Raw genomic sequence first — 72,089 nt, 5'->3', positions numbered from 1 at the left:
GATAGAGTGACCCTCATGATTTTACATCAAGTTAAAGATAAACTTTCTTTAAGGACTCTATTTGGGGGAATTTGTTAAGCACGGTAGTTATGACATGGTTGTCAAGTGGCCAAGTGGAAATGCAAAATAATTGTGCATTATATGTAACTTGGCCAAGGTCAGATATGCGGGGCGCATGTATGAGTTGCAGCTAGACAATGGCATGTGCCAAATCGGCTTTGGACATGGCCAAAGATGTGAGATTAGCATCAAGAGAGGCCAAATGAGTTTGGCATATAAACTGTATGCATGAGACGTGCAGGCATGCAAGCAAGAGTTGCATTAGCACACTTGCATCATTGGGAGAATGATGCTAAGCAATGATTGCGGGACTTTGGCTGGCAAACGCAATCATTGTGCAACAAGGCTGGATGACATGTGTCGGGCACATGGCCTTGACGGTTTCAACTTAGTTACACGGAAGTTGTTTTGCTTTATGTTTGGCTTTAGGCGAACAACTAGGCAAGTTGGAACGCTTGGCCAACTCTCTTGTAAGTGCCTGACAGTTACTTGTATATAACTTTTATAAGGCTATAAAAGTCTGATCTTGTGAAGGGATTGGGTATTCTAAAACAAGAAGATTGTTTAACCCTAAGTGTGCAATAAATAAAAGGCTACGACCTAGTTTAAAGCTAAGTTCTGTTGGTGCATTTGTCCGTCTGTTTGGCTTACTGTTTATGCATCAATTGGAGTGTGTGTATTTGGTTGAAAGCTTGAAAGATTTGTGAGAAGAGCCTCTATTTAGTATGGGTTGAATAGAGATTTAGTCAAGAAGTTGAATTATCGTCTAAGTGTGAGTTGGCTGAAATTGTGTTGTGGAGCATAGTTTCCATTGTCAAGGTCGGTACTGCATTTGGGTAGTGCGGCCCTGTGATAATTCGGGTATTAGAGCCCTGGTTAAGGGTCTCTCTGTTCACGTTGGATTATAGAAGGCAGATTGAGTTTGTTGTTGTTCTTTAAGTTGGTAGTGAATTGTGTTTGAAGTGAAGGATCCACGCAGAAAATATATATAAGGCATAGAAAGGATGGGGCGAAGATCAAGCCAAAGGTTAGCATTTGATGTAGACTCGGAATGTTTCGTAGTGATCATTCGATCACTTGAAAATTGCTTTGAAGCTTATAGTTTATGTGAGACAGCTATTGTCGTCTTCCAAGAATGTTTCAATGATTGAAATAAGAGTTTAGAACAATTGGATATAAGCACAGTATGCGTACTTTCATATGTGTAATCCAAGTCCGGGAACCATAGTATGCATACCCGTATGCGTGCTGGTTGGTTAATGAAAGTCCGGGAACTATAGTATGCATACCGGTATGCGTACTGGCACAAGTTCAAGTTCCGGAATTTTCTGCTGAGTTTGGTTTATATTTAGTGGTATGTGTACCCTTTCGCACAGTGGTGAACCCAAACTTAGTCTGGTTACTTAGGAACGCGTACCTGTATGCATACTTGAGTAAGTTAAGTTCTAAAATCGGTTTGTTCATGAACTAATATATTAATACAATAAGGAATGCAATCTTTTGCAAACCATGGCTATAATATTCATGAATTGATTAAAGTGAATCAAAATCGATTTTGCTGCAATTGTGTCTTGTATACTTCTATGAGAATATAAACAATTAAACAACTCTAGAACTAGTTTCATCTGAGTCACTTGAACTAGTTATGGTTAAGATGAATGAGGTTGATATGAAAGTGTTCATATGGCTAACTTCAGTTAACTATTGTTCATCCAACAAAGGTGTACACGTTTAAGTCACTTTTCAATTGTGTGTAACAAGATAAGTTCGATCTAAGGGTTGAAAGATATTAGCTTGAGTCTAATAAGGTTTTCATCCAACGGTGAATATTGAATGCTTTGTTACCAAGGTAACATTGATTGCAAACCCTGATTTGAAGACTATATAAAGGAGAACTCTAGCAACTGGGAAACCTAATCCCCACACCTCTTGTGTGATATTAGTTGTGACTAGAGTCGATTCTCCTTTAACCTTAGGCTTTTCAAAAACCCTGTAAGTTAACGACTTGAAGACTTCATTGATATTGTGAAGCCAGACCCAACTAGTTTCTCTGTAGTTGAGTGTTCTGATCATGTTATTTTCTATCGTGATTGAGTACCATGTTCTCTAAGATTTGCTCGAGATTTAATCTCCGATAGGAAAGATAAAAAGTAGTCACAAACATCTTCGTATCATCGTTTGTGATTCCACAAATTGTTTCGCGACCATACGATTAAGATTACTGTGAGGTGATTGATATTTCTAGGTTGTTCGTCGGGAATATAAGTCTGGTATATCAATTGGTTCCTGTTCACCTTGGTTTATCAAAACACGGAACAAAACTCATAGGTTTATCTGTGGGAGACAGGTTTATCTATTCAATAGACTCTTCTGTGTGAGACAGAATGGTTTATCAAGTCTTTGAATTTGGGTCGTAGAAATCCTTAGTTGTGGGTGACATCAGCTAAGGGAATCAAGTACGTAGAGTCCTGCTGAGATTCAGAGACATAAGGAGCGCAACTGTACCTTGATCAGTGTGAGATTGGTTAGGGCTCAACTACATTCCAGTCTGAAGTTAACTTGGAGTAGGCTAGTGTCTGTAGCGGCTTAATACAGTGTGGTGTTCAAATCTGGACCAGGTCCCAGGGTTTTTCTGCATTTTCGGTTTCCTCGTTAACAAAACTTCTGGTGTCTGTGTTATTTCTTTTCCGCGTTATATTTGTTTATATAATTGAAATATCACAGGTTATGTGTAAATTCAATCAATTGTGAATCCAACCTTTAGTTGTTGATCAAATTGATTGACACTTGGATATTGGTTTTTGATACCATCCAAATTATTTCTTATATTCAATCGGGCTCGTAAATTCCTATTTGTTTGATTGCAGATTGAATTAAGAAATTGAGATATAACTCTTTGATATACTTTTCTTAAGATTGAGTATGACTGTCTAGTTGATTCTCTTGAAAGTATATTGGAGTTAGTCCATATAGATTGCTACGAAAATTATTGGGTGTGGTTGTTATACCCCCGCCTTTTCAATTGGTATCAGAGCAGGAAAACACTATAAACCTAATAAGTTTGTGTTTGACTGATCCCTAAAGTCTGTACCTATGAGAAATTTCTTTGGGAAACTTGCTCTAAGCATCTGTAACGCACGCAAGAATTCCTTAAAGATTGTTCTGAGCTTATTATCCATTCGACCCCTGGTCTCTCATGATAATCTCGCTCCATCTAATTTGTAAGACTTTGGAAAACTTAGATGATGAGAAACAATCTAAAGGAAAAATTAAAAGTTCTTCTAAGAAAAATGGTTCGAGAAAACATGGTCAACGCCCAAAGATATGGAGTCTCACTAGATTAACTCTTAATCTTTTTGAGGAATACTATCGTGATGGATCAATTGACAAATATCTATTTAGAGCTTTTGAAAGCGTTTTTAAATTCTTAGAAAAGCTTATTCGATTGAGGAAAAGAATCGTTCTGATAAAAGTTTTGTACCTGTCAAATCGTGTATTCATGATGTACGAACTATACTTACTACCAACTCATGTGAAATTGATAAAAATATTTCTGGTGAGTTCGGTGTAGGTTCTAATTGTCGGAAAACGTCATTCTTGGTCATATGAAAAAGAATTCAAAAAATTCTATTAACGTCCATGAGTATCATCATTACTATGATTATATCTCTGGTACATTTCACAAATATCAACTGGAAAAGGTGCATGAGGATCTCTATGCACATCTAGCCTCTTGGTAATAATATTGGCTCTACCCTATTTATATATAACTTGAGATGGGGCAAGTAACTGTTTAATTTTTTTTGTTTTTGGGTTAATTTATTTTTAATCTTTTTCTCTGAGAAATATTCCTTGACAAGTTTTTTCTCTCAAGGTTAATTAAAGTGATGTAGTTTGCTCTCTAGTATCCTTTTACTGCACTGTACTGATCCTCTCAGTGTGTGAACCTTGGCTGTTGAACGTTTCAAAAATTCCTGCTTTCCTTTTGCGGGTCGCGGTTCATGAACGGGTCCAAGCCCATTTTATGGTTTATAAGAAGTATGGAAGGCGTACCCTTCTTATTCCTTCTCTAGTCCGCGTACGTGAACTTTTCTAGGGTTCATGTATCATCTCCATTAAAATTCATCTTTGGAGATTCAAAAGTAACTAAGGGTGTTATTCATCATCAAGGAGCAAATCAAGTAAGTTCTTCCTTCTCCTTGTACTCTCAATTTCTAAGTCTCATGGTAAATTTCAAGGTTTCAAAGAAGGTTTCAAAAAACTTGGATTCTTCATCTTCTAGCATGACAATACCTCAAAATCAAGATTCTATTAGAATTAGATTTGTCAATGATTCTAGTAGTAAGATCTTTGAGAGGATTTCTTCTAGTGGTTTTATTCTAGAAAAGAAATTGGATATGGTTAGTGGTCATAAAGAAGACTTGGTTTGCTTTGAAAAATTTAATCTTGAAAACATCTTTAATGGTCTTGGTGAAGGTTTTGACACTCTCACAAGAATCTTTTATGCTAACATCCATGATGTTGATCTTGATGACCTGGAATTCAAGACCATAATAAATAGAGATATGATGCTTGTTAATAGAGAGTTGATTTCAAGGATTACCAAAATTCCTTTGGTAATTTTCGCCTTCCTAGACCAAGGGAAGAAAGACCATCTTATGAAACCATTTCTGATGGTATTTGTGGCAAGAGTGTTGACTGGATTGAAGGGAAATATCCTACTAATTGTCTTAGTCTTGCTTTGATGTCTTTCAGAAAACTTGGTATATCTAACCTTTGTTCCTCCACAATTGAGAATTCTCGGTGGAGTCTTGAGTTTGCGGAGCTAGTCTATTTCCTTGATTTGGGTTCTCGAAGTCTTGATATTTGTGGATTCATCATTCTTCTGCTCTCAATGATGTCATCCAACAAGAAGTTAGGCTTTCCTTGCTTAATTGAGCAAATTTGTCGAGCATATTCTATTGCTCCTATTGACAATTCCATTGGAACTCCCAAATTTGTTCGTCATTGTACCTTCAAGCGTATGAAGGGGAATGCTTGCAAAAGGCAAAGATGTGATTCCCTTGACGGTTCTTGTGATCCTACCACCTTGACTCTTCTTCATCAAATTCACAAGGTGAATGTAAGATCAATTCCAAGGTGAAATGCGTGCAAGAACAATTATGTCTGATTGCCACTAAGTTTCCCGATATCAAGGAAGATATGGATAGGATTCAAGCCTCTTGGATGGTTTCCGATGATGAAGATGATAATTAAACTCATTATTTCTTGCTTAAATTTATTGTGTATAGGAAACTTCTTATGAGAATTTATTCTTGTATTTTAAGAAGGATAACTAAGGTTTGGAATAGCAATTATTGTGAGTACACATAGCTATTGCCAACGATTTTCATCTTGCAATGTTTTTAGATTTATTTATTTAAATTCTAAAGTTTATTTGGAAGATGATTTTGCAGTATTAATCTTTATGGTTTTATATATTGCAACTTGTTACGTGATATGTGTGTTTGTGTCCGTGAACTGTGATTGTCCCATATTTGCTCAAAATTTAAGTCTATCATATGTCTTTATTGATAAAAGATAGAATGAAATTTTGACAACAAAAGTTAAGCATATTATTTCATTACGCAAATATTGATGGAAGATAGGATGAACTTTTGTCTACAAAGATTAAGTCTATCACATGTCTCTATGCAAATATTGATGAAAAATAGAATGAGTCTTTGAATATTCCGCAGTATTGGTGTTTCCCTGATCCACATCTTTGTGTAAATACTGTGCGGCTCCATAAGTTCTCTTATGTTGAGCATTTCCGATTAAATTAATCATGAGTTCTCTTGTGGCTAATTTAATTGAGTATTTGGATACAAATTCATGTTTCATGAGATTTGTTAATGTCCAAAGAAATCCTTCTTTTCTTGTGAAAGTAAGGTCGCTCTTGTTGTTCTTTCGGGAATGACATTTTATGGGGGAGAGTTCTTAATTGAACTTGTGCTTAATTGCCAAATCTTTGTGAGGAGTGTGGCTGTGGAATATTGTAGGAGTTTTCTTGTATCTTTATAAACTCCTTGATGAATATACTAGTTTCGGCTGTGTGAAATCATCGAAACAAAGTTGATATGTTCTCTTTTGGTCATGAAGTATCTCTATGGAAATTTCATTAAGATCCCACTAGTTTTCGTACCTTTGACAATTTATATTGACAAAAAGGAGAAGAATTAATGTGTAGTTCACACTACAAATACACATGGTTTACGGATCATTATGTAAGGGGGGATGGTTTTCATGTGAGATGAAGTGTTGACTAGGGGGGTGATACATATCACCATAGTATTGTTGTCAAAGTTGTGATACAATTGGACTTTGATGTTGTGTAATAATACTATGACACTGTATAACAAATATTGAGAGCTATTGTTTTGTCATTGTTATAGCTACGGATCTTCAACAACTATGATGCTGAGTTGAACACGTTCAGAATCACTGGAGTACTTGGAAGTCTCGAAGATTTCGAGTAATGTTGAAGAACCAAGGAGATCAAGAATTTGTATGAGAAGCTACAAATTTTATGTATTTTGTAATCCATATGTATTGATAGTTTTGTCACTAAACTTGACAAAGGGGGAGATTGTTGGAGCACTGCTCGGTCGAACTCGCAACCGTTGTTATCTCAAGCTTATTTGTCAAGTTTAGTTTCCAAAACTATAAGTCTTGATTTCTAGTCTACTTATAGTTAATTCTCGGATTAGGATAGAAAGTGTAGTTGAGCATTAGAATTCACGGTGTTAATCGATAGAAGAAGAAGAACTACTAAGGTGATCTTGTGGAACTTCATCAACAAAAGGTATGTGGAGACTTGAACTTATCTATCACTCAAAAGTCTATCTAGCTACTCTATCTCCTATTTGAGACAAAAGTCGTATAGCTATATAGACTTCAATTATGCACATTTGATATTTCGAGCTAAGTTTAACTCGCTTACATATTTCTCGAAATATGTGTTGGTAAGATTTCGCTTTAAGAAAGTTCATTTTATATTCTTGACGAAAGTCAAAAGATGATCATGTGAAAATCACCTGGTAACATCTTACATGATTTGTATGAGACATTCATTTGATGTAGACTCGGAATGTTTCGTATTGATCATTCGATCACTTGAAAATTACTTTGAAGCTAATAGTTTGTGTGAGACAGCTATTTTCATCTTCCAAGAACGTTTCAATGATTGAAATAAGAGTTTAGAACAATTGGATATAAGAGCTGTTAGAGCATTGCTCGGTCGAACTCGCATGCGTTGCTATCTCAAGCATGTTTGTCAATGTTAGTGATCAAAACTATAAGTCTTGATTTCTAGTCTACTATAGCTAAGTCTCGGACTAGGATAGAAATTTTAGTTGAGCTCAAGGACTTCATGGCGGTTCATCATACAAGAAGAAGAACTACTCAAGGAACCGGTGGAACTTCTCGACAAAAAGGATGTGAAGACTTGAACTTATCTATCACTCAAAAGTCTACCTATTCTATCTCCTACTTCTTGAGACAAAAATTCGTATGCTATATATATGTATACTTTTGGTAGGCTTCTAAAAGGTCCTAAAAATTATCCCCGGCCAAAAACTTGGTGGGCCCGGAGATATGTATAAAATTAAGCGCAGAAAAACGCGGGCCTACAGTAATACCGCAAGTGCACGGTCGTCGGTTGTAGCTCGTGCAAGTACGGGTCGATCCACAGAGACTGGGTGTGTTTTGTAGTTTCTAGCTATTTTGGGTTCTAAATTTGCTAATGGGCTTTGAAGCCTTTTGGCTTAAATTGGGCTTTGAGTACTAATGGGTTTGATAACAATAAAATGAACTGAGCTTGGGCTCAGTTAGTCTTTGAAGTGTAAATGGGCTTTGGCCTTAAACTTGGGCTTGGACTCAGTGGGATTGAGCTAACAGTGGACTGTGGTCTTTTGATTAGACCTGGGCTTTGGTTTGTAAAGGGCCAATGGTTAAAAACCCAGGCTTTGGACTTATGGGCTTCTGAGGCTTTTGGGCTCAATGCAGCAGCAGCAGCAGTGGAAGGAAAAGGCAACAGGAGAGTTGCAGGGCAGATGGGTTGCAGCAGCAGCTGCACAAGCAGTGCACAGCAGCACAAGGCCAAGAAGACAGCAGCACAAGCAAGGAAGAAAAGCAATGCAGCAGTGCAAGGCAAGTGAGAAAGAAAAGATGGCAGTGAACAAAACAGTGAAGACAATAAAGAAAAAAAGCAGAGAACAATGCAAGAACTAAACAAAGCAAATACTAGACAGCAAAGAAAGATGACAAAACAAACCAAGGCCTAAGGACAAGGGCAGGGATGTGGAGAAGCTAACAGAGCAAAGCTAAGGCATTCTTCTAGAGTGGGAAGAGAACTAGCTTGCTCATTGTCACTAGTGAGCACTAGTTTCTCCCAATGCTCAATCAAATCAGTGCAACCTAAGCATACAAAAATGGAATGGCAAGATAATCAGCTTGCTATGAGCACTGATTTCTTCCATTACTCAATCAACTCAGTGCTTCAAAGGCTTCTAGCCTAGCATTCCATCAAACTAACAGCAGTGAACTAAACATTAACATTACACAAACATCAACAGGAACATTAAGCATTAACAGTGAACAACATTAACCTAACATGATAAACTCACACTAACAGGGACTAAAACAGTGAAAGATTAAATCATTAACAAAACATGAAACAGCACACACATTGAAATTAAACATCAAAACAGGAAATTATCATACAAAAATTAAACATTAGTATCAAAACAGAATTAAAAATAAGAACATTAAATTATGAAAACCCTAAAATTAAACAGTTGAAGTTGAAATTAAAATTAAACCTAAACTAACCCAATTTTGGGGGAATCTCGGCTAGCCCAAGAACACCCTCAAATTGCTCTACACACTCTCTATTTATAGCATACAAATACCCAATTTTTTCAAACCCTAAAATTAGAAATTAGGTATTTTCAATTCCGAAATTGCTCACCAAATCCGCTGAATTGGTGGTGACCCATGCCTCTTTTCTTCTCTCTCGGTCCTTCTCTGCCTCCAATTGCGTCAATTTCTCCCTAATTCGAGGTGTTTTATCAACCCTCACCTAGGTCAGTTGGTGAGAGGAGTTAAAGCAACTCGGCTAGGGGGATGGTGTGGTGTCGGGTGATGATGGTGAAGAAGTGATGGCGCTGCAGAGGTGAGGTGGTAGAGATGGTGGAGCAGGTGGTGGCAGGGATGATGATGGAGTTGCAGACGAGGGTCGGGAGAAAGAAGAAGAAAGAAAGAGGAGAAAACGATTTGGGTTAGGGTAAATAGGTTAGGGTTCTAGAGTGTTGAGCGGATCCATCGAGTCTTGATGTTCTGTGACTCTGAGCTGCGAGATGCAAAGATGGTAGGTAGATCGGACGGTTATGCGGAGGCAAGCGAGGAGCGACCGTCGGATGAAGGGATACAACGAAACTAACGGTGCTAGATGAGGTTAGGTGCTGTAGTGTAAGGCGGATATATCAAACTTTGATGAACAGCAAGGGATCAACCGTTGGATTCAACTACCATCTAATCTGAAGGCTTGGAATTTCAGCGTTGTGGTGCTTGGCAGAGACTTCAGATTTTGATGATCTATGAAGGAGCGACCATCGGATGCTTCTGAGAACTGATCTGATGGCTGAGAACGGAGGCGTTTTTTTGTGTAGAAAATGAGGTTGTGCGCACCATTCTTCGTGGCTTCCTTGCGTGATTTCTCCCGGCTTTTCACTACTTTTCTGCTCTTTTTGCTCCGCGACTCATCCGAACTTTATTTATTACCTAAAAATGCAAAATTAAGTAAGAAAAATATTTATTCTTGAAAACAATGAAAATACAGAATATGGGATAAAATGTAGAATTACTGCACAAAAGATGAGTTAAAAGCCAACAAAAAGGGATAAATATATACAATATTAGGCACTCATCAACTTTGATTATACACAGTTGGTATTTCGAGCCGAGTATACCTCTCCTATCTATATCTCGAAATATGTGTTGGTAAGCTTTTCGCTTCGACCAAGTTTATCTTTACCTAGTAACGAAAGTCATGATATCTTTCAATCACTTTGAAAATTGCTTTGACGAAGAAAATGTTTCAATGATTGGAATGAGAGTTTATATTACATAACAATGGTGGACATAAGCATTGTTGTGAAAACACATTTATGTATAAGTCTTATCCCTTGAACCAAAGTTTGCGAACTTTGTTGATCAAGAGAACCGGAAGAATGGCGTGAGCAAAGTCCGCGAACTTCCGAAGTTCTCAAACCCGAGAATTTCTGCTGGAGTTGACAAAATAGTGCGTGAAGCTAAGTCCGCGAACTCAGTCCGCGAACCGGCGAAGTTCTCATCCCGAGAATTTCTGCTGGAGTTTGTAAACTCTTCCCGGTAACTTAAGTACGCGAACCAAGTATGTGAACTTAAGAAGGTTATATATCTGAAGATGATTTCTGAACTTAAACTTAAAAATACTAAGGAATGCAGTTTGCAAACCTTGGCTATAAAAGTTCATGAACTTATTCGAGTGAATCAAATCATCTTTGCTTCAATTGTGTCTTGTGTAGTTACATAATAATTTCTTGCAATTGCACAACTCTCTAACTAGTTCATTTGAGTCATATGAACTAGTTATGGTGAAGAAGAACATGGTTGATATGAAATTCTCATATGGCTAACCTTTTGGTTAACTACTATTGAACCAACAAGTGCATACGTTTGGGTACGGTTAACAAACCTAGAAGCGTGCATTTCAATTGTGTGTAACAAGCTAAGTTTTCGATCTAACGGTTGAGAAATATTAGATTGAATCTAAATCAGGTTTTCATCTAACGGTGGATATTGATTGCTTTGTTACCAAGGTAACTTAATGGCAAACCCTGATTTGAAAGACTATATAAGGGGACATCTAGCATCAATGCAAAATTAATCCCCACACCTTACGTGTGATACTAGTTTGCGTGCTAGAGTCTGTTCTCCTTTAACCTTTGGTTTTCTTCTTCTAAAACCAGGTTAACGACTTAAAGACTTCATTGGATTGTGAAGCAAGACCGATACTAATTTATCGTAGTTGTGTGATCTGATCTTGCATCTTCTATCGTACGAGTACAGTCATATTGATTGGCTTGAGATTGATATCTCCGATAGGCAAGATATAAAAAGTAATCACAAACATCTTCGTCTCATCGTTTGTGATTCGGCAACATCTTGTTTCGCTACCATACGATTAAGATTGTTGTGAGGTGATTGATAACTCTAGGTTGTTCTTCGGGAATATAAGACCAGATTATCAATTGGTTCCTGTTAATCTTGATTATTATCAAAAGACGGAACAAAACCTTTTAGGGTTTATTTGTGGGAGACAGATTAATCCTTCGATAGACTTGTCTGTGTGAGACAGATTTTTTTGTCATCAAGTCTTCGATTTTGGATCGTAGCAACTCTTAGTTGTGGGTGAGATCAGCTAAGGGAATCAAGTGCGCAGTATCCTGCTGGGATCAGAGGCGTAGGGAGTACAACTGTACCTTGGATCAGTGGGAGACTGATTGGGGTTCAACTACAGTCCAGTCCGAAGTTAGCTTGGAGTAGGCTAGTGTTTGTAGCGGCTTAATACAGTGTGTGTTCAATCTGGACTAGGTCCCGGTGTTTTTCTGCATTTGCGATTTCCTCGTTAACAAAATTTCTGGTGTCTGTGTTATTTCAATTTCCGCATTATATTGTTTTATCTTTATAATTGAAATAATACAGGTTGTGTGTTAGATCATCAATTAGAGTAATCCAACCTTTGGTTTTTGATTGTCATTGATTGATCCTCGGATATTGGTCTTTGGTACTATCCGAGTTATCTCTCTAGTATTTGATAAAGACTCGCAGATTTCTATTTGCTTGAGTATATAGCAAATCAAGAGATTGAGATATAAACTCTTTGATATACTTTTTATCTAGATTGAGTCTGACTGTCTAGTTTATTCTCTAGAAAGTATATTGGAGTTTGTCCGTACAGATTGCTAAGCGAAATATTGAGTGTGGTTGTTATACCCCCACTTTTTCAATTGGTATCAGAGCAGGCAAACACGTTTAAGACCTTACAAGTCTGTGTTTGTAGCGATCTGACTCTATGGACAAAAGTGTTATCTCTATTAACGTACCACCAGTCTTCGATGGCTCTAATTACTTATGGTGGAAAATTGCTATGCGAGCTTTTCTTCAAGCACGTGATTTTCAATCATGGGTATATGTTGTTAATGGATATGATGCTCCCGTTGTGGCAGTTGGAGATGTAAACGTTCCCAAGAATATTGGTGAATACAGTCCTGCCGACATACTTGCTGCAAAGCAAAACTCCGACGGTTTGAATGCCATCACACATGCCATTACCCCAAATCTTCAGCACCATGTGTCTAATTGCACTAGGTCTAAAGATGCTTGGGATATCTTAGAAACCGTATTCGAAGGTAACTCCAGTGAAAAGGAAGCTAGGCTTCAAAACCTTGATTCCGATCGGGTGAACCTTCGTATGGTAGATGAAGATACATTTGATGAGTTTAATCACAAAGTGTCTGAAATTGTTAATGCATCTTTTGCATTGGGTAAGACTATTCCTCAAAAGGACATTGTGATGAAAATTATGAGATCACTGCCATCTAGATACGAGTGTAAGAAGCATGCCATCGTTGAGGGAAATAACCTTGATAATCTTTCCAGAAATACATTGGTTGGAAAGTTAAAGATCTCTGACCATGAGCATACATCCAAAATCGGAAAGGATATTGCCTTTAAAGCACAAAAGAACACTAAATTACTTGATAAGAGTAAAAGTGTTTATGTCTCTGAGGATGATCAGTCTGAGAGTGATTTTTCGGATGAAGATCTTGACAAATCAGTCTCCTTGATCACAAAACAGTTTAGGGATCTTCTATTGAAGAGAAGTAAACGGTTTTCAAGAGACAAACCTAGGTCATCAGATAAACCTCACAATCGTGTTCCTCCTAAAAACAGGGATGCTGACGAGGCTGATGACGAGTATATGCCACAGTGCTTTAAGTGTAAAGGTTTTGGTCATTTTGCAAACGAGTGCCCAAATGGTAGAAAATACACTGGGTACAAAGGTCTTGCTGTAACACTTGATGAGATGTCTAAATTCTATGATTCTGATGAAGATAGGAAATCAAGTGTCGGTCTTCTATGTGAAAACATTGATTTTGATAATTGTAGCAATACAAATATCAACCTTGATGGTTTCGGTGAAGAAGAGAACCCAATCAAGATGGAAGAATCAATTGACCCATCTTTTGGAAACTCTGTTTGTAATGTTTCAGGATCTACCTTGTGTCTAGATGCAGTCACACCACAGATGCCTGAATATTATTCAAGATTGACGTGCTCATTTTGTTCTCAGAAGGGTCATGAACTATCAAGATGTTACAAGTACAAACATCAAGTGAGGCACGCCAACAAACTTCAACTAAAAGAAAATCGATTAGCAAGGAAGCTTAAACTTTCTCAGAAGACCGCTGAGGTATGTAGGATTTTATCTTCGTCTAAGAAGTTAGCTCCCAAAGACAAAACAAGACCATTAGAGAAGAAAGCATGGTCAAATCGTTTTGATAGACAGATGTCAGAGGATTCCTCTCAAGAGGAAAATGGTGGACAAATTGTCGTTCACCACAGCACAAATTAATTGTGTTGTTTGGGAAATCTTGTCTCATGTGCCTGATCAAAAGAGACAAGGTTGTGAATGCACAGGCTTTAGGAAAAGTTTTTTTTGGATTGTTCTTTTCTGTCTATCAAATAAAAGGAAGGGTTATTATCGATAATTCTACTCTTTATAGGGTTTAGAGTTGGACGTCCACGAACCTGTTTAAAGGTTACGAACCCTACATTCCTTTTTCTTCTCTGATATCCTTTATATCTTAAGACTGCTTGTTGAGATTGTGAATTCCACTCACAAAAATCAGTTGTTTATAATTGTTCCCTTAAGCATCATGTCTTTGGATGGAAAGGATGTCAACATGATTGTTAAGCCATCAATCAAGGAAAAAGAGATATCTCCAGTAACTCCGTCTTTGAAAAGAAAAAGGAGGAATACAAGAAAGCCAAGGGCTGTCCCTTCTAACTCTCAGAAGTTTTCCGATGTTCTTGATGAGTTGAAGGAAGTAAGAAAGGATATTCGTGATATTAAGGCTTGCGTTTTAAGATATTTGGAAATTCAGAATGCCCTGGTTCGACATCACCAGCCAAGACGGTTTGTTGATATTAACTCATATCTTCACGAATCTTATGTACCAATGGTTGTTGACGACAAGGAGTTCGGGAATGATAAAGAATTTCTCAAAGACATTATTTCCTAGTATGTCTTCTTTTTGGTTTAATTGGAAGAATAACTAGTGCTTGAATAGCAATGATTGTGACTATACATAGCTATTATTTTTTCATCTTCTTGTTCTTTTTTAGTTTTTTTTTTTGGTTTAAAAAATTCTAAAAATATTTGGAGGATAATGTTTTTGCAGTATTTAATCTGTATGATTTGTTATATTGCAACGTATTATGGGATATTGGTGTTTACGTCCGTGAACTATGTTTGTCCCATACCTTGTCAAAAGTAAAGTCGTTTGTGATCGATATTCATGTATTGGTTAAATAATGAATGGACTTTTGACAATTACAAAAGTTAAGCCTATATTGTCAATCTTTGATGGAAGATAGGTTAAAATCTTTTGTTTGCAAGGATTACGTCTATTGAATGTTGTTATGAGAATAGTGATGGAAGATAGACTGAATCCTTGTATATTCCACAGTATTGATCTTTATTGATCCATATTTTATGTAATACGGCTCCGTAATGTGTCTTATGTTGAGCGCTAAACAACCAAGTTGATTATTTTTGATTGGCTTTGTTGTTGCTCCGTAAGGTACTATATGTCGAGATTTATGAACTAAATTAATCATCTTGTTTGGTTATTTAGTTATTACTCCATAAGTTTTTCTTGTGTTAAGTATATGAACGGTTAAGCTAATCGTTCCTTATGGTTAACCTTAGTCGTAGCTCCGTAAGTTTACTTATGTTGAGCATAATCAATTAAATTGATCACTTTTTGTGTTTAATTTGGTTGTGTATTCCGATTAAATTAATCATCGGTTTACTTGTGATTAATTTGATTGAGTTTTTGGATATCAAAATCATTCTTATGGTTTTAGTGTCCAATAATAATCCTTCTTTTCTTTTGAAATTAAGGCCGTTCGTTGTTGTTCTCTCGGGAATGACATCAAATAGGGGAGAGTTCTTTTGAACTTGTGCTTAATGGTCATATCTTAAGGGGTGTGCGGCTGTGGAATTTTAGAAGGGTTATCTTGTATCTTTAAACTACTTGGTGAATGCATTTAGCTTCGGCTTTATGATTGCATCTAAATTAGTTGGTATGTATTTTTTCTTTTAGTCATGAAATGTCTCTTACGGAAATTTCATTATGATCCCGTTCTTGTAACTTTGCCAATTTTATTGACAAAAATTGGGAGAATTAATATGTAGTTCACACTACAAATACATATGGTTTTCGTATCATTGTGTAAGGGGGAGTGGTTTCCATGTGAGATGGAGTATTGACTAAGGGGGAGTGATACATATCACCATAGTATTATTGTTGAAGTTGTGATACAATTGGACTTTGACACTGTGTAATAATACTATGACAATGTATAACAATGATCGAGAAATATGTTTTCTCATTGTTATAGCTACGGATCTTCAACAACGGTGATGCTAAACTTACAACCTTTGGGATCATTGGAATACTTGGAAATGACGAAGATTTCGAGGAACGTTGAAGATTAGACATGTGGAATAGGAGCTACTAAAGTTTCATTATCTTTTTTTGTATTCCATATGTATTGATAGTTTTGTCACTAAAATTGACAAAGGGGGAGATTGTTAGAGCATTGATCGGTCGAACTCGCATGCATTGCTATCTCAAGCATGTTTGTCAATGTTAGTGATCAAAACTATAAGTCTTGATTTCTAGTCTACTATAGCTAAGTCTCGGACTAGGATAGAAAGTGTTGTTGAGCTCAAGGACTTCATGGCGATTCATCATACAAGAAGAAGAACTACTCAAGGAACCGGTGGAACTTCTCGAAAAAAAGGAATGTGAAGACATGAACTTTTCTATCACTCAAAAGTCTATATATTCTATCTCCTACTTCTTTAGACAAAAAATCGTATGCTATATATATAGACTTTGATTATACACAGTTGGTATTTCGAGTCGAGTATACCTCGCCTATCTATATCTCAAAATATGTGTTGGTAAGATTTTCGCTCCGACCAAGTTTATCTTTACCTAGTGACGAAAGTCATGATATGTTTCAATCACTTTGAAAATTTCTTTGACGAAGAATGTTTCAATGATTGGAATGAGAGTTTAGATTACATAACCAATGATGGACATAAGCATTGTTGTGGAAACACATTTATGTATAAGTCATATTCCTTGAATCAAAGTTTGCGAATTTTGTTGATCAAGAGAACCGGAAGAATGGCGTGAGCCAAGTCCGCGAACTCAGTTCGGAACTGACGAAGTTCTCAAACCCGATAATTTCTGGTGGAGTTGACAAACTAATGCGTGAAGCTAAGCCCGCAAACCAAGTCCGCGAACCGGCGAAGTTCTCATCCCGAGAATTTCTGCTGGAGTTTGTAAACTCTGCCTGGTAACTTAAGTCCGCGAACCAAGTCTGCGAACTTAAGAAGGTTATATATCTGAAGATGATTTCTGAACTTAAACTTAAAAAGACTAAAGAATGCAGTTTGCAAACCGTGACTATAAAAATTCATGAACCGATTCGAGTGAATCAAATCATCTTTGCTTAAATTGTGTCTTGTGTAGTTACATAAGAATTCCTTGCAATTGAAAAACTTTCTAACTAGTTCATTTGAGTCATGTGAACTAGTTATGGTGAAGAATAACATGGTTGATATGAAACGCTCATATGGCTAACCTATTGGTTAACTACTATTGAACCAACAAGTGCCTACGTTTGGGTACGGTTAACAAACCTAGAAGCATGCATTTGAATTTTGTGTAACAAGCTAAGTTTTCGATCTAACAGTTGAGAAATATTAGCTTGAATCTAAATCAGGTTTTCATCTAACGGTGGATATTGATTGCTTTGTTACCAAGGTAACTTAATGGAAAACCCTGATTTGAAAGACTATATAAGGGGACCTCTAACATCAATGCAAAACTAATCCCCACACCTTACATGTGATATTAGTTTGCGTGCTAGAGTCGGTTCTCCTTTAACCTTTGGTTTTCTTCTTCTAAAACCAGGTTAACGACTTAAAGACTTCATTGGGATTGTGAAGCCAGACCGATACTACTTTATCGTAGTTGTGTGATATGATCTTGCATCTTCTATCGTACGAGTACAATCATATTGATTGGCTTGAGATTGATATCTCCGATATGAAAGATATAAAAAGTAATCACAAACATCTTCGTCTCATCGTTTGTGATTCCGCAACATCTTGTTTCACTACCATACCATTAAGATTTTTGTGAGGTGATTGATAATCTAGGATGTTCTTCGGGAATATAAGACCAGATTATCAATTGGTTCCTGTTCACCTTGATTACTATCAAAATACGGAACAAAACCTTTTAGGGTTTATCTGTGGGAGACAGATTAATCCTTCGATAGACTTGTCTGTGTGAGACAGATTTTTTTGTCATCAAGTCTTCGACTTTGGGTCGTAGCAACTCTTAGTTGTGGGTGAGATCAGCTAAGGGAATCAAGTGCGCAGTATCCTGCTGTGATCAGAGGCGTAGGGAGTACAACTGTACCTTGGATCAGTGGGAGAATGATTGGGGTTCAACTACAGTCCAGTCCGACGTTAGCTTGGAGTAGGCTAGTGTTTGTAGCGTCTTAATACAGTGTGTGTTCAATCTGGACTAGGTCCCGGTGTTTTTCTGCATTTGTGATTTCCTCGTTAACAAAATTTCTGGTGTCTGTGTTATTTCAATTTCCGCATTATATTGTTTTATCTTTATAATTGAAATAATACAGGTTGTGTGTTAGATCATCAATTAGAGTAATCCAACCTTTGGTTGTTGATTGTCATTGATTGATCCTCGGATATTGGTCTTTGGTACTATCCGAGTTATCTCTCTAGTATTTGATAAAGACTCGCAGATTTCTATTTGCTTGAGGATATAGAAAATCAAGAGATTGAGATATAAACTCTTTGATATACTTTTTATCTAGATTGAGTCTGACTGTCTAGTTGATTCTCTAGAAAGTATATTGGAGTTTGTCCGTACAGATTGCTAAGCGAAATATTGGGTGTGGTTGTTGTACCCCTACTTTTTTAAGAACAATATGCGTACTTGCATATGTGTAATCCATGTCTGGGAACCATAATATGCATACCGGTATGCGTACTGGTTGGTTAATGAAATTCAGGGAACTATAGTATGCATACCGGTATGCGTACTGGCGTAAGTTTAAGTTCCGGAATTTTCTGCTGAGTTTGGTTTATATTTAGTGGTATGTGTACCCGTTCGCATACTTGCGAACCCAAACTTAGTCCGGCTACTTAGGTATGCGTGCCCGTATGCATACTTGAGTAAGTTAAGTTCTAAAATCGGTTTGTTCATGAACTAATACATTTATATAATAAGGAATGCAATCTTTTGCAAACCGTGGCTATAATGTTCATGAATTGACTCAAGTGAATCAAAATCGATTTTGCTTCAATTATGTCTTGTATACTTCTATGAGAATATAAACAATTGAACAACTCTGGAACTAGTTTCATTTGAGTCATTTTAACTAGTTATGGTTAAGATGGATGAGGTTGATATGAAAGTGTTCATATGGATGACTTCGGTTAACTATTGTTGAGCCAACAAAGGTGTACGCTTTTAAGTACGGTTACTCGTATCTAAATAAAGTCACTATTCAATTGTGTGTAACAAGCTAAGTTCGATCTAACGGTTGAAAGATATTATCTTGAGTCTATTAAGGTTTTCATCTAACGGTGAATATTTAATGCTTTGTTACCAAGGTAACATTGATTGCAAACCCTAATTTGAAGACTATATAAAGGAGAACTCTAGCAACTGGGAAACCTAATCCCCACACCTCATGTGTGATACTAGTTGCGACTAGAGTCGATTCTCTTTTAACCTTAGGTTTTTCCAAAACCTTGTAGGTTAACGATTTGAAGACTTCATTGGTATTGTGAAGCCAGACCCAACTATTTTCTCATTACTTGCATGTTCTAATATTGTTGTTTTCTATCGTGATTGAGTACTATCTTCTCTAAGATTTGCTTGAGATTTAATCTCCGATATGCAAGATAAAAAGTAGTCACAAACATCTTCGTCCCATCGTTTGTGATTCCACAATATCTTGTTTCGCTACCATACGATTAAGATTATTGTGAGGTGATTGATATTTCTAGGCTATTCTTCGGGAATATAAGTCCGGTATATCAATTGGTTCCTGTTCACCTTGATTTATCAAAAAACGGAATAAAACTCATAGGTTTATCTGTGGGAAACAGATTTATCTATTCAATAGACTTTTCTGTGTACAGATTGGTTTATCAAGTATTCGACTTTGGATCGTAGAAACTCTTAGTTGTGGGTGAGATCAGCTAAGGGAATCAAGTGTGTAGAGTCCTGTTGAGATTCAGAGATGTAAGGAGCGCAACTGTACCTTGATCAATATGAGAATGGTTAGGGCTAAACTACATTCCAGTCCGAAGTTAACTTGGAGTAAGCTAGTGTCTGTAGCGGCTTAATACAGTGTGGTGTTCAAATATGGACTAGGCCCCGGGGTTTTTCTGCATTTGCGGTTTCCTCGTTGACAAAACTTCTGGTGTCTGTGTTATTTCTTTTCCGCATTATATTTGTTTATATAATTGAAATATCATAGGTTGTGCGTAAGTTCAATCAACTGTGAATCCAACCTTTGGTTGTTGATTAAATTGATTGACACTTGGATATTGGTTTTTGATTACCGTCCAAGTTATTTCTTATATTCAATCGGGATCGCAAATTCCTATTTGATTGATTGCAGATAGAATTAAGAAATTGAGATATAACTCTTTGGTATACCTTTCTTAAGATTGAGTCTGGCTGTCTAGTTGATTCTCTTGAAAGTATATTGGAGTTAGTCCATACAGATTGCTAAGCGAATTATTGGGTGTGGTTGTTAGACCCCTGCTTTTTCATGAAGATCAATGGAGAGTGAATATTAGCGATGGTTGATACCGGTGCTATAAAGTCCTTTATTCATCCAGACGTTGGCTTGGCATTAAACTTAACAGTTACTAGCGCGGCTAGCACCATCAGAAATGTTAACGCATAACCACAAACCAGTCGAGGGAAAGTTCGCAATGCAGATGTTCAAGTTAGAGAATGGAAAGGAAAACTAGATTTTCTAGTTATGCTCAAGGATGATTATGACCTGATATTGGGCATGAATTTCTTTTGGGAGGGAAAGGAATCGCCATTACCTCATAGAAATGGGATATTGATGCAGCACCCTCAATACCCATGTTTTATCTCTATGGTGAGGCTAAGTGAACCAGACAAGAAACTTAAGCCATATTTGTATGCGATTCAGGTGAAAGAAGGTATGCGCCAAGGCTTGGGTACTTTCCTATGCGTGTTGGTTGAGATCAAACCAGGAAAGGTAGTAGAAGTTGAGGATGCACTACACCATTTTAAGGTATTAGCAACCTACTATAGATGTTGCTAAACGGGATCGCAACAGGCTTTTGCCGTTGCTAAATTCGGTGTCGCAATTTTGAGCAACGGCACAAGCTTTGTTGCTAATCTCGCTCACAACGGAAATTCGCAACAGAAGGCGCCGTTGCAAAAGATTTTATTCATAACCATAGCCTATTGTTGCTAATCTGTTGCTAAATACAGGAATACCCTTACCCGGAACTAGATATGGTTGGTTCTGGTTCCAATTTATTGGTTCTGGTTCTAATTTAGTAACATAGCACCGACGATGCTAATGTTTTGCAACCACAAAAAAAAGAGGTCAAGTTTATGTTTATTGACCTAGTCAAAATTCACTTCCTCCCACATTTTCCCCCTACAATTACCCAGTTCCCCATATTCAACATCCACACTGATATACAAATTACAATTGCCATACAAAACTGTATTGTTGAGAATCACAATAGAAGATACAAATGAAGATACAATACTCTATTATATCATCAAAAAGGATTCTTTAATTGAAGTGTACTTAAAAGTATGAGTAGGAGATACAAATATATACAAGTATCATAAGCTAATAAAGAAACACATTATCTGTTGTCTGAAAAATAAAACCTTTAGCTCCGCAAAGAGTTTCCGATAAGCTCCATGATAAGCAAGAACCAGACGGCTGACCTGCAAGGAGCAACCACCACGAAATGAGAAGTTGCATAACAGAACCAAACCCCTCCAGGGTAGAGAAAATATAACAAAATAAAAACATCCATGTGAAACAGATAAAAAATCAGCCCCCTAGTAGTTTCCTTCGATACTTGTTTCATCAGCAAAGCATGTATCATCTTTCATTAATACCTCTTAGGCCTGGAATGCCGTCTTCAGATGTCCACGGTAACTGTAATAAAGAATCCGATTGAATGAGAAATATGTGAGTGAAATGACAATTTCATCTTCAAACACCTAAACAAAACTACCACTCACTACAGCTCACAAAAGCATAATTTCTATGGCATCCAAAAAATGAGAAACTTATCTGGATTTACACAGGAAGTTAAATAGAAATAACCTGTTGTTGATCATGCAATTTCCAGGAAAGGAACATGTCCGTTGTAAATAGAAGCCAATCAAGTTGAAAATTCCCCAACACAACATGTTCCAAAAATGTTAAGATAGTTAATAGAATTTGACACTCTCTTTTCTGCAACCTTTGATTCTTTTAAGTTCAAGAAGAAGGTAAGTGAGGGATGAAAACCATATATTACATGGGCATATCTTGAAAGTGATATTCTTTCCTCCAACCTTAACCTACATCATCACCACCACCACCCATTCATCACAAAAATCAAACAGATGAGGCACCACCAGCACCAACTATAGACAGCACAGGACATAAGCTTTTGCTGATTCCTGCGAAACTTTAAGGGTGTCAAGTAACTCATATATCACATATAAATATGACAATATATTGATACAAACAATATAAGAGTAAGTAATAAGATTACCTGAATCCATCGTCACCTTTTGTTGTTTAATAGACATGTACTAGAACTGCCAGTTACACAAATATGCAAGAATTAGAAACTGTTGAATTATGAAAACCCACCAGACCCAATGGCTTAATGAATAAAATGCAAATGATGTAATGAAGATCTCAACAAAGACTTACCGGATCGTACTAAAAATGACAGCATTTAGTTAAAAGACTGAATAATAAAATTCCAAGTGTAATACTATCCAAGCTAATACAAAATAAATTTAAACGGACAACCAACATAGATTAGCATAAGACCGGTGCTGCATATATTGAATAACAGCTTCCTCGATACTTGTTCGCAAATTCCCCTTCCGGATACTTGTTCGCAAATTCCTCAATAACAGCTTTGCTATGAGCCGGCATATCTTGAATTTCTTCGAAACTTCACTACCCTCTTTCTCACTCTTCGTTGAAAATTAAAATAAATAACCTAGAATATGAAACCAAGCCCCCTCAGCGAGGGAATAAGGTAAGATTTGTGATTTACTTACACAATGCAAAAATTCAATTTCACATAATGGTTATTGAAGAAGATGGTTTGCACCATCATTGATAAGAAGATAAGAGTTTAGCAGTTTACTAAACATGTGAGCACAGTACAACCACACTCACTTTAATCAGTGAAATGAAATACAATGATCTTCAAATTATACAATAAATATAAAGAATGAGTGAGAAGAAAAGCCAGATCCCCACTCATTCTAATCAAATCCAAGTAAAAGAAAAAATCAACATCAAAATGACATTTTCATTCAATCACTTACAGAGCCCTTTTGCGAGAGCAGATGCAATATCTTTGCACTGCGCTCCCACTAGAATTTACAACTACGGAGAAACAACAAGTGAATATCTAATTTACCATATGCGCAGTTCCACTTTTACAAGCAATAATACAATATAATTCTGGTTGTATAAGTACGTAACTAATTATTTTAATAGCTACCACTCTAGCTACATCCCCATTCATACTAACCAATAATATAGAACTAAATCAAATCTAATTGGAATATTAATAGGGCCACAAATACATCCTAATAAGACAGACTAATTTCCATTCATTACCCAAATCCAGATGCATGACTTAGAACTTCAATATAAGTCTAACCAAAGACGCTATCCATAACAAGATTCATAACAAGCCATCATCTTATTAATACTTTATGAAATATAAACACACTAGAACATAATTGTCATACAACTACAGTTCTAAAACGGTTTAAGTAAAAATATAACAAAGCAGCAATATACGCATCTAGGCAGACCCTTATTTGACACTCATGCCATTTCAGAAAAATATAAGGAGAAGAACAAGAACTTGTACCCCTTTTTCTCTTCTATCAGTCTTTTTATCCAACACTAGATGGACATCTGTTTTAGTGTCAAGAGGTGTGTTTTTCCTGGTTGCATTGAGCTCCTTCTTATAGCTTCTTTGCTTTGCTGAGAATAGAGTCAAAGGGTCTTACAGATGGTTACTAGCAGCTATGAAATGATTAAAATGACCATTAGAGAAAAACCCCTAATAGCGCTTATCATAATGTATTGATAGGAGTGAAAAATGATGCACATTCAAATTACCTTGGTGTTGTTCGATTCATTCATGGTATGCACAGTTACATTCGAAATCCTTGATCAATTACCAGTGGAGAAGGAGAGTAGCATCTCTTGATTAGAGTCTTTCAGATTATCAATTGTGAACAAATGGACAAGAGATGTTACATTGCTAAACTATAAAACGTTAAAAGAAATAAAAAAAAATTAAACAAGTCTCCCATAGAAGAAACAATACCTAGGGCTAACTTCAAATTATAACATCACCATCTAAATTGGCAGTAACACTAACAATTTAAATATACAATATTACAAAACCAACACTAAAATTCATCAATCCTTGTAATAACTTGTACTACCAAATCAAAAAAAAAAAAATCTCAACTGAAGTATCAAAATAAGATTCCCGTCTGTTGTTCTGGATGAATTACTTTCATCACTACCTCATTCTTATGATGATTTCCACAACTAACAGCACCAAAAACACTTCTGTGGCAGTAAGAAGAAAAGATCCACTCAATCTGAATTGGAATTTGATAAAAACAACATCCAACATAGATCTTTCTTCAAAGTACTCAAGTTGTTCAACCTTGAAAAACCCTAAAAAGGAAAAAATTATATTAGATAATAAACTGAGAAAAAAAACCTAATGGCAGAGAGTTTGAAATTGGGTATAACATTTAAACTCAAATCGAAAAAAATAGAAAAAAAACAGAAACCCAAATCTCACAGACAACCAAACCTAAAATGGAACCCAAATCATAAAACTAGTGCAAAAGGAGGACCTTATTATCTGATCGTCAGAACGATGCTTCCAAATCTCACAAATAACCTAAAATCTCAGATCGATGCTTCCAACTGTAATAAAAATTCCAACTGAAATCCATTTGCAAACATAAACCTAAAACCATCATATACACAAAACAAAACGATTATTACCTGCAGATCGAACTAGGGTTGTTGTGGTTCAATCGATTTTGTAAAAGGGGGTCTGAAGCTGATACTGATGACTTTGTGCTCTTGATTAAGAAGAAGTCATTTGAAGAAGAGACTAGGGTTTGCTTTTGAATTCGAGATGGGTCTTAAGAAGTGAAGAGATTAATGGTGGTCCTGTGATCGATCTGGTCATAAGGGTTTGAAGTTGTTGCTGAACAAGGGTTCTTCAGAGCAGCAGCTTGAAGAAAAAAAAGATAATGTTGAGAAAACTCTAAGGAAATATAAGGACGATAAGGCTGAAGGGGTGGAAAAAAGAAGAAGAGTACTTGACCAAACTTTGACTTTGGCGTAAACATAAGTCAAAGTGTTCCCCACCACACACGCGTTTCGCATGCATGAACAACTAGCAGTTGCTAATCGCAACAGAAATTTCGCGGTTGCGAAATTAGCAACAGCAACCCGCAATTGCGAAATATTAGCACCAAAACTTAGCAACGAGTAATTTCGCAACGACACTGGTGCTGTTGCTACTCTGGGTTGCTAAAACCTTAAAATGGTGTAGTGATGGAGCAGCTGAAGTCTTAGAAGAGTTTGCAGACACGATGCCTGCAGAACTGCCTATGACGCAACCACCGCGGCATAGGATCAACCATATGATTGAGTTGGTGCCAGGGGCGAGGCCGCCTGCGCAAGCACCATATAGTATGTCACTGCTAGAACTTGAGGAAATGCGCAAACAGATTTCTGAATTGTTGGAGGAAGGATATCATGTAATGTTATTCGGCTTGACGAATGCTCCTGCAACTTTTTACAACCTGATGAACGATGTGTTTGCTGAGTATATTGACCGCTTTGTAGTAGTATACTTGGACGACATAGTTATTTACAGTGAGACTTTGGAAGAGCATGCGATGCATCTTCGCAAAGCTTAAGGAGGCAAGTTTGTATGTGAAGAGGGAAAAGTGTGAGTTTTCCCAAACCACGATAACTGTCCTTGGCCATGTGATAGCGCAAGGGTGCGCGCATATGAACCAGAGAAAGGTGGAGGCCATTTTTGATTGGCCTGGGCCAAAGAATCTAGGAGGTCTTCGTTCTTTATTGGGTTTAACTTACTATTACAGGCGCGTTATAGTTGGATATTCAAATAAAGTGGCCACATTGACATATTTGTTGAGGAAGGACAAATCATGGGCATGGACTGACGAGTGTCAGCGGTCATTCGATGCATTAAAGGAAACGGTCTCGACAGAACCAGTTCTTCGCTTGCCTAGCTTCGATGTGCCATTTGAAGTGCACATTGATGCTTCATACAGGGCTCTAGGGGGAGTCTTGGTGCAAGATGGCCATCCGGTAGCTTATGAGAGTCGTAATCTTAACGATGTTGAAGGCCGATACACTGTGCATGAGAAAGAGATGTTGACAGTGATACATTGCCTAAGAACATGACGCCATTATCTGTTGGGAACTTATTTCATCATAAGGACGGATAATGTGGCTAGAGCTGGAAAACGGGCGGGCCGGGGCTGGCTTGTTACGGGTTACACGGGTTCGGGTTAACACGGGTCAAAACCCGCGGGTTGATATTCTTCACGGGTGGTCATTTCTTCAACCCGCACCCGTAACGGGTTAACCCGTTTATGGTCTATCTTAAACTGTAAACTGTTATTGACAAATTTATGTGCTGCCTCCCCAAGATGTCGACCAGAACCCCTTCCATTTCCGTGGTGGTTGTTTTTCCTGACATTTTCCCATGGTTTCCTTCCATTATCTTCATGCCATAAAGTAGGTGGTGGCTTCAAATCTTCTACTTCGACCATCCTCTTTGAGAAGATAACACCAGCTGAAGGTCGAGCGACATGAGTATGTGCATCAGGAAGTCTGTAAATAGCACAGATGACTTGATTATTCATAATATCGTCCATTCCGGGAACAGGCGATTGAAAGACCGGTGGGCAACGATCTCCATTACAAAGAGATATATATCCATTCATCCCCCCACTGGCCTTGGGGTCAATTTTTTCTTTCACTTCAGCCCCTTTTTTGTTAGACAACTGATCAGCGAGGCAAAATATGTATGGAGAGAGCGAGTTAGATGTCCAGATGAACAACATATTTTCCATGAAGCTGTTTCTTTTTGCTTCCTCCTCTGTCAAAGTATGTTCCACTTTTTTTATCTCAGCAAGAAGACGACTTTCATCAATGAATGGTAATTTAGCGATACCCTTCCATGCAAACCGCTTGCCATTCATGTCAACTTCAAAATCAGTCGGATAAAAATCAATAATCGGTGAAGTTGGGCCAGCCATCAATTTCCTATAATGCTCAGGTAGCGCATGGGAACTTGCAGCTGGAAAAACACCTTCATAATAATATTCCATCACCCAGCACAAGCCTTGTACGTATTTTAGAACAACATCTTTTCGTACTGCTTCAATCTCATCAAAGGTTTCAACTGAGAACTTTTCCTTGTAGTACCTTTCCTTCCACCCATCCTCACCCAATCTCACCTTGTCTTCTTCTTGGTCATCTCTATTCAAAAGGTCTGACTTCTCACGAATTAAGTCTTTAAGCTTCGCCTTCAGCTCCTCTTTGTTGTCACGTGTCTCCAGCTCTAAGCTATTTTCAGCCTCAACAATGGCTGCACCGACAGATCCCCCTGAATAAGTGTGTCTTGCCACCTTTCCTGTTCGTTCATATGGAGAAGGCAACGGAGCAGAAGCAAGACGAGAGCCCTGAAACCGAGCAACTGGGACAAGGGACTCAGGCTTCACCGTAGGTTCCACATTATCACCCCTTTGTTTCTGGGCTTTGTCACGCTTGATTCTTGCCGCCTGCCGCTGACGAAGTCTAGCTCTTTTGGTGAAAATTACATCCTCATACGACCCCACTGCGGGTATATATCCTTTTATACCTTTAACGTACGGATAAGATTAACCCTAGAATAATATGACGGTAGGGATTAAATATAACTTATTAATAAGGTGTTGTAGACGGGTTGACGGGTTTAACCCGCGGGTTTACGGGCCGGGACGGATAAACCCGTTTTCTCACAAGCCGCTATTTCTCCAACCCGCGCCCGGCTTGTTTAGGACCAAGCCAAGCCGGGCTCGGGTTTTCACGGGCCGGGTACGGGTTAATCCGCGGGTTTCAGCTTGTTTTCCAGCTCTAAATGTGGCCATTACGTTATTTTCCATCCAGAAGAAAGTTTTGCCAAAACAAGCAAGGTGGCTTGACTTTTTGAGCGAGTTCGACTACAAGTTCGAGCATAACCCAGGAAGGCTTAATTTTGTGCCAGATGCATTGAGCAGAAAGTTGGTGGAAGAATATGTGACAACACTGACCACGATGGAGATAGAATTGCTGCGTCGAATCAAAGAAGAGACGAAGACTGAGCAGGCATGTGTGCACCTCACTAAGTAGATCTGTGATGGGACCGTTCGTCGATATTGGGTAGATGATAGAGTCATCTATGGCGAAGGAGGAAGAATTTATGAACCTAATTCGGGTGGACTGAGAAAGGAACTCTTGCGAGAGACGCATGATTCCATTTGGGCTGGTTATCCAGGCATGAAACGGATGCATGCTTTGATAGCGCGTTCCTATTACTGGCCTAAGATGGAAGAAGATGTTGAATTGTATGTGAAGACATGCTTAGTGTGTCAACTGCATAAGACGGAAAGGAGAAGTGTAGCAGGATTGCTACAGCCTTTTCCCATTCCAGACAAGCCATGCAGTGCTTGTCGATGGACTTTATCAATGGGCTGCCAAAGGTGCAAGGCTTTAGCTCGATAATGGTCGTCGTTGATCGCTTTTCGAAGTATGCTACATTCATTCTCTGTCCTCATTCTTATAATGCAGACGTTGCAGCGGATCTGTTCTTCAAGAATGTAGTGAAGTATTGGGGATTCCTCAAGATATTGTGAGTGATAGAGACTCACAGTTTAAAGGCATATTTTGGACTGCCTTGTTCGGATTGCTTTGATCTGAACTGAAGTTTTCTACTAGCAATCATCTCCAAACCTATGGTCATACGGAGAGGATAAATGCATTGCTAGAAGAGTATTTTCGTCATTATGTGACTGCAAGCCAGGGAAATCGGGTGACGTTGATGGATATGACCCAATTTTGTTACAATTTGCAGAAGAGTTCATCAATGGAGTTGAGTCCTTTTGAGTTGGAAACAGGACAACAACCATTAACCCCTCATGAGGTGCCAAAGGCTAAGAAGCAAGGCTCCTGTCCAGCAGCGTATCGCTATGCAAGGTCTAAAACGGAGATGACTGAGCAAGCGCATGACAGTTTGTCCAAGGCGAAAAGAAGGATGAACAAATATGCTGATTTACATCGCAGAGATGTGGAATTTGAGGTGGGAGATATGGTGTTGTCAAAAATAACGCCCCAAATTTGGAAGAAGATTTCTAGCAAGATCGTGCATAGAGGCCTAATTCCAAGGTACGATGGTCTTTTTGAAGCGATGAAAAAAGTTGGTAAGGTGGCTTACAGACTCGTTTTGCCGGAACGATTGAAAGTGCATCCCACTTTTCATGTCATCTTCTTTAAAAAGTATCATCCTGATTTGCTGGATACTTCGAGACTACAAGCGAAGCGTGTACCACCAGTAATTCATCAGATCACAATTCGACAAGCAAGTTGAGGCTATACTTGATGATCGAGTTGAGGGGAAAAGTAAGAAGAAATAGGAGAACTTATTTTTTGATAAAGTGGCAAGGTTTTCCAGACTCTGAAGCTTCTTGGGAGAAGGATTCTACATTGTGTCAATTTGAAGAACAAACCCAGGCTTACCTACAATAAAAAGAATCGACGAGGTCGTCGAGTTCAGAGCTGGTGGGGAGGTCTATGACATGGCTGTCAAGTGGCCAAGTGGAAATGCACAACAGTTGCGCATTATCATTAACTTGGCCAAGGTCAGATATGTAGGGAGCATGTCTGAGTTGCAGCTAGACAATGACATATGCCAAACAGGGTTTGGACATGGCCAAAGATGCGAGTTTAGCATCAAGAGATACCAAATGAGTTTGGCATATAAACTGTATGCATGAGGCGTGCAGGCATGAAAACAAGACTTGCGTTAGCTAGCTCACTTGCATAATTAATTGGCAGAATGATGCTCAACAATGATTGCGGGACTTTGACTGGCAAACACAATCGTTGTGCAACAAGGCTGGATGATATGTCGGGCACATGGCCTTGACGGTTTCAAGTTAGTTACACGGAAGTTGTTTTGCTTTATGCTTTCTTAAAGGATATGAAGGGCTTGTTTGGCTTTAGGCGAACAGTCAGGTAAGTTGGCACAGTTGGCCAACTGCCTTGTAAAGTAAATCTGTAACTTCCTGACGTTTACTTGTATATAGCCTAAGACATGAATGAAAAACACAGCTACATATTTTATTTTTTTTTATTTTGTTTTGCCATTCTCCAACAGAACTCCATCTAGCCTAAGACATGAAACCGCAGGGAAAGATGTATATGTTTGAGCCTCAATGCGTTAATTCGCTAGTTAAAACAAGGATCAGTGCGACAATTTCAGCTCAAGGTAACATTATCGACATACAGCACTGATATCTGCTATACGGAAGAATCTAGATGAGTTGCAAAGACTCAAGTTATTAACCAATCATAAAATACTTGGCAATACAATTACTCAGTAAGGGCAGTTATAATTAGGTTCGACTCAGCCAGCAAGTGTCCCCATATTATCAGAGTATACAAAATCTGAACATTCTAATTCATAACGGCAAAATCCTGAAAATGGATTGAGAAAAGGATGACGTGATAAATTGATAAATTAAAGGAGATTGCTCAGCTCAGCAGGTGTACTATGGAGTCCTCAGACACTCATCACAGAAATCCACTTTTGTTTCATTATTTCTCAAATCTAACACATTATTATCAGGCCTAAGAATACAAGTAATCCCTTATACCATGATGAGAAACATGTAGAATGCAATAGATAGTATATACAATTGTTATCACAAGGACTTGTATGTTTGAGCCTCAATGCGTTAAATCCCTAGTTGAACAGCAATTAGTGCAAAAATCTCAGCTCAAAGTTCATTATCGGCAACATACGTCACTGGTCTTCATTCCTTAGATATGACTGGAAACCAGTGAACGCTGGTCTTCTTTCCCTTCTTTCCTCAGATGAAAGTGGTTTTCTCCTTCCAGCTCAACCTTGTGTAGGCCTACATCCTCAGCCCAAATCAGAGCTTCTTCCAGTGCAAGCCTACATGTTTAGCTTGCTTCCCTTGATATCCTTGCGATGAACTTGGACTCCCTGTAGTTTCCAGACCAATCACAGATTATAAGTCTCATACTAGTCATATTTCTAACTCTATCAGATGTTTCGAATCAGTGGTGGTCATCACTGTTACTATCAATGATATAAGCTTCAAATATGGTAGCTGCATCTTGCAAGTAACCAACAAGCTACAACTACATAGAATAAGTAACTAACCAGCAACAAAATTTATAAGCCTCAGAATTGCAGAATTTGTCACCAAGGCGTTAAGCCATTCAGTCCCGAAAGATGGTGTTCTTTAAATCAGATATCCTCATAGGCTCAGTAGCAAAACATAAATCAAGATCACTATTTGTTACGAAGATCAACACGAAAAGAAATATATGTCTCATGGCCAGTCCCAAGAGGTAATGGCCACAACGCAGCTCCCCAAGGCAATGGAATATGAGACCGCCCGAAATGGAGATTTTTCAACCGTCAACATATCAGGCTTTGTGTGTGACGTTTACGGAGGATTTTACAAACATAACTGGTTTGCTCCAATCAGTGAAAGAGAGATTTTTGCCAAAACCTCCCCCGTCAAAAGACAAATTAATATTGAATAATCATAAGATTTACCACATATATTATTATTATTACAAAAGAACAAGCATACGAACACATGTGACTAAGAAACCATTTGTCCCATGAAAACCTCCACAATCAATAAAAGCAAAAACTCGGTCAAACACACCCAAAAGAGATGAGAAGAAAATTGAAATGGCCGGTGAATACAAAACATAGAATCACAGAACTAATATGAGACTGTACAAACAACGATGGAACTCCGACGAGAACTTAATTTCCTACGTTTACCATCCCCATCAAAAATAAAATGTACAGAACAAACAGACCTAGTACAAAAAAGACTTTTAACTTTGATTTAGAATGCCTCAGAAAAACAGCCAAAGGTTAACATCAAAGAAATCAGACGGTAATTCCAAATAAGTTTTGATCCTCACAGGCAGTCAATAAATCTTCAAAACTATGAACTTCAAAAGAAAATGTAATCACACAAAACGGCTCTGTAAATGAAGGACAAATCAGTGTACAGATTCCTATCAAGATGCGAAACATGAAATTTGTGTAGGTCCAATCATAGCATTGACGGTCATTGTCTTTTTGACTATAGTCAACGTGGCTCGGACCAAAAAAGGAAAAAGAAAAAAGAAACTTGCAATATTTGATTATAAACATATATCCTCAGGTACCCTTCTCAAATCACACACACAGCAGAAACACGAAAACAACCACCACCGCGGGTGCTAATCTCAAGAGACCTTTAACCTTATAGTGAGTGAGATCATAAGAACATTATAATGAAATTAAATTATACTAAGAGCAACACATGAAGATTCATATCTGGTATCATATATACGGCCTAAGAATAAAAGTAACCCCTTAAACAATTAACAGAGACCTGAAGAATCGGTTAAGTATATGTGCTAAATTGCTAATCATGTAAAATATTAAAAACAGAATATACAATTGTAATTATCATGAATAAAGACTTGTATGTTTGAGCTTCAATGCGTTAAATCGCTAGTTAAACAGCAATTAGTGCAAAAATCTCAGCACAAAGGTTCACTATCGGCAACATACAGCACTGATGTCGCTATTGCAGTGTAAACGCATCAGCGACTCTAAAAATGTTGCCTTATGGCTAGCAGACTAGCAGTTTATACTCCAGACAGTACAATCAGGATGAGTTTCAAAGATTCAGAGATTCAAATCATTAATCATAAATAATTATTAGCTATTATGGCTAAAACAAGGGGAAAATTGATTACAGAGAGATTACTCAGTAGTGGCGATTATAATTAGGTTCGATTCAGCCAGCAAGTGTCCTCAGCTTAATTCAGAAGAGGGAGCTTGTATCCTAATTGCAATCCTTCACTTACAAAATTTTCCCAAAATATCGGTATAAATCAGTATAAATTAAAAACATTCAAATTCGAAATCTTTAAAACCCAAAATCGAGAATTGATAAAATTAAAAGAGATTGCTCAGCTCAGCGGGTGTATCGACACGCAAATAATTTTCTCGAATCGGAAAAACCTGCAATCAGGTCTGTTGAGCTTGAATTTTATGGAGTCATCACTGCAATCCCCCCATTTATTTCATTACTTTAAAACAATGCGACTCAAAAATGTTAAGATTACTCCTTCCTGTCTAGGAATGGCATTGGGATACAAGTAATCCCTTAACTATTACAAGAATATCTATGCTAATGGATAGTATATACAGCAACAATTATAATGAATAATAATGAATAAGATTGTATATATGTTTGAACTTCAATGCGTCAAATCGCTAGTTAAACAGCAATTAGTGCAAAAATCTCAGCTCAAGGTTCATTATCGGCAACATACAGCACTGATGTCGCTATGGAAATGTAAACGCATCAGCGACTCTAAAAATGTTGCCTAATGGCTAACAGTTTATACTTACAGTAGAATCTGAATTGAGAATCACCAATCCACAAATTTAAAACATTCATCAATCATAAACAAAACAAGGGGAAAATCGATTACTCAGTAGTGGCGATTATAATTAGGTTCGATTCAGCCAGCAATTGTCCTCAGCTTTAATTCAGAAGAGGGAGCTTGTTATCCTCATCGCAATCTTATTTTAATTTCCCCCAAATTATCAATATATATAAACATTCAGATTCAAAATCTTAAAACCCTAAAAATGGACTGAGAATTTGATAAATTAAAAGAGATTGCTCAGCTCAGCGGGTGTATCGACACGCAAATAATTTTCTCGACCGAGAAAAACCTGCAATCCGGTCTGTTGAGCTTGAATTTTATGGAGTCATCACTGCAATCCCCTTTTATTTCATTATTACCAGTTCTCATATCTAAACCCTAAAGACAACATAAAATGGTTTTTCAGGTCTATAAACCCTAAATAAGTTTCAAAATATACCAGGAAGAGACAAATCCAAAGAAGAAAAATCAAACTCAAGATTATATAAGAGTCTCCCAACATTGAACTTTAATCTGTGCCTCTAGAACAAAGCATCCAAGAAATCGATCAACAGATCTCAAACTCTTGAAGCCGAAAGAGGAGGCAAAACTGTAATCAATCAGAAAAATGAAAAACAATCAATTTAAAGAACGAACTTTACTAAGAAATAATTCACATTACAGGGATGAAGAAAGGAAAAAGCGGCACCAGAGTTGATAAGATAACAAGTGACTAGAAGTTTATTTATATAGGAGAGAAGAAAGCCATAAAACCAAACCCTAAACCTGTGCAAATACTTGAGCACTCAGATTTTGGAGGAAGGCAGTCTTCAAGGCACTACATGGCCTAGTTAGCAATTCGGAGAACGCCAAACGTACGGGTATTATTCGGATCGGTAAAAATCAAATTCCGTCAAAAATCCGGTCAACAGTTCGTGAATCGACAGTAAGTCGGAACGGTATACGTACGTGTATAATTCGATTTAGAAAAACGAGTTCGGCATACAAAATTCGGCTATTAAAAAGGATATTTTTAGCGTAATATAGAAAGGGTATATATATAATTTATGAATATATGAGTAATATAAGAATTATAATCAACAAACACGAAGTGGCTCAATGGTTAGCAAATGCTTCATTGAGCTTGAGGTTAAGGGATCAAACCTCTCTGGCCATAAACATTTTAAGACACCTTTTATCAAGGGGAAATTGGCCATGGACTTTCGTAGTGGCATAAGTATATATATAATTTATGAATATATGAGTAATATAAAATCACATCTAGAGCCTTTTAGATGAACCAACAGGTAGTTGCATAAGTATTATAGTTATCATCAGTGTTGCCGGAGTTGAACCAAGAGTTTAACCAATCCATGAAGTTTGTGTTGCAGTCAAACTTCCCACGGAGAGGTCCAAGTAAAAGATTCCAGATTGAATTGGCAGCATGACAATTTAGGAACAAATGTATCATAGTTTCCTCCCCACTATTGCATTACTGACATATTGGATCATATGTAGTGGAGAATGCTAGTATATTTAGCGTTGGTAGGGAGGATTCCATGAGCACATTTCCATAAGAAAATCTGGATCACTGGAGCAATGTTCATCTTTCATAAAGCATTCCAGTTGCTGGTTTGGTAATCATTTCTATAAATATTATCCATCTTGGCCTCGTAGAGATAATTGACAAAGAAATTTCCAGAGTTAGTTAGATTCCACACTATTCTATCTTCCTCTCCTATATGATGCTCAGTTTGAAGAACGAGAGCATTCCAATCACCAGTAGAGAGCATAAGGTGCTCCACGCTTATTAACTCAAGAAGGAAATTAGAATGTTTAGTGAGAGTAGTTGCAATGTTTGCCACCCAGATATCCTCCAAAATGTTGATTTTCTTCCATTTCCAACCTTCCAGGAGTTGTGCTGTTGTATATTATTGACGCCTTCCAATATGCCTTTCCATATCCAAGAGTCCTCATCCTTAGGTTTGGTGTCCATTTTAAGAACATTTCTTCCAGTGAGATATTTAGTATCCATCAGCTGGTACCATAAAGAGTCTTTCTCAGTCTCCAATCTCCAACCAATTTTAGTTATCATGAAGCTATTAAAGTGCTCAATATTCATGAACCCCAATCGTCCCATGTGTTTGAGTTTGCAAACAACAGTCCAGGCTTTAGGGTAGTAACCTTTAGGATTATTTAAAGATTTACCCCAGAAGAAGTCTCTTTGCAACTTGTTTAAATCTTGACAGGTTTTTTTTAGGGTGTTTGAAGCACTTCACCTGGTATATGTTGGTTGTAGAGGTGAGAGGGTGATGAGGACATACCTACCAGCTGGGTTGAGAGAGGTATTTTTCCAACTAGATAGTATGAGCTTTAGTTTATCAACTCCTGGCTTGAAAGAAATAATTTTGCTTTTATGAGTAAGGAGAGGAGAGCCAAGATATTTATCATTCAATTGAAGGACTTGGACACCCATATTATTGCTAAATATGGGGATAAGGTTTGGGTCAGTGTTTTTGATGAAAAAAATACCAGATTTGTTGAAGTTGATTAGCTGACCAGAAGATTTGTTGAAGTTGTTTTTTCTGGATCCTTTTAACAATAATCTTGAATTCACTAAAGGTTTCATTCTTATGGGATAGGAATGCAACCCAAGTAAATCTGGTGTAATCATCTACCATAACTAAAGCATACTTCTTACCGACAACAGTGGGTTGTTTAGTTGCCAAAACTATAAGTTTTGATTTCTAGTCTACTTATAGCTAAGTCTCGGATTAGGATAAAAAGTGTAGTTGAGCATTAGACTTCACGGCGTCCATTGATTGAAGACGAAGAACTACTACGGGGAGCTTGTGGAACTTCATCAACAAAAGGTATGTGGAGACTTGAACTCATCTATCACTCAAAAGTTTATCTACTCTGAGACGCCCCAAGTACTAAACCTGCTTAGGTAATAAGATTACAACCTAATTGAAGCATAAAATCTAGATTAACAATCTTAAGAGTCTCTACTGTTGGAATATCAGCCTATAATCATGCTTTCAAAACTTTATTAGCTATAAATCATGATATTCTTCATATAAGGTTAATATTATAAGCTGTTATGAGAATTCATGCATCTGGATCATATATTCTGCATTTGTGTAACATTAAGAGTAGATAGGAAGTATAAGTACATACCTTAGATTAGCTCACAACAATTTAAGGAAAACTTAGAAATTTCAGTTGTTTTCTATCTAGGTAGACACTTCCATTACTATCCTCTCTTGTCCTTTGATGATGGAAAAATTTCTTTTAAACAAGAGCTTGAATGGAGTCCACCTCATGCTAGAAAATACATGTGTTATTCAACCTTCCATCAAGAGTTGAAAAACAACCTCACATAGCATTATTATAACTAGTATGCCATTCTAAATAGTCTAAGAGATACTTATCCTTATGTACCCTTGAACTTATAGTATTTTTCAAGAGGTAAGTAAAAGTTCGTTGCTCGGACTTGAATATATTTTAAAACGAAAATATATGTACAAATTTGTCACAAGATGTTCGAGAGGTATTGGGACTAAGGACTTGGCCAATTCTTCATGCATGTGGTATATTTTATTTATTCTTAACAATTACTGCTCAAAACATAAATATATGGACTCTTATTTTGCCAAAATAGATTCTCAGAATATTAGTTATAAATCGTAAGCATGGGACATCAAACATTTAAGCAAGCATGCCGCATCAAATAAAATGATAACTAATTAATTAAAATCATTTTTCAATTTTTAATCAGTGCAAAAGTCATAAAAAGAATAAATTAAATTTACCACAATGACGAAAATAGACTCCCTCCGTCGTCCCAATGTTGGGTTTAGCTCCTCATATTAATCATAATCTCAAAATGTTTTATTATTGCTCCAAAGTTGATTACAATTGAGTAAACAATGCAACAGAGAAATCGCAACAGCAGTTCCTGTTGCGAAGACGATGTTGGACTGTTACAGAGAAACAAATGGTGACGGAAAATTAAACGCTGTGGTTTACTTCTCTGTTGCAAAATATGATGAAGAAACTGTTGCGATGAAGATAAACGTTGCAGAGCAGTTGAAGAAACAGTTGCAAATGGATGAAGGAACCGTGGCCGATTCCTTGTTCTTCACGGGCAGCAGCAGCAGCAGCAACAGAGTTCTGAAAACTCTGATTTCTGCTCCTCTGGCCCTCCTTTCGACTCCCAACTCTCGACCACCATTTTAGTAGACCCAAAGATCATATTTATACTCAAAGACACGCTGAAATCCCTCGCCATAACTCCAAATAATTCGTCTTTACTCGGCAGTGAACATTATTTTTTGAATATTTTCTTACCAGATTTAGAATTTCACACGTAAACTTCGATCCTGCACGCTCTAGTAAGCCTTATACATGCCTCATAAGTCATCCAACTCCTCTAAAACACTTCCATGCACAACCAAAACACACAAAACACCGTGTACAGGTCGTGTTCACTCCGTGTAGCTCTGTTTTGAGCTCGAGAATCAAATCGATATTTCCAGCCAATTCCGATCAAATTAGACACCCAAACTATCTTCCATAGGCTAAATCACATCTTTCTGCCAAAATTCAGCCATTGAATTGACCTACAACTACTTCATTTCTTCGATCGAAAATTCTCCTGAACTGTGAACATTTTCCCGTCAATTTTCAGTTTTCAAATTGTTGAAGAAGGTGCCCCTTATCCTGGACTGGGGTTCGAATATCAGATGCCTTGGGGGTGACCTGGGGGTGCCCCTTAGTAATTAGGTTACCCCTTATCCAAACTTGGGAGTCCGAATAACACGTGTCCTCCGGGTGCCAAAATCAACTTTTCGAGCCGAATTTTCTTAAAATATTTATTTCCAAAAAAATACCTACAAATACATAAAATAACAAAATTAGTACAAAATCGAGTGCCAACAATATATAGTATTGAGAACAAATTGGACACAAAAATGTGTCTATCAAATACCCCCAAACTTATTATTTGCTAGTCCTCGAGCAAAATTTATTCTTGAAAAGTGACCGAGTTAATCTCGGGTGGGTTTCTCAGAGGTGTACCCACAAAAACCAATACTACATACCCTAGCTATCTACGCAGAACCTTGGAAAGCACTAAAGAACCTCCTTGGTTGGCATACAATTATTGACTCTAAGAGGAAGAACCCTGATGCGAAATTCCAATTGCTGTACACGAGTTTGCACTCAAGCATACTAAAATTCATATAAGTGACAGAGCTCTACTAAGATAGTTTCACGATGGACATCATACTCGGAGTCAGACTAATCACATGAAAAGATTAAGAAGATGGAAAGAAAAATGTAGATGGTTGAAAAGCGAACGGTGTTTCCCATATCTGTCTGAAGGCCTCTGCCAAGATGAACCTAACCTAAATGACTGAGATACCGGTCTGACTAATATTAACACACTGGCATATACAAGGGAACCAGTGGTCAATAACTTAAATCTAGATCAACAAACTGGCAAATACAAGGGAACCAGCAGTTGACTACACATAACAATAATCATTTTTTTTTTAACTTAACGGCATGAATAGATCTTTTGGATCCAAGCGCATGCTTCTTGTCAGCAGATTACACGATAGTTCCCACGGGTCATGCATTCCACGCTTGCTTAGGCGACGGAAACAGGGAGAACACACGCATATTGCTATCCAAGTGTTAATACTTATTCCGATTGGTCTAACTGGTCCGGTCTTTTTTTTTTTTTTTTTTTTTTTTTTTTTTTTTTTTTTTTTTTTTTTTTTTTTTTTTTTTTTTTTTTTTTTTTTTTTTTTGGAAAAGGTAACTCAGTCACTCTATTTCACCCTAGCAAAGGTAACAACTTGAATCGTGTGCCCCACCAAATCACTTGAAACAAAAGAAAACTAAAAATAGAAAGTGAAAAGGATTAAATATTTTCGAGCCAATAGAGTGACTGAGTTACCTTTTCCAAAAAAATATTCAACTTTTCGTGCCAAAAGATCCCCGGCAGCGGCGCCAAAATGATTAAATATTTTTCGTGGTTGCAGTAATGAAGGTTCGAACTCTAAGACTTGTGAAGGTGAAGGATTTTTAGATTTATAAAAATTATATACACAAAAATATTAACAATGGTGCAAGAGGTACTGGGGTTCAGGATTCCACCGAATTCATTTCTTAAGGTTCAAATAATGATTCTTTTAACAATTATAGCTCAGTAAATATATAAAATATATTGACTCTTATTTTTGACAAGATAAATTCTCCAAATATTAGATGTAAATGTTAAGCATGAGGCATCAAATCATTTAAGCTAAGCATGCCGCATCAAATCAAATGACAACTAATTTTTTCAAATCATAATTTCAATTAAAACTAGTGCAAAACTCATGAGAAGAATTAAATATAATGACCCAAGTGTAAAATAAGGCTTCCTCCATCACCCCAGTATTGGGGTTTAGCTACTCATTTTAATCATGTTCTCAAAATACATTTTTATAGCTCAAAAAGTTGATTAAAAGATAAGGAAGAACTAAAACAGTGAATCTGCGACCCACAGAAGGCGGCCAGAAAACAACGATACTTTACCACTGTTGTAACATAAACAACGATACTTAGCTTCCACTGTCGCTGTAGCTGTTGTTTTAAGACTGCTGGAAAACGACGGTTCTGGTAAGTGTGTTCTTCGTGTTCTTCAGGCGTGTTAATGGCAGCAGCAGCAGCAGCAGGTAACTTCTCTGCAACTCCTCCTGCGCCTCTCTGCTCGCCTCCAAACCTCCCCAAACTCTCGACAACCATTCTAGTAGGCCCAAAGATCATATTTATACTCAAAGACACGCTGAAATCCCTCGCCATAACTCCAAATAATTCGTCTTTACTCGGCAGTGAATAACATTATTTTTGAATATTTTCTTACCAGATTTAGAATTTCACACGTAAACTTTGATCCTGCACGCTCTAGTAAGCCTTATACATGCCTCATAAGTCATCCAACTCCTCCAAAACACTTCCATGCACAACCAAAACTCACACAACACCGTGTACAGGTCGTGTTCACTCCGTGTAGCTCTGTTTTGAGCTCGAGAATTAAATCGATATTTCCAGCCAATTCCGATCAAATTCGACACCCAAACTATCTTCCTTAGGCTAAATCACATATTTCTGCCAAAATTCAGCCATTGAATCGACCTACCACTACTTCATTTCTTCGATCGAAAATTCTCCTGAACTGTGAACATTTTCCCGCCAATTTTCAGTTTTCAAATTGTTGAAGAAGGTGCCCCTTATCCTGGACTGGGGTGCGAATAGCAGATGCTTTGGGGTGACCTGGGGGTGCCCCTTAGTAATTAGGTTACCCCTTATCCAAACTTGGGAGTCCGAATAACACGTGTCCTCCGGGTGCCAAAATCAACTTTTCGAGCCGAATTTTCTTAAAATATTTATTTCCAAAAAAATACCTACAAATACATAAAATAACAAAATTAGTACAAAATCGAGTGCCAACAATATATAGTATTGAGAACAAATTGGACACAAAAATGTGTCTATCAAATACCCCCAAACTTATTATTTGCTAGTCCTCGAGCAAAATTTATTCTTGAAAAGTGACCGAGTTAATCTCGGGTGGGTTTATCAGAGGTGTACCCACAAAAAACCAATACTCCAGACCCCAGCTATCTACGCAGAACCTTGGAAAGCACTAAAGAACCTCCTTGGTTGGCATACAATTATTGACTTTAAGAGGAAGAACCCTGATGCGAAATTCCAATTGTTGTACACGAGTTTGCACTCAAGCATACTAAAATTCATATAAGTGACAGAGCTCTACTAAGATAGTTTCACGATGGACATCATACTCGGAGTCAGACTAATCACATGAAAAGATTAAGAAGATGGAAAAAGAAAAATGTAGATGGTTGAAAAGTGAACGGTGTTTCCCATATCTGTCTGAAGGCCTCTGCCAAGATGAACCTAACCTAAATGACTGAGATACCGGTCTGACTAATATTAACACACTGGCATATACAAGGGAACCAGTGGCCAATAACTTAAATCTAGATCAACAAACTGGCAAATACAAGGGAACCAGCAGTTGACTACACATAACAATAACCATTTTTTTTTTTTTTTAACTTAACGGCATGAATAGATCTTTTTGATCCAAGCGCATGCTTCTTGTCAGCAGATTACACGATAGTTCCCACGGGTCCTGCATTCCACGCTTGCTTAGGCGACGGAAACAGGGAGAACACACGCATATTGCTATCCAAGTGTTAATACTTATTCCGATTGGTCTAACTGGTCCGGTCTAATAATAATTTTTTTTTTTTTTTTGAAAAGGTAACTCAGTCACTCTATTTCACCCTAGCAAAGGTAACAACTTGAATCGTGTGCCCCACCAAATCACTTGAAATAAAAGAAAACTAAAAATAGAAAGTGAAAAGGACTCGACAAGATATGGCGAAACTATCATGTTATTTCTAACACCTGAGCTCTGTGCTTTTATGAATAGACTCTATAGATGTTTCCATCTAGTCAGATTGGTTCCTCAACTCCTAAAACAAAAATGTTTCCATCCACTTAGATTGGTTAGTGCTATCTTAAATACGCATAAATTTCTAGGCTCTGGAGTTTATTTATTGCGCAACTAAAAAGTTTCTCCCAATACCCCCAAACTTAAATCTAACATTGTCCTCAATGTTCTAAAGATAAAATTAAAAACATGAACAAGGAGAAACGGTTACTATTTGAAGTAAAAGAGTTAAGGAAGGATATTACCGTGTTGCGTGAGATTGGGTTACCTCCCAAGAAGTGCTAAGTTTAAAGTCTTCAGCCAGACTTAGGAAAGGATTAGTCAACTCGAACCATAAAGTAACAGTCGAAATAACTGTGGGTCTTCAAAACTAAATAGAGCTGACCAAAGGAAACTACAATAACCCAAGAAAGTGAACATGTACTGCATACCCTTATCTAGTTTCCTGATGAAGATACCTATGTCCCATTGTGGTTCAGGTTCAGGTTCTATGAAAGGATCTTGATAGAATATTTTCATTGGCTGCGTTTCTTCATAGATGGGATCCGAATCACTAGGTCTTAGAGTCTGTAAAAACTCAAATACGAACTTAGAATCACGAAGTAATAACCTAAATAATTGCGGATCCTCTAAGTCAATCAGTATCCCCGGCAGCGGCGCCATTTTGTTATAGTATTTTTCAAGAGGTAAGTAAAAGTTCGTTGCTCGGACTTGAATAGATTTTAAAATGAAAATATATGTACAAATTTGTCACAAGATGTTCGAGAGGTATTGGGACTAAGGACTTGGCCAATTCTTCATGCATGTGGTATATTTTATTTATTCTTAACAATTACTGCTCAAAACATAAATATATGGACTCTTATTTTGCCAAAATAGATTCTCAGAATATTAGTTATAAATCGTAAGCATGGGACATCAAACATTTAAGCAAGCATGCCGCATCAAATAAAATGATAACTAATTAATTAAAATCATTTTTCAATTTTTAATCAGTGCAAAAGTCATAAAAAGAATAAATTAAATTTACCACAATGACGAAAATAGACTCCCTCCGTCGTCCCAATGTTGGGTTTAGCTCCTCATATTAATCATAATCTCAAAATGTTTTATTATTGCTCCAAAGTTGATTACAATTGAGTAAACAATGCAACAGAGAAATCGCAACAGCAGTTCCTGTTGCGAAGACGATGTTGGACTGTTACAGAGAAACAAATGGTGACGGAAAATTAAACGTTGTGGTTTACTTCTCTGTTGCAAAATATGATGAAGAAACTGTTGCGATGAAGATAAACGTTGCAGAGCAGTTGAAGAAACAGTTGCAAATGGATGAAGGAACCGTGGTCGATTCCTTGTTCTTCACGGGCAGCAGCAGCAGCAGCAACAGAGTTCTGAAAACTCTGATTTCTGCTCCTCTGGCCCTCCTTTCGACTCCCAACTCTCGACCACCATTTTAGTAGACCCAAAGATCATATTTATACTCAAAGACACGCTGAAATCCCTCGCCATAACTCCAAATAATTCGTCTTTACTCGGCAGTGAATAACATTATTTTTTGAATATTTTCTTACCAGATTTAGAATTTCACACGTAAACTTCGATCCTGCACGCTCTAGTAAGCCTTATACATGCCTCATAAGTCATCCAACTCCTCTAAAACACTTCCATGCACAACCAAAACACACAAAACACCGTGTACAGGTCGTGTTCACTCCGTGTAGCTCTGTTTTGAGCTCGAGAATCAAATCGATATTTCCAGCCAATTCCGATCAAATTAGACACCCAAACTATCTTCCATAGGCTAAATCACATCTTTCTGCCAAAATTCAGCCATTGAATCGACCTACAACTACTTCATTTCTTCGATCGAAAATTCTCCTGAACTGTGAACATTTTCCCGTCAATTTTCAGTTTTCAAATTGTTGGAGAAGGTGCCCCTTATCCTGGACTGGGGTGCGAATATCAGATGCCTTGGGGGTGACCTGAGGGTGCCCCTTAGTAATTATGTTACCCCTTATCCAAACTTGGGAGTCCGAATAACACGTGTCCTCCGGGTGCCAAAATCAACTTTTCGAGCCGAATTTTCTTAAAATATTTATTTCCAAAAAAATACCTACAAATACATAAAATAACAAAATTAGTACAAAATCGAGTGCCAACAATATATAGTATTGAGAACAAATTGGACACAAAAATGTGTTTATCAACTGTGCGGCTTCATAAGTTCTCTTATGTTTGATCATTTCCGATTAAATTAATCATGGGTTCTCTTGTGGTTAATTTAATTGAGTATTTTGGATACAAATTCATGTTTCATGAGATTTGTTAATGTCCAAAGAAGTCCTTCTTTTCTTGTGAAAGTAAGGTCGCTCTTGTTGTTCTTTAGGGAATGACATTTTATGGGGGAGAGTTCTTAATTGAACTTGTGCTTAATTGCCAAATCTTTGTGGGGAGTGCGACTGTGGAATATTGTAGGAGTTTTCTTGTATCTTTATAAACTCCTTGATGAATACACTAGTTTCGGCTATGTGAAATCATCGAAACAAAGTTGATATGTTCTCTTTTGGTCATGAAGTATCTCTATGGAAATTTCATTAGGATCCCACTAGTTTTCGTACCTTTGCCAATTTATATTAACAAAAAGGGGAAGAATTAATGTGTAGTTCACACTACAAATACATATGGTTTACGGATCATTATGTAAGGGGTGGTGGTTTTCATGTGAGATGAAGTGTTGACTAGGGGGGAGGGGTGATACATATCACCATAGTATTGTTTTCAAAGTTATGATACAATTGGACTTTGATGTTGTGTAATAATACTATGGCACTGTATAACAATGATTGAGAGCTACTGTTTTCTCATTGTTGTAGCTTCGGATCTTCAACAACTATGATGCTGAGTTGAACACGTTCAGAATCACTGGAGTACTTGAATGTGACGAAGATTTCAAGTAATGTTGAAGAACCAAGGAGATCAAGCATTTGCATGAGAAGCTACAAAGTTTATTTATTTTGTAATCCATATGTATTGATAGTTTTGTCACTAAACTTGACAAAGGGGGAGATTGTTGGAGCACTGCTCGGTCGAACTTGCAAGAGTTTCTATCTCAAGCTTATTTGTCAAATTTAGTTGCCAAAACTATAAGTCTTGATTTCTAGTCTACTTATAGTTAATTCTCAGATTAGGATAAAAAGTGTAGTTGAGCATTAGAATTCACGGCGTTCATCGATAGAAGACGAAGAACTACTAAGGGGAGCTTGTGGAACTTCATCAACAAAAGGTATGGGAGACTTGAACTTATATATCACTCAAAAGTCTATCTAGCTACTCTATCTCCTATTTGAGACAAAAGTCGTATAGCTATATAGACTTCAATTATGCACATTTGATATTTCGAGCTGAGTTTAACTCGCTTACATATTTCTCGAAATATGCGTTGGTAAGCTTTCGCTTTAAGCAAGTTCATCTTATATTATTGACGAAATTCAAAAGATGATCATCTGAAAATCACCTGGTAACATCTTACATGATTTGTGTGAGACAGTCATTTGATGTAGACTCAGAATGTTTCGTATTGATCATCCGATCATTTGAAAATTGCTTTGAAGCTAATAGTTTGTGCGAGATAGCTATTGTCATCTTCCAAGAACGTTTCAATGATTGAAATAAGAGTTTATAAAAATTGGATATAAGCACAATATGCGTACTTGCATATGTGTAATCCAAGTCCGGGAACCATAATATGCATACCGGTATGCGTACTGGTTGGTTAATGAAATTCCGGGAATTATAGTATGCATGCCGGTATGCGTACTGGCGTAAGTTTAAGTTCCGGAATTTTCTGCTGAGTTTGGTTTATATTTAGTGGTATGCGTACCCGTTCGCATACTGGCGAACCCAAACTTAGTCCGGCTACTTAGGTATGCGAATCCGTATGCATACTTGAGTAAGTTAAGTTCTAAAATCGGTTTGTTCATGAACTAATACATTTATATAATAAGGAATGTAATCTTTTGCAAACCGTGGCTATAATGTTCATGAATTGACTCAGGTGAATCAAAATCGATTTTGCTTCAGTTATGTCTTGTATACTTCTATGAGAATATAAACAATTGAACAACTCTAGAACTAGTTTCATTTGAGTCGAACTAGTTATGGTTAAGATGAATGAGGTTGATATGAAAGTGTTCTTATGGCTAACTTCGGTTAACTATTGTTGATCCAACAAAGGTGTACGCATTTAGGTATGGTTACTCATATCTAAATGAAGTCACTATTCAATTGTGTGTAACAATCTAAGTTCGATCTAACGGTTGAAAGATATTAGATTGAATCTAATAAGGTTTTCATCTAACGGTGAATATTTAATGCTTTGTTACCAAGGTAACATTGATTGCAAACCCTAATTTGAAGACTATATAGAGGAGAACTCTAGCAACTGGGAAACCTAATCCCCACACCTCATGTGTGATACTAGTTGCGGCTAGAGTCGATTATCTTAAAACCTTAGTTTTTTTCCAAAACCTTGTAGGTTAACGACTTGAAGACTTCATTGGTATTGTGAAGCCAGACCCAACTATTTTCTCATTAGTTGCATGTTCTATTTTTGTTGTTTTCTATCGTGATTGAGTATTATCTTCTCTAAGATTTGCTCGAGATTTAATATCTGGTAGGCTTTTAAGTGTGTAAAATAAGAGCAGGAAAGAAGCCTACTTGTTATACCTGCAAGTGCACAGGGTTTGTTGTAGTAGATGTGTGCAAGTCAGGGTCTAACCACAGAGACTAGGTGTGTGTGATTGAAGGTTTCCTAGCTAAGCTAGATCTCTAAGTGTAGCAGTGGCAGTGAGCTAATGAAACAAAGGCAATGAGCCTAAGGAAGTGAAGTGACAGCAAAGAAGTAAAGGGAATCAAATAAAAACAAGAAACAGTAAAGGAAAGAGGGATTTTGGGTGAAGACTAGGGATTAGATTCCACCATTTCACCTAGACTAAGTTAATCTCAGTTCAATACTGCTTTTGTCCCTTTTATAGTTATCAATGAGCTTCTTGGCTCAACTGACTAACTAGATGGCAGTGGAGGTTCTATGCCTGCTGCTCATCAAAGGGTTGGGTTAGAAAGGAGGCTAAAGGCACTAAGATAATTCTAAACCTTGTAGTAGTTGGGGCTCTCACACTGCAACTACCCGCAGACAAGCCACTTAGGTGTTTTAACAACCTAAAGGATGTTCTAATCACAACTAAAGTGCTTTGATTAAGACTATCCTAAACATTTTAGCACAACAAGCACAATATCTAGCTTGGATTAAATTAGCAGAAGCATCATGATTTCATCTCCCCCTTAGCAAATAAACTAGAACATGATGAATTTGATGAAACAACTGAAGATTAAAATGAACTGATATTGAAAACAAAATTAACAGTTGAGGACCTGGCTATTCCAGGACTCTTGGTGGTGCTCTGTCTAATCCAGGCATAAGTTTTACATACACCCAATGTTCTCAATTTATAGTACAATGTTTTCCCCCAAAATTTTGAAACCCAAAATTTTGAAACCCTAATTTTGATTTTGGGAATTTTCAATTCAACTCACCCACTGTGATTTCTGCTTCGACCCATGCTCGTACTTCTCCTCCTCTGCTAATGTTGCTGCTCTTGTCGTCTCTGAAATACTAGCTCGAGATGTTTTACAAATCCCACACCCTAGGGTTCAGAGAAAGAGGTGCGAGTTTTTTAAAATGTCTAGTCTAGTAGAGGGATGGGATTTGGGGGAAGGACTGAGCTGATAGAGGTGGTGGCAGTGATAGAAATGGTTGCGGCAGAGGAGACAGTGGAGGTGGTGGTGTTGCAGACGAGAATTTGGGAAGAAGAGAGGGGAAGAGATCGATGGAAATGGGATTAGGTTTCGTTTGGTTGAGGGTATAGGTTTCTGATGCTAGGGTGTGAGGCGGGTGTATCAAAGGTTGATGCTCAGCGAAGCGAAAGCATAGGATGAAAAGGTGATGGAATGATCCAACGGCGCGATGGAGATGGGGGGGAGCGATCGTTGGATCTGAGATACATCAAAACTGACGGTCCAAGATGGAGTTAGGTTCTATAGTGTTAGACAGGGATATCAAAGCTCGATGCGCGATGATGAAGCGACCGTTGGATGATGCAATGGATCCGTTCTGACGGTTAAGAAGGAAAACGGGTTTGGGTATTGAATTTTTGGTTTAGGATATGGGTTTGGGTTTAGGAAATGGAATTGGGCTTGGGTAATCTTGAGCCCACTTCTTCTTTAAGAATAATTTCTTCCTTTTTCAGCCCATTTTCATCCTTGGGTCTTCCATACCGCGTTCTTCACTTCTTTTCCGCTAGAGATTCCTCCGGCTTTTTCCCGTGTCTTTGCTCTTTTTGCTCCGTGAGTTAACCAAGCTTTATTTAGTACCTAAAAATGAAAAATTAATTAATAAAAATACTTATTCTTGAATACAACGAAAACACAGAATATGAGATAAAATGGAGCGTTAGTGCAAAAATGATGAGTTAAATGCCAATAAAAAGGTGCAAATATATACAATATTTGGCACTCATCAAATACCCCCAAACCTGAATTTTACTTTTCCTCAAGTAAAACAAAACTAAGGAAATCCTACCTATACCACTATCGCTGGTCTCTCGAATGCATTTAGCGTATGCACTAAGCCTTTTAAACCACTAAGTGTCCCTGGTGGACGAGTGAAGTCTCGTGAAGGTTTGCTTAGAACGTACCTACAAAGTTCTAGGACAAAATATAAGCTCATATTCCATCAAATGTGACATGTGCAAGACAGTTTAAGCTCACAGCAAAATGGAGATGTCAATCTAGCTATCTAAGGCACAATCCTAGCACTGATAACAAATAAAGACATGTGATAAGAGTGTAAAGTGTATCTACACATGTGTAAAGAAAGATCAGATGTTATGACTACTAATCACCAAGAGATAGTTTCTCAGGCTAAGAACCAAGGTCGAAATCTAGCTAGCTGTCCGGACTTTACGAGAATTGTGAATGAGTTGGAGGTATTTCACAATTACTCGCGTTGTACATTAATGGCATACACCCTTCCTTGCTTATAACACAAAAACACAAAAGATGACTCTTTACATGACTCTTATTTACATTGACTACTCTCTTTTATTTTTGGAACAAGAGAGGATGGAATTGATAAATACTTGATTTTTGATTTTTTTTTTCTTTTTTTTCTGAATATATACATCGTTTTTTTTTTTTTTTGAATAAGGAATTGATTTTTACATATGGTAGCTCTTTTGATACATAACAAAAAGAAACAAAAAAAATACATGACACTTTGCAAGAGATAGCCCTTTTTGATGCACCCAGTTAAATTCGATGGTTGTCTTTCTTAATGTAACCTCCACCTTCTATCCCAACCAACCAAAGAACAAGCTAGTCAAGTTTCGTTCAGTATTCTAAAGTGATTGGAAACTAAAACTTCCGATAGAACACCTCAAGGATGAGGCTATACATGTATTGGTAGATCGTGTGCGTGCAAGTTTCTTATCACTATGTGAATTGTGCTAGAATCAGGGTGCCTAAATATCTAGACTAAGAATCCTAATAATTACATATTTGCACAAGAGTCAACATTTCAAGGTAAATGAGCTCCATTTTTATGATTTTTTATTTTTTTCAATTTTTTAATTTTTTTCAAAAAGAAGGAGTTCTTGTTTTCAATTATAACATGTGATCGTGGTATCTACTCTATACCCCCAAACCTAAACTAAACATTGTCCTCAATGTTTCAAAAGATGTAAAGAATTATAATACAACATACGAAGAGGATCATGCTGAGTAGAGAAAAAGGAAAGAGAATACCCGGATGTCGGCGAAAGCAAGATTAGAACACCGTTATTCAAGGCAAAAATCCAACATATTTCATCCGAGATCATATTGGATTAGCAAAATATATACAAGAGGAACAAAAGGATTTTTTAAAATTTTTATCTACTGGATTATATACAAAAAATTCACCATACACTAACAATCTAAAGAGTTGAGGATCAACCCAAAAGACGAAGTGTAGACATTTCAACAGCTTCACACAAACATAACAGGAAAGAAACGCAAGTGAAACTGTGAAACAAAATGAGCTACCCCCAAACCTGGATTTTTCAACAGATAAAATTTTGGATACAAAATCTCGCAGTTTTGGGGGTTCATCATGCACAAGGTCTAACTCGAAATGAACTTTGCTAGGGACGGGCAAACATGCTAATTCCAACTGTGGTTCCTCAAAAGTATTATACTTAGATGCAAAATATTCCAAGAGGACTTGGGAAGCACACAGTTCCAAACCTAGGTTGGGCATTTTCAGAAAAGTTGGTTTGACAATATCGGTACAAACCAAATCTAGGTTGGGTGGAAGGCCATTAGATTGTGACTCAGGCAGGACGATAGGCACATCATTATTAATCAAATCAATATCTCCTAAGTCTTCTACAAGTGTCACAACATGCTCACATTCATCAAATAAATTAGCAAGTCCACAATCAGAATCAACATCATCAACATATTTATTCTCATGCATCGGAAAATCATGAGAAATATCACAATGTGACCTAGGTAGAGAATCAGACACATCAAATATATTTTCATGCATATTAACATTAGTGTCTACAGAAGATTCAACTATTCCTATGTCATGCTCATCTTCACAGAATAATTGTACGAATCCCATGTCATTATCAAAATCATATGAATTACAATGAGTATTAGAAGAAACAACATTCATGAAGGTCGAGGGCGAGAAGCCATATGTTATTGAACCAACAGGTTCCACAATTTTTTCATGTTCTTCTAACATATCATCATAATCATCATCATGGTAGCATGCATATTGGTCCTCATTAACAGTGATGGTGTCATTAGTCGATTCATGCTCCTCTAAATTAGGTTCATATTCAACATCATTTACATGAATGGGACTAGACACTTCATTAGGGACAACATACATTTCCTAATGAATTTCCTCCTTTTGTAGGTGAAGCAAAATCTGATCTAAACATGCCTGAATTCGTGATGTAGATCTATCGAAGTTTTGCTCACTGAGTGCTTCTATGGTGGAGTCTAAATTCATGGGAGTACAAAATTCTTCATGTTCAAATTGTGGTGATTGGTACATGTGTGCATGGTCATTAGGGTTTATAAAAGATTGATCGCAACCCTCAAAGGTTTGATTATGGTCCCAATGACTACCAGCCTCACAATTTATGGGCATTTCATACCTTGGATTTTCTCTAGATTGCCTAAAATTATGCAAAATATGACAATTCTCAACAGGGTGGTCTAGACTACCACATGCAGGACATGCATAGATTTCAGGTTGCCTAAGAAAATTAGATGTGACAGATTCCTCATGTGATTGCATTTCTAAAGCTGCGATTCGAGCTTCTAATTGATCCACAAGAGATGATTGTGTGAGTGAGGCATTAGCAAAATGTTCATTTCACGTTGTGATGAATGATGCATGTGTGAATAGTCATTAGGGTTCATGTATTGAGGCTCGGGACTTTGAAAATGTCCATAATAATTCCTATAACTATTGACATCGTGGTCTATGGGAGGCTCATGACGTGAAGTATGTCCATACGCAAGTCCTCTAAGGGATTTGTTGTATTCCCCAACTGTAGACCAAGATCTAGACATGATTGGGCTCAAAAGCTAAGTAACTATGTTACAAAGCCCAAAATTTGGTTTTTAATGGGTTTGGATTTTTGGGAAAAATTTGGTTTTTATGGGTAACATTTGGTTTTGTCGGGTTTGAAAAAGATATTTGGTTTTTAATGGGTTTTAGAAAATTTGGACTTAATGGGAAAAGAAAACACTTTGGTTTATTGGGTTTTGAAAACTTTGGTTTTATGGGATAAAACGCCAAGCCCACTGTTGGGTTTTGGAAAAATTGTTGTGAAACAGAGCCCAACTCTCGGCCTAGAGTTTGGGTACACGTCCCACTAACGACTTCAGCAAGCCCAGAAACTAACGAAGCCCAGCTGAGTTCAGCTGGGTTCTGGGTTTTCAGTGACTGAAGTGTGACGCCCAACTGGGTTTTTGGCTGTTGGGCTCTCAGTTTGTTGAAGGACAAGGCCCACTTGGGATTTTGAAAACGTTTTACAAATGTTGTTGGGTCAAGCCCACAGGTAATTAATTACAAACCCAACAGAAAATATAAGCCCAAACATTGGGTTTAATATTACAGGCCCACAAGAAAAATGGAAGCCCACAGTTTGGGTTCTCTTAATGGGTTTAGACTTACCTTTGAAGCACAGCCCAGCTGTTCAGTTTGGTTGCAAAAGCCCAGTTGGGCTTTGGATCATAGCAACAACAGCTCCAGCAGGAGGTAGCAGCAGCTTGCCTTTGCACAGCAGCAACAGCTGAGGCACAGCAGCAGGACCAGGAGCAGCAGCAGGAGAAGCAGCAACAGCAGCACCACAAGTTCAGCAGCACCACAAGCAGTAGCTGAACAGGGGCAATGTTGCAGGCTTGGCAGTAGCAGCTCTATTTGGGCTTCACAGCAACACAACAACACCAGAGGTTTGTTCTCAGCCTCACATCAAGGTCACAGTACCTGGTCACTCAACAAAAATGTCAAGGACAGCAAAGAAAGGCAGTGAACAAGAACTGTAACGCAAGATTGACTGCAAGAATGTAAAGATGACTAATATGCAAATATGATATGCAATCAGGACAGCAAGATGCAATGAGTATGCAATGCAAAGATGAATATGCAGTAATGAATGCAAGTCATGATGAGATAAATGCTTACACTAAATGATTATACTAAATGCAAGATATGCAAGTGAATAGCAGCAAAAGAAAGCAAGGAAAAACAGCAACCACACAATGCCAAGTCCCCGGCAGCGGCGCCAAAAACTTGGTAGGCTTTTAAGAGTGTAAAATAAGAGCAAGAAAGAAGCCTACTTGTTATACTTGCAAGTGCACAGGGTCTGTTGTAGTAGATGTGTGCAAGTCAGGGTCGAACCACAGAGACTAGGTGTGTGTGATTGAAGGTTTCCTAGCTAAGCTAGATCTCTAAGTGTAGCAGTGGCAGTGAGCTAATGAAATAAAGGCAATGAGCCTAAGGCAGTGAAGTGACAACAAAGAAGTAAAGGGAATCAAATAAAAACAAGAAACAGTAAAGGAAAGAGGGATTTTGGGTGAAGACTAGGGATTAGATTCCACCATTTCACCTAGACTAAGTTAATCCCAGTTCAATAATGCTCTTGTCCCTTTTATAGTTATCAGTGAGATTCTTGGCTCAACTGACTAACTAGATGGCAGTGGAGGTTCTATGCCTGCTGCTCATCAAAGGGTTGGGTTAGAAAGGAGGCTAAAGGCACTAAGATAATTCTAAACCTTGTAGTAGTTGGGGCTCTCACACTGCAACTACCCGCAGAGAAGCCACTTAGGTGTTTTAACAACCTAAAGGATGTTCTAATCACAACTAAAGTGCTTTGATTAAGACTATCCTAAACATTTCAGCACAACAAGCACAATATCTAACTTGGATTAAATTAGCAGAAGCATCATGATTTCATCTCCCCCTTAGCAAATAAACTAGAACATGATGAATTTGATGAAACAACTGAAGATTAAAATGAACTGATATTGAAAACAAAATTAACAGTTGAGGACCTGGCTATTCCAAGCCTCTTGGTGATGCTCTGGCTAATCCAGGCATAAGTTTTACATACACCCAATGTTCTCAATTTATAGTACAATGTTTTCCCCCAAAATTTAGAAACCCTAAATTTTGAAACCCTAATTTTGATTTTGGGAATTTTCAATTCAACTCACCCACTGTGATTTCTGCTTCGACCCATGATCGTACTTCTCCTCCTCTGCTAATGCTGCTTCTCTTGTCGTCTCTGAAATACTAGCTCGAGATGTTTTACAAATCCCACACCCTAGGGTTCAGAGAAAGAGGTGCGAGTTTTGTAAAATGTCTAGGCTAGTAGAGGGATGGGATTTGGGGGAAGGACTGAGCTGATAGAGGTGGTGGCAGTGATAGAAATGGTTGCGGCAGAGGAGACAGTGGAGGTGGTGGTGTTGCAGACGAGAATTTGGGAAGAAGATAGGGGAAGAGATCGATGGAAATGGGATTAGGGTTCGTTTGGTTGAGGGTATAGGTTTCTGATGCTAGGGTGTGAGGCGGGTGTATCAAAGGTTGATGATCAGCAAAGCGAAAGCATAGGATGAAAAGGTGATGGAATGATCCAACGGCGCGATGGAGATGGGGGAGCGACCGTTGGATCTGAGATACATCAAAACTGACGGTCCAAGATGGAGTTAGGTGCTATAGTGTTAGACAGGGATATCAAAGCTCGATGCGCTATGATGAAGCGACCGTTGGATGATGGAATGGATCTGATCTGACGGTTAAGAAGGAAAACGGGTTTGGGTATTGAATTTTTGGTTTAGGATATGGGTTTGGGTTTAGGAAATGGATTTGGGCTTAGGTAATCTTGAGCCCACTTCTTCTTTAAGAATAATTTCTTCCTTTTTTAGCCCATTTTCATCCTTGGGTCTTCCATACCGCGTTCTTCACTTCTTTTCCGCTAGAGATTCCTCCGGCTTTTTCCCGTGTCTTTGCTCTTTTCGCTCCGTGAGTTAACCAAGCTTCATTTAGTACCTAAAAATGCAAAATTAATTAATAAAAATATTTATTCTTGAAAACAACGAAAACACAGAATATTAGATAAAATGGAGCGTTAGTGCAAAAATGATGAGTTAAATGCCAATAAAAAGGTGCAAATATATACAATATTTGGCACTCATCAATCTCCGATAGGCAAGATGAAAAGTAGTCACAAACATCTTCGTCCCATCGTTTGTGATTCCACAATATCTTGTTTCGCTACCATACGATTAGGATTATTGTGAGGTGATTGATACTTTTATGCTTTTCTTTGGGAATATAAGTCTGGTATATCAATTAGTTACTGTTCACCTTGATTTATCAAAAAACGGAATAAAACTCATAGGTTTGTCTGTGGGAGACAGATTTATCTATTCAACAGACTTTTCTGTGTGAGACAGATTGGTTTATCAAGTATTCGACTTTGGATCGTATCAACTCTTAGTTGTGGGTGAGATCAGCTAAGGGAATCAACTGCGTAGAGTCCTGCTGGGATTCAGAGACGTAAGGAGCGCAACTGTACCTTGATCAATATGAGATTGGTTAGGGCTAAACTACATTCCAGTCTGAAGTTAACTTGGAGTAGGCTAGTGTCTGTAGCGGCTTAATACAATGTGGTGTTCAAATCTAGACTAGGCCCCGGGTTTTTCTGCATTGGCGTTTCCTCGTTGACAAAACTTCTGGTGTCTGTGTTATTTCTTTCCGCATTATATTTGTTTATATAATTGAAATATCATAGGTTGTGCCTAAGTTCAATCAATTGTGAATCCAACCTTTGGTTGTTGATTAAATTGATTGACACTTGGATATTGGTTTTTTATTACCGTCCAAGTTATTTCTTATATTCAATCGGGCTCGCAAATTCCTATTTGTTTGATTGCAGATAGAATTAAGAAATTGAGATATATCTCTTTGATATACCTTTCTTAAGATTGAGTTTGGCTGTCTAGTAGATTCTCTTGAAAGTATATTGGAGTTAGTCCATACAGATTGCTAAGCAAATTATTGTGTGTGGTTGTTAGTCCCCTTCTTTTTCATGAAGATCAATGGAGAGTGGGTATTAGCGATAGCTGATACCGGTGCTACAAAGTCCTTTATTCATCCAGACGTTGGCTTGGAATTGAACTTAACAGTTACTAGCGCGTGTTAACGCATAACCACAAACCAGTCGAGGGAAAGTTCGCAATGTAGATGTTCAAGTTGGAGAATGGAAAGGAAAACTAGATTTTCTAGTGATGGTCATGGATGATTATGACCTGATATTGGGCATGAATTTCTTTTGGGCGGCAAAGGCGTCGCCATTACCTCATAGAAATGGGATATTGATGCAGCACCCTCAATACCCATGTTTTGTCTCTATGGTGAGGCAAAGTGAACCAGACAAGAAACTTAAGCCATATTTTTCTGCGATTCAGGTGAAAGAAGGTATGCGACAAGGCTTGGGTACTTTCCTAAGCGTGTTGGTTGAGATCAAACCAGGAAAGGTAGTAGAAGTTGAGGATGAAGTACTTGAGGTCTTAGAAGAGTTTGCAGACACGATGCCTACAGAACTGCCTATGACGCTACCACCGCGGCATATGATCAACCATATGATTGAGTTGGTGCCAGGGGAGAGGTCGCATGCGCAAGCATCATATCGTATGTCACTTCTAGAACTTGAGGAAATGTGCAAACAGATTTCTGAATTGCTGGAGGCAGGATATCGTGTAATGCTATTCGGCTTGACGAATGCTCCTGCAACTTTTTGCAACCTGATGAATAATGTGTTTGCTGAGTATATTGACCGCTTTGTAGTAGTATACTTGGACAACATAGTTATTTACAGTGAGACTTTGGAAGAGCATGTGATGCATCTTCGCAAAGCTTAAGGAGGCAAGTTTGTATGTGAAGAGGGAAAAGTGTGAGTTTTCCCAAACCACAATAACTGTCCTTGGCCATATGATATCATAAGGGTGCGCGCATATGGACCAGAAAAAGGTGGAGGCCATTTTTGATTGGCCTGGGCCAAAGAAGCTAGGAGAGCTCCGTTCTTTATTGGGTTTAGCTTACTATTACAGGTGCGTTATAGTTGGCTATTCAAAGAAAGTGGCCCCATTGACAGATTTGTTGAGGAAGGACAAATCATGGGCATGGACGACGAGTGTCAGCGGTCATTCGATGCATTAAAGGAAGCGGTCTCGACAGAACCAGTTCTTCACTTGCCTAGCTTCGATGTACCATTTGAAGTGCACACTGATGCTTCATACATGGATCTAGGGGGAGTCTAGTTGCAAGATGACCATCCGGTAGCTTATGAGAGTCGTAATCTTAACACTGTTGAAGTCCGATACACTGTGCATGAGAAAGAGATGTTGGTAGTGATACATTGCCTAAGAACATGACGCCATTATCTGTTGGGAACTTATTTCATCATAAGGACGGATAATGTGGCCATTACGTTCTTTTCCATCCAGAAGAAATTTGCCAAAACAAGCAAGGTGGCTTGACTTTTTGAGCGAGTTCGACTAAAAGTTTGAGCATAACCCATGAAGGCTTAATTTTGTGCCAGATGCGTTGAGAAGAAATTTGGTGGCAGAATGTGTGACAACACTGACCACGATAGAGACAGAATTGTTGCCTCGAATCAAAGAAGAGATGAAGACTGATCAGGCATGTGTGCACCTCACTAAGCAGATCTGTGATGGGATCGTTCGTCGATATTGGGTAGATGATAGAGTCATCTATGGCGAAGGAGGAAGAATTTATGAACCTAATTCGGGTGGACTGAGAAGGGAACTCTTGCGAGAGACGCATGATTCCATTTGCTAGAAGAGTATTTTCGTCATTATGTAACTGCAAGTCAGGGAAATCGGGTGACATTGATGGATATGACCCAATTTTGTTACAATTTGCACAAGCGTTCATCAACGGAGTTGAGTCCTTTTGAGTTGGCAACTGGACAACAACCATTAACCCCTCATGAGGTGCCAAAGGCAAAGAAGCAAGGCTCCTGTCCAGTAGTGTATCGCTATGCAAGGTCTAAAACGGAGATGACTGAGCAAGCGCATGACAGTTTGTCCACGACATAAAGAAGGATGAACAAATATGCTGATTTACATTGCAGAGATGTGGAATTTGAGGTGGGAGATATGGTGTTGTCAAAGCTAACGCCCCAAATTTGGAAGAAGATTTCTAGCAAGATCGTGCATAGATGCCTAATTCCAAAGTGCGATGGTCCTTTTGAAGCGATGAAAAAAGTTGGTAAGGTGGCTTACATACACGTTTTGCCGGAACGATCGAAAGTGAATCCCACTTTTCATGTCATCTTCTTTAAAAAGTACCATCCTGATTTGCTGGATACTTCGAGACTACAAGTGAAGCGTGCACCACCAGTAATTAATCAGATCACAATTCGACAAGCAAGTTGAGGCTATACTTGATGATCGAGTTGAGGGGAAAAGTAAGAAGAAATAGGAGAACTTATTTTTTGATAAAGTGGCAAGGTTTTCCAGACTCTGAAGCTTCTTGGGAGAAGGATACTACATTGTGTCAATTTGAAGAACAAACCCAGGCTTACCTACAATAAAAAGAATCGACGAGGTCGTCGAGTTCAGAGCTGGTGGGGAGGTCTATGACATGGCTGTCAAGTGGCCAAGTGGAAATGCACAACAGTTGCGCATTATCATTAACTTGGCCAAGGTCAGATATGTAGGGAGCATGTCTGAGTTGCAGCTAGACAATGACATATGCCAAACAGGGTTTGGACATGGCCAAAGATGCGAGTTTAGCATCAAGAGATACCAAATGATTTTGACATATAAACTGTATGCATGAGGCGTGCAGGCATGAAAACAAGACTTGCGTTAGCTTACTTGCATAATTAATTGGCAGAATGATGCTCAACAATGATTGCGGGACTTTGACTGGCAAACACAATCGTTGTGCAACAAGGCTGGATGATATGTGTCGGGCACATGGCCTTGACGGTTTCAAGTTAGTTACACGGAAGTTGTTTTGCTTTATGCTTTCTTAAAGGATATGAAGGGCTTGTTTGGCTTTAGGCGAACAGTCAGGTAAATTGGCACAGTTGGCCAACTGCCTTGTAAAGTAAATATGTAACTTCCTGACGTTTACTTGTATATAGCCTAAGACATGAATGAAAAACACAGCTACATATTTTATTTTTTTTTATTTTGTTTTGCCATTCTCCAACAGAACTCCATCTAGCCTAAGACATGAAACCGCAGGGAAAGATGTATATGTTTGAGCTTCAATGCGTTAATTCGCTAGTTAAAACAAGGATCAGTGCGACAATTTCAGCTCAAGGTAACATTATCGACATACAGCACTGATATCTGCTATACGGAAGAATCTAGATGAGTTGCAAAGACTCAAGTTATTAACCAATCATAAAATACTTGGCAATACAATTACTCAGTAAGGGCAGTTATAATTAGGTTCGACTCAGCCAGCAAGTGTCCCCATATTATCAGAGTATACAAAATCTGAACATTCTAATTCATAACGGCAAAATCCTGAAAATGGATTGAGAAAAGGATGACGTGATAAATTGATAAATTAAAGGAGATTGCTCAGCTCAGCAGGTGTACTATGGAGTCCTCAGACACTCATCACAGAAATCCACTTTTGTTTCATTATTTCTCAAATCTAACACATTATTATCAGGCCTAAGAATACAAGTAATCCCTTATACCATGATGAGAAACATGTAGAATGCAATAGATAGTATATACAATTGTTATCACAAGGACTTGTATGTTTGAGCCTCAATGCGTTAAATCCCTAGTTGAACAGCAATTAGTGCAAAAATCTCAGCTCAAAGTTCATTATCGGCAACATACGTCACTGGTCTTCATTCCTTAGATATGACTGGAAAACGAGTGCCAGTGAACGCTGGTCTTCTTTCCCTTCTTTCCTCAGATGAAAGTGGTTTTCTCCTTCCAGCTCAACCTTGTGTAGGCCTACATCCTCAGCCCAAATCAGAGCTTCTTCCAGTGCAAGCCTACATGTTTAGCTTGCTTCCCTTGATATCCTTGCGATGAACTTGGACTCCCTGTAGTTTCCAGACCAATCACAGATTATAAGTCTCATACTAGTCATATTTCTAACTCTATCAGATGTTTCGAATCAGTGGTGGTCATCACTGTTACTATCAATGATATAAGCTTCAAATATGGTAGCTGCATCTTGCAAGTAACCAACAAGCTACAACTACATAGAATAAGTAACTAACCAGCAACAAAATTTATAAGCCTCAGAATTGCAGAATTTGTCACCAAGGCGTTAAGCCATTCAGTCCCGAAAGATGGTGTTCTTTAAATCAGATATCCTCATAGGCTCAGTAGCAAAACATAAATCAAGATCACTATTTGTTACGAAGATCAACACGAAAAGAAATATATGTCTCATGGCCAGTCCCAAGAGGTAATGGCCACAACGCAGCTCCCCAAGGCAATGGAATATGAGACCGCCCGAAATGGAGATTTTTCAACCGTCAACATATCAGGCTTTGTGTGTGACGTTTACGGAGGATTTTACAAACATAACTGGTTTGCTCCAATCAGTGAAAGAGAGATTTTTGCCAAAACCTCCCCCGTCAAAAGACAAATTAATATTGAATAATCATAAGATTTGCCACATATATTATTATTATTATTACAAAAGAACAAGCATACGAACACATGTGACTAAGAAACCATTTGTCCCATGAAAACCTCCACAATCAATAAAAGCAAAAACTCGGTCAAACACACCCAAAAGAGATGAAAAGAAAATTGAAATGGCCGGTGAATACAAAACATAGAATCACAGAACTAATATGAGACTGTACAAACAACGATGGAACTCCGACGAGAACTTAATTTCCTACGTTTACCATCCCCATCAAAAATAAAATGTACAGAACAAACAGACCTAGTACAAAAAAGACTTTTAACTTTGATTTAGAATGCCTCAGAAAAACAGCCAAAGGTTAACATCAAAGAAATCAGACCGTAATTCCAAATAAGTTTTGATCCTCACAGGCAGTCAATAAATCTTCAAAACTATGAACTTCAAAAGAAAATGTAATCACACAAAACGGCTCTGTAAATGAAGGACAAATCAGTGTACAGATTCCTATCAAGATGCGAAACATGAAATTTGTGTAGGTCCAATCATAGCATTGACGGTCATTGTCTTTTTGACTATAGTCAACGTGGCTCGGACCAAAAAAGGAAAAAGAAAAAAGAAACTTGCAATATTTGATTATAAACATATATCCTCAGGTACCCTTCTCAAATCACAAACACAGCAGAAACACGATAACAACCACCACCGCGGGTGCTAATCTCAAGAGACCTTTAACCTTATAGTGAGTGAGATCATAAGAACATTATAATGAAATTAAATTATACTAAGAGCAACACATGAAGATTCATATCTGGTATCATATATACGGCCTAAGAATAAAAGTAACCCCTTAAACAATTAACAGAGACCTGAAGAATCGGTTAAGTATATGTGCTAAATTGCTAATCATGTAAAATATTAAAAACAGAATATACAATTGTAATTATCATGAATAAAGACTTGTATGTTTGAGCTTCAATGCGTTAAATCGCTAGTTAAACAGCAATTAGTGCAAAAATCTCAGCACAAAGGTTCACTATCGGCAACATACAGCACTGATGTCGCTATTGCAGTGTAAACGCATCAGCGACTCTAAAAATGTTGCCTTATGGCTAGCAGACTAGCAGTTTATACTCCAGACAGTACAATCAGGATGAGTTTCAAAGATTCAGAGATTCAAATCATTAATCATAAATAATTATTAGCTATTATGGCTAAAACAAGGGGACAATTGATTACAGAGAGATTACTCAGTAGTGGCGATTATAATTAGGTTCGATTCAGCCAGCAAGTGTCCTCAGCTTAATTCAGAAGAGGGAGCTTGTATCCTAATTGCAATCCTTCACTTACAAAATTTTCCCAAAATATCGGTATAAATCGGTATAAATTAAAAACATTCAAATTCGAAATCTTTAAAACCCAAAATCGAGAATTGATAAAATTAAAAGAGATTGCTCAGCTCAGCGGGTGTATCGACACGCAAATAATTTTCTCGAATGGGAAAAACCTGCAATCCGGTCTGTTGAGCTTGAATTTTATGGAGTCATCACTGCAATCCCCCCATTTATTTCACTACTTTAAAACAATGCGACTCAAAAATGTTAAGATTACTCCTTCCTGTCTAGGAATGGCATTGGGATACAAGTAATCCCTTAACTATTACAAGAATATCTATGCTAATGGATAGTATATACAGCAACAATTATAATGAATAATAATGAATAAGATTGTATATATGTTTGAACTTCAATGCGTCAAATCGCTAGTTAAACAGCAATTAGTGCAAAAATCTCAGCTCAAGGTTCATTATCGGCAACATACAGCACTGATGTCGCTATGGAAATGTAAACGCATCAGCGACTCTAAAAATGTTGCCTAATGGCTAACAGTTTATACTTACAGTAGAATCTGAATTGAGAATCACCAATCCACAAATTTAAAACATTCATCAATCATAAACAAAACAAGGGGAAAATCGATTACTCAGTAGTGGCGATTATAATTAGGTTCGATTCAGCCAGCAATTGTCCTCAGCTTTAATTCAGAAGAGGGAGCTTGTTATCCTCATCGCAATCTTATTTTAATTTCCCCCAAATTATCAATATATATAAACATTCAGATTCAAAATCTTAAAACCCTAAAAATGGACTGAGAATTTGATAAATTAAAAGAGATTGCTCAGCTCAGCGGGTGTATCGACACGCAAATAATTTTCTCGACCGAGAAAAACCTGCAATCCGGTCTGTTGAGCTTGAATTTTATGGAGTCATCACTGCAATCCCCTTTTATTTCATTATTACCAGTTCTCATATCTAAACCCTAAAGACAACATAAAATGGTTTTTCAGGTCTATAAACCCTAAATAAGTTTCAAAATATACCAGGAAGAGACAAATCCAAAGAAGAAAAATCAAACTCAAGATTATATAAGAGTCTCCCAACATTGAACTTTAATCTGTGCCTCTAGAACAAAGCATCCAAGAAATCGATCAACAGATCTCAAACTCTTGAAGCCGAAAGAGGAGGCAAAACTGTAATCAATCAGAAAAATGAAAAACAATCAATTTAAAGAACGAACTTTACTAAGAAATAATTCACATTACAGGGATGAAGAAAGGAAAAAGCGGCACCAGAGTTGATAAGATAACAAGTGACTAGAAGTTTATTTATATAGGAGAGAAGAAAGCCATAAAACCAAACCCTAAACCTGTGCAAATACTTGAGCACTCAGATTTTGGAGGAAGGCAGTCTTCAAGGCACTACATGGCCTAGTTAGCAATTCGGAGAACGCCAAACATACGGGTATTATTCGGATCGGTAAAAATCAAATTCCGTCAAAAATCCGGTCAACGGTTCGTGAATCGACAGTAAGTCGGAACGGTATACGTACGTGTATAATTCGATTTAGAAAAACGAGTTCGGCATACAAAATTCGGCTATTAAAAAGGATATTTTTAGCGTAATATAGAAAGGGTATATATATAATTTATGAATATATGATTAATATAAGAATTATAATCAACAAACACGAAGTGGCTCAATGGTTTGCAAATGCTTCAGTGAGCTTGAGGTTAAGGGATCAAACCTCTCTGGCCATAAACATTTTAAGACACCTTTTATCAAGGGGAAATTGGCCATGGACTTTCGTAGTGGGTTTAAAAAATGTTGGATTGGCCATATAGTTAGCGTACTGTGTTCATAGTTTCAAACAGACGGCTATAATACGCGCATTGGGTCGTTCCCAAACTATTCGCGAATAGTTCGGCGAATTGCTAACTAGGCTACATACATGGACACAATGGTAGCATTTTTTTTTAAATAAAAAAGCTTAGATTGAAGGCCTAAAAGTGATACACGGTAGAGATAGTGGCCAAATCTAAGATACCTTTTATCAAGGGGAAATTGGCCATGGACTTTCGTAGTGGGTTTAAAAAACGCAGGGCTCGGTAGTTAATGAACCTAATAAGCGTCAAACAAAAGACAACTGGACGAATCGTTTGGACGACTTATTCGCGAATTCGTATAATTCGTGCATAATTCAGATTGGCCATATAGTTAGCATACTGTGTTCGGAGTTTCAAACGGACGGGCCATAATACGCGCATTGGGTCTTTCCCGAACAATTCGCGTATAATTCGCGAATAGTTCGGCAAATTGCTAACTAGGCTACATGGACACAATGGTAGCATTTTTTTTTAAAATAGAAAAGCTTTAGGTTGAAGGCCTAAAAGTGATACACGGTAGAGATAATGGCCAAATCAGTGCCCCTGTTCCCATGGTTAAGATTCTTACAGTACATAACAAGGTTTAGCGAATTTAAATTTTGAAGTCTATGAATTATTTTAAGACCCAAACAAAAAAAAAATAACATGTTTTGATCATTCTCTTTTCTTCTAAGAGTTTCATGATAGCTGAGATGAAAACTTCCTTGGACAACATTGTGATACAACATAGAGAAACGAATAAGAATTTCCGTGGATTCAGCTTGTATTTTGACATTGTTGTGTTGCAAATCCTTGACCCAGTCGAAACCTAAGTCTGCTCTTCCTATTTCTCCTCCTTCTCCAAAGTATCATGAATATCCTCTAGTCTCAATTGTGTTTCCTGCAAAATACAAAGTTGTTAGAGCAGTGTAATAAGCAAGACTTTCTGGATCCTGTAAGGTACAGAATTTTTATAAGTATGCCAAAGTTACCCCTTTGGTCTGGTTCAAGAGTGTAGTTTGTTATATCCTTATGACTATGAGCACCACTCTCCTCGGAATGGTATACAAAGTTGAGGATGTGGTTCTGAATGTGATGGACTCTGTAATGGTTTCATAGATGCTGTTAAATGCTGGTAATGGTTTGTCTGGCATTTGGATGAATGTGATTGAAAATAAAATAACATCTAGAGCCTTCTAGATGAACCAGCAGGTAGTTGCATAAGTGTTATAGTTATCATCAGTGTTGCCAGAGTTTAACCAAGAGTTTAACCAATCCATGAAGTTTGTGTTGCAGTCAAACTTCCCATGGAGAGGTCCAAGTAAAAGATTCCAGACTGAATTGGCAGCATGACAATTTAGGAACAAATATATCATAGTTTCCTCCCCACTATTGCATAACTGACATATTGGATCAATGTAGTGGAGAATGCTAGTATATTTAGCGTTGGTAGGGAGGATTCCATGAGCACATTTCCATAAGAAAATCTGGATCACTGGAGCAATGTTCATCTTTCATAAAACATTCCAGTTGCTGGTTTGGTAATCATTTCTATAAAGATTATCCATCTTGGACTTGTAGAGATAATTGACAAAGAAATTTCTAGAGTTAGTGAGATTCCACACTATGTTATCTTCCTCTCCTATATGATGCTCAGTTTGAAGAACGGTATTAGCATTGGATGAGTTGAACCAAGAATGTATCAGGGGAGCATTTCAATCACCAGTAGAGAGCATAAGGTGCTTCACCCTTATTAACTCAAGAAGGAAATTAGAAGGTTTAGTGAGAGTAGTTGCAATGTTTGGCACCCAGATATCCTCCAAAATGTTGATTTTCTTCCATTTCCAACCTTCCGGGAGTTGTGATGTTGTATATTGTTGATGCCTTCCAATATGCCTTTCCATATCCAAGAGTCCCCATCCTTAGGTTTGGTGTCCATTTTAAGAACATTTCTTCCAGTGAGATATTTAGTATCCATCAGCTGGTACCATAAAGCGTCTTTCTCAGTCTCCAATCTCCAACCAATTTTAGTTGTCATGAAGCTATTAAAGTGCTCAATATTCATGAACCCAAATCGTCCCATGTCTTTGAGTTTGCAAACAACAGTCCAGGATTTAGGGTAGTAACCTTTAGGATTATTTAAAGATTTACTCCAGAAGAAGTCTCTTTGCAACTTGTTTAAATATTGACGGTTTTTTTAGGGTGTTTGAAGCAGTTCACCCGGTATATGCTGGCTGTAGAGGTGAGAGAGTGATGACTACATACCTACCAGCTGGGTTGAGAGGGGTATTTTTCCAACTAGATAGTATGAGCTTTAGTTTATCAACTCCTGGATTGAAAGAAATAATTTTTCTTCTATGAGTAAGGAGAGGAGAGCCAAGATATTTATCATTCAACTGAAGGACTTGGACCCCCATATTATTGCTAAAAATGGGGATAAGACTTGGGTCAGTGTTTTTGCTGAAAAAACACCAGATTTTTTGAAGTTGATTAGCTGACCAGAAGATTCATTAAACAATTTGAGGATATCCATAAGGTTACGGCTTTCTATCTTTTTGGCTTTGTAGAAAATCGTACAGTCTTCAACAAACATGAGATGGTTGATGGAGGGCGCATTTTTGCAGATATTGATGCCATCTATAAGGCCCATTTCCACAACTTGGATTAGAGTTCTGGATAGAGCTTCCATGCAGAAAAGAAAAAAGGTAAGGGGAAAGAGGGTCACCTTGTCTTAGCCCTCTAGAGGGTTTAAAGAATTTGTCTGGAGAGCCATTGATGAGGACAACAGAGGTGGTGGTAGAGATGAACTGATAAATTTTTCCACGCCAGTGATCATTGAAACCTATTCTCTTCATAATAGACAGTAGGAAGTCCCAAACTGTCAAAAGCCCCGTCCATGTCAATTTTAATACCCATACTACCATTAATTTTCACCTTTTGACCTCTTTTTGATCTCATGGTATGGATAATTTCATGAGCTATGGCTATGTTATCAGAGATTTGTCTTCAAGTTATGAAAGAATATTGGTAGGGGGATATGATTCTGTTGAGGTAAGGTTTTATTCTTTGAGCTAATAGTTTGGAAATGATTTTGTAGGTGGCGTTGCAAAGACTGATAGGTCTGAAGTGGCTAGGGGAAGAAGGGTTTCCAATCTTAGGGATAAGAGATATATATGAAAGTGAAGTTAATTTCTTTGAGCATGTGACCAGAGGTGAAATTTTTTTAACCATTTTTGTAATGTCTTCACCTAATATGTCCCAATGGGCTTGAAAGAAATTTGGAGGAAAACCATCAGGGTCAGGAGCCTTGTGATCACCAACCATGCTGAAGAGGATGACTTTTATTTCATTACTATTCGGGGGTCTGTTTAGGATGAAATTGTCATGAGGGGTTAGGGTATTAGGGATAAGGTTAAGAATGTCTGGGTTGATATTTATAACTTAAGCAGTGGCCATGTTGGAAAAATGGTTAGTGAAGCAAGCTGTTAGGTTTTGAAAATCAGTTATCTAAAATCCAAGCGAGTCTTTAATCAAACAGAAGGAATAACTTGGACGGTACCAAGGACCAATATCCAAGGATCAATCAATATCAATCAACAACTAAAGGTTGGATTTCCAATTGATGATCTTAACGCACAATCTGTATTATTTCAATTATATAAAATATAATGCGGAAAAGAAATAACACATATACCAGAAGTTTTGTTAACGAGGAAACCGCAAATGCAGAAAAACCCCGGGACCTAGTCCAGATTGAATACACATTGTATTAAGCCGCTACAGACACTAGCCTACTACAAGCTAACTTCGGACTGGACTATAGTTGAACCCAATCAGTTTCCCAATAATTCAAGGTACAATTGTACTCCTACGCCTCTGATCCCAGCAAGAAACTGTGCACTTAATTCCCTTAGCTTATCTCACACACAACTAAGAGTTGCTGCAACCCAAAATCATAGACTTGATAATAAACAAATCTGTCTCGCACAGAAAAGTCTATCAAAGGATAAATCTGTCTCCCACAGAAAACCCTAGGCTTTGTTCTGTTTTAACATATAAAATCAAGGTGAACATGAACCAATTGATAATCCGGTCTTATATTCCCGAAGAACAACCTAGATTAATCAATCACCTCTCAACAATCCTTCTTGACTACACAAGGGGTTTATCGAGGAATCACAAACAATGAGACGAAGATGTTTGTGACTTCTTTATCTTGCCTATCGGAGAACTCTCACGATCTCAAGCCAATCAATAGATTGTACTCGTACGATAGAAGATGCAAGATCAGATCACACAACTATGATAAAAGTAGTATCGGTCTGGCTTCACAATCCCAATGAAGTCTTTAAGTCGTTAACCTGATTTTAGAGAAGAAAACCAAATGTTAAAGGAGAATCGACTCTAGTGAGCGCACTAGTATCACACAGACATGTGGGGATTAGTTTTGCCCAATGCTAGATGTCTCCTTTATATAGACTTCAAATCAGGGTTTTGCCATAGTTACAAAGCAATCCATATTTTCGCCGTTAGATGAAAACCTGATTTAAATTCAAGCTAATATTTCTCAACCGTTAGATAGAAAACTTAGCTTGTCACACACACTTGGGTAGACGTTTACTGGGTTTGTGAAAACCATGTCCAAACGTATACGTGTATGTTGGTTCAATATAGTAACCCAAAAGGTTAACCATATGAGAAATTCATATTAACCTAGTTCTTTTTCACTATAACTAGTTCAATTGACTCAAATGAACTAGTTAGAGATTTGTTCAATTTCTATGAGTTTTCTGTAACTATATAAGACACAATTGACACAAAGATGATTCGATTCGATTGAATCGGCTCATGAACTTTATAGCCACGGTTTGCATAAAGCATTCCTTAATAATTTAAGTTTCATTTTCAGAGCACATCTTTAGATCATAACCAATTAAGCTCACAAACAAGTTCTCGGACTTAAGGCAACCGGCAGAGTTTTCCAAACTCAGCAGAAAATCTCAGCTAAGAGACTTCCGCCAGTTCGCGGACTAGGTACGCGGACTGAGTTCGCGGACTGAGTTCGCGGACTAAACACTCAAACTAGTTTTTGGAAAATCCCAACATAAATTCTCGGCAAGAGAACTTCCGTCAGTTCGCGGACTGGGTTCGCGGACTTGGCAAAGCCAATTCCTCCGGTTTCTCTCAATCAACAAAGTTCGAAAACTTCGGATTAAGGAATACATGGTTATGTATCGAAACTCTCATTCCAATCATTGAGACATTCTCAGAGGAAGTTATGTAGCCATTATTCACAGACCGTTTCACGTCAGAGCAATTCTCAAAGTAATTGGAACTTTTCATGACTTTCGTCACTAGGTGAAGATAAACTTGATCAAAGCGAAACGCTTTACCAACACACGATTTCGAGAAAAAGATAAGTAGTGAATACTCAGCTCGAAATGCCAAATGTGTATGACCCAGTCTATATAGCATACGACTTTTTGTCTCATAAGAAGTAGGGTATAGAATAGATAGACTTTTGAGTGATAGATAAGTTCAAGTCTCCACATACCTCTTTGTTGATGAAGTTCCACGGTTCCTTGGGTAGATCTTCGTCGTTGTATGATGAATCGCCATGAGTCCTTGAGCTCAACTACAATTTTCTATCCTAGTCCGAGACTTAGCTATAATAGACTAGAAATCAAGACTCATAGTTTTTATCACTAACATTAACAAACATGCTTGATATAGCAACGCATGCGAGGTCGACCGAGCTATGCTCTAACAATCTCCCCCTTTGTCAATTTTAGTGACAAAACTATTAGTACATATGGAATACAAAAAAGATAAACTTTAGTGGCTCCTATTCCATAGTCTAATCTTCAACGTTCCTTGAAATCTTCGTCCTTCCAAGTACTCCAATGATCCCAAAGGTTGTAAGTTTAGCACCACCGTTGTTGAAGATCCGTAGCTATAACAATGAGAAAAATCGAGATTCTCGATCATTATTATACAGTGTCATAATATCATTATGTAACATCAAAGTCCAATTGCATCAGGACTTTAACAACAATATTATGGTGATATGTATCACTCCCCCTTAATCAATACTCCACCTCGATCATGGAAACCGCTCCCCCTTACACAATGATCCGAAAACCATATGTATTTGTAGTGTGAGCTACATTATTTCTCCCCCTTTTTGTCAATAAAATTGGCAAAGGTAAAAGAACAGGATCATAATGAAATTTCCACAAGAGACATTTTATAGACTAAAAGAAAAAATACATACCAACTTAATTTAGATGCAATCATAAAGCCGAAGCTAAATGCATTCATCAAGGAGTTTTAAGATACAAGATAACCCCTATAAAATTCCACAGCCGCACACCCCACAAGATATTACCATTAAGCACAAGTTCAAAAGAACTCTCCCCCATTTGATGTCATTCCCGAAAGAACAACAAGAGTGACCTTAATTTCGAAAGAAGAAAAGGATTTTGAAGCACTAAAGAGATACTAAAAAGACAATAACGACAATACTACAAAAACTGAACTGGAAAGTACGTACTAGAGTGCCCAAAAGATAAGGATAAGCATAGGGGCAAGTGTCAATGAAACATTTTAATGAACCAAAACAACACCAATAGACTTCCGCAAGTGTTGAAACGTTGCAGTGTCTAAGGGTTTGGTGAGAATATCAGCCAATTGTTGTTCGGAAGGCACAAACTCCATACTAATGATACCATTTTCATAAAGATCACGAATAAAATGGTACCTTATGCCAATGTGCTTTGTTCTTGAGTGCTCAACAGGATTCTCAGTAATTCGAATCGCACTGGAGTTGCCACAATAGATCTTCATTATTCCAGTATCAATTCCATAATTAGCAAGCATCTGTTTCATCCATAGGAGTTGAGTACAACATGATCCGGCAGCAATATATTCTGCTTCACATGTGGACAGGGATTGAGAGTTTTGCTTCTTGCTATGCCACGCTACAAAATTGAGACCTACATAGTAGAAGCCCGCTAATGTACTTTTTCTGTCTTCTACACATCCTGCCCAATCAACATCAGAATAAGCAGAATGGTCAGCATTAGTATCAAAAGTGTATGAGAGACCATACCCAATAGTGTGATTTATATATCGTATGATTCTCTTTGCAGCTGCAAGATGAGATTCTTTTGGATCCGCCTGAAACCTGGCACAACAACCAACACTGAAAGAAATGTCAGGTCTAGTAGCTGTAAGATGCAAAAGGCTACCTATAATGGATCGATATAATTTTTGATCCACTTTTGCTCCTTTCTCATCTCTGTGCAATTTACCAGTAGTAGGCATAGGAGTCAGCTTAGGAGACGACTTATCCAGGCCAAATCTTGACACAAGATTACATGCGTACTTCTCTTGGGATAAGTAAATACCCTCCTTATGTTGTTGAATCTGTAATCCTAAGAAGAATTTCAATTCACCAACATTTCTCATTTCAAATTCTTTAGCAAGAGAGACTTGGAAATCTTTTGCGAATTTTTCAGAAGTTGATCCATAGATGATATCATCTACATAGATTTGAGCAATGACCACATCTTTCCCACTCCATTTGGTAAACAATGTTTTATCATCTCCTACTCTTGAAAAACCTTTTCTAATAAGAGAGGTAGTAAGTTTCTCAAACCAGGCTCTTTGTGCTTGCTTCAATCCATATAACGCCTTTTTGAGCTTTAGCACATGATCTGGGAAATCAGGGTTTTCGAACCCCTTAGGTTGAGCGATATAAACTTCCTCTTTTAAAATTCCATTCAGGAACGCTGATTTTATGTCCATCTGAAACAACTTAATCTTGAGAAAGCAGGCATGGGCCAATAAAAGTCGAATGGACTCAAGACGTGCCACAGGTGCAAAGGTTTCGTCAAAATCGATTCCTTCAATCTGTGAATATCCTTGAGCCACAAGTATAGCTTTATTTCTGATAATTGTGCCAAATTCATCAAACTTGTTTTTGAATATCCATTTGGTACCAACAATATTGACATTTGGAGGACAAGGTACACGTTCCCAGACATCTTATCTTTCAAATTGATTTAACTCTTCATGCATCACATTTACCCAAAAAGGATCTTTCAGGGCTTCATCAATATTCCTTGGTTCCACCTGCGAAAGATAACAACCAAAATTACATATATTTTGAAGTTGACCCCTTGTTTTGGCTGTAGAATCCCTTCCCTAATGATACTGTTGGGGTCATGTTTCCTTTGAACCCAAAGATGTCGTGGAGGGACACGTTCTTGTTCATCAGGAATGGCTTGTTCAATGCTCTTCTCCTCGTCACTAGAAATGTCAGGATCAGTAACAGTTGGGATAACTTCAACTGATTCTGGAATTTCTTTGACTTTCTCAATTGTCTCAGTTGGAGGCAACTCAGTAGGAGAACTATCTTGACCAAAATTACTAATGTCGTC

The 72,089-nt window shown here is 37.8% G+C and overlaps 1 protein-coding gene, 3 long non-coding RNA genes and 14 other non-coding genes across 21 annotated transcripts; all 18 read right to left on the bottom strand.

Annotated features, from left to right (window-relative positions):
- Nucleotides 1-21,377: 21,377 nt before the first annotated feature.
- Nucleotides 21,378-25,083, bottom strand: LOC113276324. 4 transcript variants are annotated; one of them, XR_003324293.1, is made up of 9 exons: nucleotides 24,853-25,083; nucleotides 24,699-24,771; nucleotides 24,357-24,513; nucleotides 23,941-24,038; nucleotides 23,687-23,802; nucleotides 22,334-22,795; nucleotides 21,898-22,238; nucleotides 21,687-21,726; nucleotides 21,378-21,509 (listed from the first exon to the last, which is right to left on the bottom strand). It is a non-coding gene; the product is annotated as an uncharacterized LOC113276324 (long non-coding RNA). The 4 variants fall into 4 exon arrangements; XR_003324291.1 differs by having other exon boundaries at nucleotides 21,898-22,246; nucleotides 23,941-24,513; XR_003324290.1 differs by having other exon boundaries at nucleotides 23,941-24,513.
- Nucleotides 25,084-26,300: 1,217 nt separating this feature from the next.
- LOC113273004 (5'-3' exoribonuclease 3-like) lies at nucleotides 26,301-27,767 on the bottom strand (the record flags this gene model as incomplete). Its single annotated transcript, XM_026522780.1, has 2 exons — nucleotides 26,301-26,304; nucleotides 26,473-27,767. Coding segments are annotated over 2 exons (1,299 nt in total), but the record flags the coding sequence as incomplete, so codon positions are not given.
- Nucleotides 27,768-30,705: 2,938 nt separating this feature from the next.
- LOC113276323 lies at nucleotides 30,706-34,319 on the bottom strand. Its single transcript, XR_003324289.1, has 2 exons — nucleotides 31,325-34,319; nucleotides 30,706-31,144 (listed from the first exon to the last, which is right to left on the bottom strand). It is a non-coding gene; the product is annotated as an uncharacterized LOC113276323 (long non-coding RNA).
- Nucleotides 31,341-31,431, bottom strand: LOC113276662. Its single transcript, XR_003324597.1, has one exon. It is a non-coding gene; the product is annotated as a small nucleolar RNA SNORD96 family (small nucleolar RNA).
- On the bottom strand, nucleotides 32,033-32,115 carry LOC113276905. Its single transcript, XR_003324696.1, has one exon. It is a non-coding gene; the product is annotated as a small nucleolar RNA snoR77Y (small nucleolar RNA).
- Nucleotides 32,150-32,296, bottom strand: LOC113276934. The gene has a single exon (XR_003324721.1). It is a non-coding gene; the product is annotated as a small nucleolar RNA snoR2/U65 (small nucleolar RNA).
- Nucleotides 32,945-33,041, bottom strand: LOC113276660. The gene has a single exon (XR_003324595.1). It is a non-coding gene; the product is annotated as a small nucleolar RNA R30/Z108 (small nucleolar RNA).
- LOC113276901 lies at nucleotides 33,148-33,255 on the bottom strand. The gene has a single exon (XR_003324692.1). It is a non-coding gene; the product is annotated as a small nucleolar RNA Z107/R87 (small nucleolar RNA).
- LOC113276658 lies at nucleotides 33,678-33,776 on the bottom strand. The gene has a single exon (XR_003324592.1). It is a non-coding gene; the product is annotated as a small nucleolar RNA R30/Z108 (small nucleolar RNA).
- On the bottom strand, nucleotides 33,871-33,978 carry LOC113276899. Its single transcript, XR_003324690.1, has one exon. It is a non-coding gene; the product is annotated as a small nucleolar RNA Z107/R87 (small nucleolar RNA).
- A 25,121-nt stretch (nucleotides 34,320-59,440) lies between the features above and the next one.
- LOC113276322 lies at nucleotides 59,441-63,064 on the bottom strand. Its single transcript, XR_003324288.1, has 2 exons — nucleotides 60,067-63,064; nucleotides 59,441-59,886 (listed from the first exon to the last, which is right to left on the bottom strand). It is a non-coding gene; the product is annotated as an uncharacterized LOC113276322 (long non-coding RNA).
- LOC113276661 lies at nucleotides 60,083-60,173 on the bottom strand. Its single transcript, XR_003324596.1, has one exon. It is a non-coding gene; the product is annotated as a small nucleolar RNA SNORD96 family (small nucleolar RNA).
- On the bottom strand, nucleotides 60,778-60,860 carry LOC113276908. The gene has a single exon (XR_003324699.1). It is a non-coding gene; the product is annotated as a small nucleolar RNA snoR77Y (small nucleolar RNA).
- Nucleotides 60,895-61,041, bottom strand: LOC113276933. Its single transcript, XR_003324720.1, has one exon. It is a non-coding gene; the product is annotated as a small nucleolar RNA snoR2/U65 (small nucleolar RNA).
- LOC113276659 lies at nucleotides 61,690-61,786 on the bottom strand. Its single transcript, XR_003324594.1, has one exon. It is a non-coding gene; the product is annotated as a small nucleolar RNA R30/Z108 (small nucleolar RNA).
- Nucleotides 61,893-62,000, bottom strand: LOC113276900. The gene has a single exon (XR_003324691.1). It is a non-coding gene; the product is annotated as a small nucleolar RNA Z107/R87 (small nucleolar RNA).
- On the bottom strand, nucleotides 62,423-62,521 carry LOC113276971. The gene has a single exon (XR_003324753.1). It is a non-coding gene; the product is annotated as a small nucleolar RNA R30/Z108 (small nucleolar RNA).
- On the bottom strand, nucleotides 62,616-62,723 carry LOC113276898. The gene has a single exon (XR_003324689.1). It is a non-coding gene; the product is annotated as a small nucleolar RNA Z107/R87 (small nucleolar RNA).
- Nucleotides 63,065-72,089: the final 9,025 nt, after the last annotated feature.

Source organism: Papaver somniferum, chromosome 4 (genome assembly GCF_003573695.1).
Source record: "Papaver somniferum cultivar HN1 chromosome 4, ASM357369v1, whole genome shotgun sequence".
NCBI lineage: Eukaryota > Viridiplantae > Streptophyta > Magnoliopsida > Ranunculales > Papaveraceae > Papaver > Papaver somniferum.
This window is presented reverse-complemented; position numbering and strand designations above follow the sequence as displayed.